General features: G+C 40.5%; 1 protein-coding gene and 1 long non-coding RNA gene across 8 annotated transcripts; one reads left to right on the plus strand and one right to left on the minus strand.

Moving 5' to 3' along the window:
* Window positions 1-39,249: 39,249 nt before the first annotated feature.
* LOC307025265 lies at window positions 39,250-40,006 on the plus strand. Its single transcript, XR_013804133.1, has 3 exons — window positions 39,250-39,365; window positions 39,497-39,540; window positions 39,925-40,006. It is a non-coding gene; the product is annotated as an uncharacterized lncRNA (long non-coding RNA).
* A 5,575-nt stretch (window positions 40,007-45,581) lies between these two features.
* Window positions 45,582-53,147, minus strand: LOC307024489 (uncharacterized protein). Of its 7 annotated transcripts, none has more exons than XM_079658645.1 (17): window positions 53,033-53,147; window positions 52,142-52,499; window positions 51,345-51,425; window positions 50,907-51,114; window positions 50,667-50,719; window positions 50,478-50,576; window positions 50,058-50,290; window positions 49,791-49,969; window positions 49,076-49,420; window positions 48,817-48,934; window positions 48,649-48,740; window positions 48,421-48,537; window positions 47,971-48,087; window positions 47,662-47,853; window positions 47,264-47,416; window positions 46,793-46,992; window positions 45,582-46,624 (listed from the first exon to the last, which is right to left on the minus strand). In XM_079658645.1, exons 9-13 carry the CDS (start codon window positions 49,331-49,333, stop codon window positions 48,010-48,012), a joined length of 663 nt encoding a protein of 220 aa, XP_079514771.1. In that variant the 5' UTR covers window positions 49,334-49,420; window positions 49,791-49,969; window positions 50,058-50,290; window positions 50,478-50,576; window positions 50,667-50,719; window positions 50,907-51,114; window positions 51,345-51,425; window positions 52,142-52,499; window positions 53,033-53,147; the 3' UTR covers window positions 45,582-46,624; window positions 46,793-46,992; window positions 47,264-47,416; window positions 47,662-47,853; window positions 47,971-48,009. The 7 variants fall into 7 exon arrangements, with proteins under 7 accessions (XP_079514771.1, XP_079514769.1, XP_079514767.1 ...); XM_079658643.1 differs by having other exon boundaries at window positions 50,667-50,795; XM_079658641.1 differs by having other exon boundaries at window positions 50,667-50,823.
* Window positions 53,148-72,089: the final 18,942 nt, after the last annotated feature.

Raw genomic sequence — 72,089 nt, forward strand, 5'->3', positions numbered from 1 at the left:
GAAGGTGCATGACGTAGAGGGTTGTCCTCTCTTCTCGGATGTATAGAAATAGCCTCTGTGAATCAAAATTGAATCTGCCATGTGGATGAAACAAAGGCTTCTGCTTCTATTTGTATCAAGCCAAGCGAATGCTTTGTGGGACGCTCAGCTGAGCAGGGAGGCGCAGTCAGCAGGGTTTTCGTGGCGCTCTTCTCGGCTTCCCTGCTTTTTCGTCTCCACTGCCTTCTAGACTGACACCTAAAGTGGCACTAATTGGCATGGGCTCTGACAGCTATCTAGTGTGCCTGCGGAACTTTTAATGACACGCCTAAGACCCAGTAGCATCCAGAATATCTTCCATGGAAACCTGGAGGAAAAAAATATATATACACTCAAGCTGTGCATGCTCACTGGCAGTATGTTCCCTCCTGCTTTGCCTTTCTTTTCACTCTTTCTTTTTTCCCTTTTGCACAAATACAGACACACCAGCCTACACTGACACTCACTCTCTGTTACCCATCGAAGCACAGATGGGTGCTGTCTGGCAGAGATGACGCATAGACCTAATCATTTTTTTCTGGATGGAATATGAATTATGCATGTATAAAATGGGGACTAAAATATAGCACATGCTTGGAAAATGCACTAAAACTCTTAGTTTCTACTGCATGCAATATAATAATAATACTATAATCATCTCATTTACTTTTGTGTGCCGACCATAAAGCCTTATCCAAATTCATATTTATTTTTAAAGCTTTAATCTATTGTTTAGGGTTGCTTTCTTGAAAGGATTTGCCCACAGGTAGAGAATATCCTTTATCTGCTGGAATACTATTTAAAAGACTTTGCAATGCAGATGCATATGGCATTCATTATTAATCATATGGGCACACTGACTTAAAAAAAACAGGATGCACAGACTCAAGCACACAAACACTACTGTATGTTCAAGAACATACACGTGAAAACACACAGAAGAGGGAAAAAAACATCCTTGGCCTAATCATTTCCTTCTCCGGTCATACTCCCATCGCTTATAATCTAGCTTTCATACTCCCACATTCTCAATATCACCCTCAAAGTGTTAGCACTCTGCAGCACTGTGTCAGTCACTTAAGCCTCTCACTGCTGCTCGCACTTTTCTCTCTTCGTCTGACACACACTCAGCGAAGCAGAAAGCAAAGTTTTAGGTTACAGATTAAATCCAACCAGCAAGGCTAAAGATGTCATCTCAAGCATTTCTTATTCCTTTTCTCCCTGTGGACAACAGCAAGAAATCTGTCTGGGATTCACAGTAGCATTTCTCCACTCTGGAACTGAGTTTCTATTTACTTATGATCTGCTCTAAATGAGGGTACATATCATTTCAGCTCATGAGATAAGGACTGTTGCAGGGGAGGGAGACAGGAAGAACCACTGCAAGGGGAAATGGAACAGAATGAGGGAGAGCAATAACACGGGGGGAGAAGAGAGAGGATGATGGAACAGAAATGGGAGGTCTTCAATCCACCACAGGTGCTTAAATGACCTCCTTCCTCTCACAGCTTGCCTCGGTTCAATCTGCAACAAATAAGAGCAGCTGGAAATTGTGGGGAAGCATCATTTCTCTCTCTGCCTCTCTCTGGTCTTTGCTTTAAGCCTGCATTACTAACATGAAGTCCCTGCAGACGGGAACGGGAGGCAAAGAGCTGTCTCAGCAGGGTCACCTTGTGGGTGCCTCAATACAAAAATAATACATTTGATTTGTTAAGCGATTTTTCTTGATCCAAAGCACCAGGCAGGACACAACATCAAAGTACTAGCCTTAAAAGCATATATAATAGCAGGCACGACGGTGAAACAAAAATACGATATTTGAGCAGATGTTGCTGAGAACATGCGTTTTAAAAAGTTTTTAACTAAAGAGACAGGTTGCATTCCTAAGCTCTTCAGGCAGAGCAATCCACAGCTGGGGGTGCACTGCAGCAGAAGGCTCTGTCGCCCATCATTTTCAGATATCAGTGGGGTTGGTCGGGGAATACTTGAGCGAAGTGGGAAGGAGTGTGTGTAAGTATGAATGAAGACACATAGATAATGGGGCGCAGAACTGTACACAGGTTTGTAAATCGAAGATAGGATTTTGTATGGGAGAGTGAACAGGAAGTGTAAGTAAAGTAAATTAGAACTATATGTTTAGGTGATGCATGTGAGAATACAGGCACAGAATACATTTTCTGAAAATATACTGTCACGAACTTGGATACACAAGGGAAAAGGACTGAAATGCACGACCCGGGAGCCAGAGGTAAAGTATAAGTAATATACTTTATTTTCCAGAAAAGGTATACAAAAAGAAAATGGACACTCTTAACGAGGTGACAAAAAAGGCTCCAATAAGGCACAACAAAAATCGCTCACAACGTGAGGAACAAAACTTACAAAACATTTCAGGAGCGTAAATCAGGCTTGAGACCAGAAGCATTCGCTGGTGAGCAGAGTACTGGCACGAGGACAGGACAAGATGAACTAACAACAAACAAAGGGAGATTGGGGAATTTAAGCAAGAGGTAACTGGGCTCAGGGGGAAACAATCAGGGGCGGGGCTGGCGCTGATGAGCGCAGGAGACACACACAAGGGTAGGGAGTCAAGGAACCTGGAATGAAACGTAACAGTTGAGTGTCAAAGCAAAACAGGAAGTGGGAGACAACACAAGAATTGACTAAACAACAACATGAAACGTGACTGACTCAACACTATTGACGGTACACAACATATACTGTATGATGATGGAAGAAAAAATATTACAGTTCTCTATCTCAAGGTTTTTTGGTAGGTTTTTCGGGGTGACAGGAAAAGTATTTTTTTGGGAAGATGTAAGAATTACTGTAGGTTTTGGTAATGTTATTGACATGCAATACATATTAGAGATGTCACCAAGGCTTCGGACAAGAGAGAATGGAATTACTGGAATATTGTCAATGTTTAAACTGAGGTTGCTTGCTTTATTTACAGTCGAGACATTGACTAACAGAATAATCCCTGTTTTTGTTGAGTTACAGGAAGTTGTCCGACATGGTTTTTATATATGTCTAAATGTTGTCAACCTAACAGGGGAATCCTAGCCCTTACCTCATTATTATTTGCTTGTTATCATGCAGGTCTACACCAAGTCAGTAGAGTTTGTTGTGAAAGCTTAACAGGTGTTATCTGTGCATTTAGTGTGTGCATGTTTGTGAATGTAAGGGTCTGGGGACACAGAGGCCTTCATCCGCATTGCCAATATTTAAAGCAACAACCTTGGATTCGGATCAACTCCGTCTGGATGCAGACTGTGGGAACAGCCCAGAAAACCCACCAAAACAACTCGCACACATGTCTGCAAACACACAACATGCCATAGGTACATTGTGCACCGACACACACATGAACATTGCAAACACAAGACTCTCTGATGAAAGTGATTTTTTCTCTTAAAAGATCAGCCTAGGATTTTCACCAAGCTGTCAAACAGTCACGTACGGCTGAGCGAGCACACACACAAACACACACACACACACACAGGCAAATATTGCATGTTTGTATGTATTTTGGGAGTGACTTAACGCTGGCTAACTAAGGCCATGTTTCCATAGTCTGTAACCAGTGAGCGTTTGATCTGCCTCCAAGCCTCCAGCTGGCTTTGAGGATGGAGGGCTCCCTCTTCTTGGCCAACCTTTAAAGCCACATGCTCAGTAATTAACATGAATCACCTACATCATATCACCTAAGATGTGGGGAAATGCAAAATAAATCATTTGAAACTCGGACTGGCTACAATGTGAGCATCATCATTTGATTTGCTATCAGTCCTGCAAGCAAAACATCAACTATGTTAACTGTGACCTGCATAGTAAACCCTTTAAATATCACATAAACTTGTTGCTACTGTAGCTGTGGTTATTTTGCATTGTCCCCATGTACCGTGTCATTATAGTCGGATCAGGATTCCATTTTGTGCTCAAGATGGAACATAATGTGTTTATCTGGAGATCGATTGTCAGGCGAGGTTTAATATGCGGTCCCTAGAGTAGGGAGTGCAGTAACGCCACTGGCAGGGAATAAAAATACAGATTATATTTGGGAGGGGACGGGGGATATACAGAGAGCAGAAGAAGAAACCCAGAAATGGAGAGGGGATGAATACAGACGTTTATTGTTAATAGGAACACAATGATCCCTTTTCTTTATATGCAACATCTTGATTTCCTTTCCTTCTGCCTCAGATGTAATTATGTTTTTTAAACGTTTAAAATGCAATAACTCTTAGGTTGCACTAATCAATATTTTTATGTTAGCAATGGGGGAAAAAATGAAAGAAAATGATCACTCCACTCTGCAGTTCACATCACAACAGAGCTGTCTGCAACGAAGGAGCAGAGAGTGCATAGGTAATTGATTACAGTTTTCATGCAACAGTCTCAACACTGATCGTAAAAACTGTGGCACATGCAACTCAATATATATTGACTCCACTTCATCTTCTTTTTGTCATCAATGTCGTTTTAACATTCAAAGTCGATTGACAGCTTCAGGATTTATGAACACACAAAGACTGAAGCTGCTGCTATCAGCCATGACCCTGACCCTGACCACACACACACACACACACACACACACACACACACACACACACACACACACACACACACACACACACACACACACACACACACACACACACACACACACACACACACACACACACACACACACACACACACACACACACACACACACACACCTGTAATTGTTTATTGATCCCTTCCAGATCATCGTCTAAATAAGACAGCTCCTTATGAAAAGAGTGCACATATAGACGAGAACATTCCCTCGCTGTGTGACTGTGAGCAAACACATCATTTTCTCAGCAGCAACTAATCACATTTCATATTTAATCACACGGTAAACTGCTTTGATTAGAAAATAGGCTGTTTTGACACCGTGTGAGCAAGAGAGGGAGGTAGAAAGCGAGATCTGCAGACGTAAGAAGAATGTATTCCCCATAATGCAATTTTCTGCCTAATTTCTCTCTCTCTCCTATTATGTCCCGTGTGAGCTTTGGCCAAGAACTCTAAAAAGCCTCACGATGTTCACGCTGCCGACTCCTCACTGTGATATTTATATCCACCCAGAGAAGACTTCCTTTGCGGCCTGGGTTATTTCTCTTCTGAAGCGAGTTAAGATCTGCCTTTTAAAAGGGTTCATTAAACACCGGAAAAGCACTGGAACAAATGAAGCTGATTCCCCCTACCCTCCTCTTTGTTTGTGCGTTGTAAAGGTCCATTAGTAAATGAGCATTCGACCATTAGTCTCCTGTAAATTGAAAATAATGGTTCATTTGCCCCAACAAATTAACCAATTTCTGCTATTGCGTCAACCTCTATTTACATAGTGTGACTCCTTTGCTTTCCATTGTGTTATTTTTGCTTTTCTTGTGTAATTAACTGCAGTACTACTACTATGTATTGATTCAACACTAATAATAATTTTTCTATTAATTAAGCTCGAGAGACCCCGGTACCGGGGCCCTCCTGCAACATTTTGCAGGAAACAGTGTCTCAGGGTATGTTCATTTAATAAACTATGAATGTTTTATATCCATGTAACGGAAAGAAACTAATCTAACTGATCATTTAAAAAAAAAAATCAAAATAAAACCCACAATGCTAACGTTGAGCCTCTGAATTAGCAACGAGCGAAAAATGCGAACAGATGACTGCACCGAAATTCACTCACAAAACCTTATTATTTATCTTTGCTGCACATCTCAACCCATCGTTTCACATCGTGAGGAGACACAGAATCGAGGGGTACCCTCATTATCACTAAATTATACGAACTCTCTGAGATAATGACAAGAACATACATCAAAACATATGGCGCTAGGTAGCTAAAAATGCTAACATGGCTCACCTGTGTCGTAGTCTGGTCAAAAGTGTTCTTCAATGGCATTAAAACGATAAAAACGCTGCTGAAGTTAATCCATAGGTTAATCCAACGTGTCTGTGTCCCTTTGAAATGATTTCTGACAATCCATGAGCAATAAACCTGCTTTTCGGTTTCCAGATGTCAGAGCTAGAGCTAGAGCTCTATAGAGAACCGCAGTGACGCGTCCAAAAACCCGGAACTAAGTTAGCATTTTTAGCACTTCCGGTTCCTTCCTCAAAAAGCAATGCATTTTTTCCATAGGGTTTTGGAAAATAGCTCGAAATAAGGTCTGTGGTTTACACAAATGTAAGAGATAAATCACGTTTTGTTCTACGACATTAAATACATCAGCAGTGACCCCACTGGTGATTTTTGAAGAGTTTACGTTTCTGAAAAACGATGGTTGTTAACGAGTGGCTGAATAGGACTACAGAAATTGTCGAGGCCGTTGTACGTCATTACGCCGAACACGTAAACACTCCCGCTAAGTTTGTTTTCCCCTATGGTTTTCCCCTGTGTTCTGCTTGAAAGCAAGTACATGCCTATCTTTAGTATCTGTATAATTATATAATTATAATTAGTGTAGCAGCTGACACCTATATTCAATATGGATGAATCTACCATTTATTTCTTTAGTTCAATTTTCATCTATAAAAATGTCAAAATAGTGAAAATGTTCACGAGACTTATCAAAGTGCAAGGTTATATCTTTAGATGTTTTGTTTTAGCCTATGTACTGTATGTCTTAATGCTCTTATATGTGACGGGGTGACTTCCATGAAACTAATATTTTATATCTTCCCAACAGACGAGCTGACAGGAAACCTAACACCCTAACAACCACAACATTGCAACATCCTCCACTGAATGCATACGTTTAGCTGCCTTTGGCTTCTTCCACTGACAGGGGGTGTCAGTGCAGCTGAAATTGTGGATGGCAAAGATGGCTCATGCAGCCGCATGACTGCATTTCCATTCTCCACGTGGGCATTCACATTTTGTGGAGAGAATTCCCTCTTCTCCTGTAGATACCTGTGGTGGTAGGATTGTTTTATTATTTAAAATATATTTACATTTGTAATGCCTTCCCAATTATCCCTTTAATTGTTTATAGCCTACTGTATGTTTATTTCATGGATATTTGTGTTTTCTGGTGTGTAATATTTGTAATCTTGGGGCCTCTTCTCTTTAACGTCTACATGCTACCACTGGCTCAGATAATGAAGAACAACAAAATAAGTTACCATAGCTATGCGGATGACAGAAAAATGTACGTAACCATTTCACCAGGAGACTATGCTCCAATTCAACCACTGAGTAAGTGCATTGAACAAATCAATGAATGGATGTGTCAGAACTTTCTCCAATTAAACAAAGATAAAACTAAGGTAATGGTTTTTGGAGCCAAGGCAGGACGTTTAAAAGTTAGCGCTGAGCTTCAGTCTGCAATGTTCAAAACAACAGATAAAGCCAAAAATCTAGGTGTAGTCATGGACTCTGACCTGAGTTTCAACAGTCACATTAAAACAGTTACTAAATCAGCTTACTATCACCTAAAGAACATATCTAGGATTAAAAGACTGATGTCACAGCAGGATTTGGAAAAACTTGTCCATGCTTTTATCTTCAGTAGACTGGACTACTGCAATGGTGTCTTCACAGGTCTCACTAAAAAATATATTAGAAAGCTGCAGCTGATTCAGAACGCCGCTGCTCGAGTCCTCACTAACACTAAGAAAGAGGATCACATCACTCCACTTCTGAAGTCTTTACACTGGCTTCCTGTGTGTCAAAGAATAGATTTAAAAATACTGTTGCTGTTTATAAAGCTTTGAATGGTTTAGGCCCAAAATACATTTCTGACCTCCTGCTAAATGATGAACCATCCAGATCTCTCAGGTCTTCAGGGACTGGTGAGCTTTCTGTCCCCAGAGTCAGAACTAAACATGGAGAAGCAGCGTTCAGTTATTATGCTCCAAATATCTGGAACAAACTCCCAGAAACCTGCAGGTCCGCTGCAACTCTTACTACTTTTAAATCCAGGCTGAAGACTTTTCTTTTTGTCGCTGCTTTTAATTGAACTATTCATATCTTAGACTGCACTGTAACTTTTATCCATGTCTTTTTTCTTTTAATGTTTATTTTATTAGCTTTTCTTTTTAATGACTGATTTTAAATGCCATTTTCTAAATGTTTTTCATTTTTTGTAAAGCACTTTGAATTGCCTTGTGTTGAAAAGTGCTATATAAATAAACTTGCCTTGCCTAATAAAGATTTAATGTGACACATAAAATGGATTTGTTGATGGGAATGTATGTGAATAAGTTAACTCTAGGTTAACGGTACTCTTGCTATCACTACTCACCGACACTATAAACCTTGTCCCTCATGCTAGCCCTGACAACACCGGTAAGCACACCTTCATCTAGGCTTCACTGTTTTACGTGTCCTGACTTGTAGTGGTTATCTCCTATCTACACTCTTGTCATCTTTGTAAAACGATATGAGACTGGTAATTGACACAGCCATGACTTCTAGTTAAATTCAGTGTGGCTAAAATGAAAACCTTTGTTAAAATATGCAAGCGCGCGAAAGTCAAAGTCAGCTTTACTGTCAAAAATTCTACATGTGTTATACATCCAGAAATCTCGAAATATCATTTCCCACAGTGTGACATGTAAACATAAAACAAAAAGGGCCTAGATAAACTTGGTATACATGAAACAAAACAAAAAGGGCCTAGATAACCGGGGTATACAGTTTAAAATGTTAATATATTTAAAGTGGTCAAAGTGCAGTTGCAGTGCAAGTCAGTTGAAACGATCTTAAGTTGGCGTGACGTTGAAGTCGTGCGACCCTGCTGCTGGCAACAATTTAAGAGAGGGATCCCGTTTTGTTCATCCGGATAATCTCCACATGTCAACCCTACTTTTATAATTTTTGAATCATAAATCTAGTCGCCAGAATCAAAATGCTAACGTTATGCTATAAATGCTATAAACGAACTACAAGCCAGGCTTGTAGTTCGTTTATAGCATAACGTTAGCATTTTGCTTCTGGCGACTAGATTTATGATTCAAAAATTATAAAAGTAGACACAGACACACACTCTCTCAAACACACACTCTCTCAAACACACACACACACACACACACACACACACACACACACACACACACACACACACACACACACACACACACACACACACACACACACACACTCTCAAACACTGCAACACGTTCTCACTCCCAACCCTTCACATGTTTCAGCCTAATTTCAGCTGCAGGAACCATTCAAATATCAAACTATTCAGCCTTTTCAACTCATGGTGGGAAACTTTCAACTTTTTCTAAATATGTTATACTTTTTAAAATATTCAGCTTTTTAAAGTCTTTTTTTAACATGGAAGTCATTGCAATGCATTTGAGCTGTAATAATTCACACACGCACGCACACACGCACACACACACACACACACACACACACACACACACACACTCTCTCTCTCTCTCACACACACAGACACACACACTCTCTCTCACACACACAGACACACACACTCTCTCTCACACACACAGACACACACACACACACACACACACACACACACACACACACACACACACACACACACACACACACACACACACACACACACACACACACACACGGGCGCGGGAAGGGGGGTGCTGAGGGCGCTGCAGCATCCCCTAGCGGCAGGCAGGGGGTGCGGAGCTCCCCTGTCTGAATTATTATTTGACGGTTTTTGCTGCTCCCGCTGTGCATAATCTGCGTAATATGTAGCCAATAAATTCCACATTGTTGGTAAAATAATATTTTGGCCTGCCCCGAATGTTTTTTCTGTAGCCCCGGACAATTCTACCTCAATAATATAATACATTAACCGTGCTTTACGTGAACCTCATCAAGACACTAGAAAGGACGGCAGGACTGTAATTTCCCGTGTTCAGTGAATGCAACCGAGGCAAGACACCAGACCAATCAGAGAGTTGCATGGAAATAAAAGTGTGCTTGTGTCATTCAAGCTCGCGGCTCTGTGTGTGTGCGGAAATAGCGCATTTACTGTGTGTGAGAGAGGGGGAGAGAGAGAGGGACCGTGTTGTTAGCATCTGGTTAGCTAGCTGCACTAACGGACATACGGAGCTGTTTGTTCCACAACAAGCTGGAGGAGAGCTCTCCTCTCAGACTGAGAGGCTCAGGTGAGCTAAAGGACTCTCTGAGTGTTTCGATAGTTAACTTTAGTCTAAGTTATCTCAGTGGGTCTCAAACGGTTTGGTCAAAAATTATTCAAAAGATTATTTCCGCGGCACACCTTGATATGATCGTTATAGTTATAAAAAAAATAAGAGAATAAGGGAAAAACAGTTATGAAATACTATATGACAGTAAAACAAGAATACAGTTTGAAAGGGGAGTGATTTGTAAAATATCCATAAAGAAAAAGAACATCTGCTTACAGTTCTGTTTCATCTGGGTGTTGAGAGTATCCATAGATCTCTTAACGTTGCTCTCAAAGTGCACCAGATTGATGCTTTTAACTTCAATATTTAAAAAAAATCTTCCCGGGGATGCATCCCCCCGGACCCCCCTAGAGGAGGTGAGGTCTGCTCCCCACTCGTAAAAAATAGCACTTTACCCCTGCCTATATGCCGTGAGCTGATTATCGAGCCTTCATCGTAACAGTCGCGGGTTCACTGTGTGTGTGCGTGTGGGGAGTTTTTTTGTGCGTGCTCTATGGTGCCCGTAATAGTGTTCACTGGAGTCCAGCACCTCAGCACCCCCACTCAAAATACCTTCCCGCGCCTCTGCACACACATACACACACACACACACACACACACACACACACACACACACACACACACACACACACACACACACACACACACACACACACTCTCAATCTCTCTCACACACACACACACACACACACACACACTCTCTCTCACACACACACACACACACACACGCACGCACACACACACACACACACACACACACACACACACACACACACACACACACACTCTCTCTCTCACGCAGACACACACACACACACACACACACACACACACACACACACACACACTCTCTCAAACACAGCAACACGTTCTCACTCCCAACCCGTCACATGTTGACGGACGGTCAGGGCCCCTCCCCGTCACCCTATGACGGACAGGGTTCCCCCTTAACCGTCAGGCTTCTACGGGCAGGGCGTCCCATAGACCTTCAATGCGGACAGCGGACCCCTTGACCGTCAGGCTTCTACGGGCAGGGCGTCCCATAGACCTTCATAGACCAGGTGATCAACAACAATGGCCGACCTTCGTGTTATTCTCGGTGGAAAATGCCTATTTTAAGGTTCATTTGGCCATTAAAATGCGTTTTGATGTCATTTTATGCGATTAATATGAGTTGTTATTTCTGATTATTTGTGCAGTAGATGTACATGATGTTTAGTTTGCTAGTTATGACGAAGATTACTTCATGAATGTGCACACATTCATGGTTGCTAAGGTGGTTGCTATGGACGCTGCAACAGCTCCCCGTTCTCAGCTGAAGCGTATGGTGCGAGACGTCATTGCTCTTTATATATAGTTTATACAAAATGACAACATTGTAATTGTCGTACTTTGTGATAGTTCTCGGCAACAGTTAGTCAAAAATAATAGGTTTATAGGCATTTCTTTCTCTTATGTGAAGTTGAGATGATGCATGCTGGGTACTGAATTATGCGCGTTCGGCACACACTTGTGACGTCATCTATGCGCGACGATGTTAAAGCCCATTTGCGATCCTTCCAGCAAGTAAGAAACACCGTGAACATGTGCCTGAACTCAAGAAAATCATTCAATATTCAGCACAAACAGCCTTATGTCGGACCAATAAGACATTGTTGGAACATTTACAAGTGCAGGGTAGTCGTTTTTTTGCCTGTAAATAATTTTAAGACATTCAAAATATTATAACTTGCTGCATCAAACTTGCAGAATGCTAGCTAGCTGCTATTAGCTGTTACACCTCTCAAAGCCACAGCCACTCTAAGTTTAACTTTATTTAAGAGGTGGCAAACGACTGACACCTGTTATTACATGAAATAATATTTGTGATTGTTTAGGAATTTAGTTATTATGTGTCAGTTATGTGTTTTCAATGGGGTTAGAGTTGATTAAATGAATGACACAACAATAAAAACAATTAAATAATCATAAAAGTTCAGAAATATTCCTTCATGTTTATGACACTAATGCCAAGCCCCTTACATATTAGGTGACCTTTATTTGTCAGATATGATCTTACAGGTTACAGTCATAGGGAATTGTATGGTTTCCATTAACAATGTATTTCCAGTAACCTATGTTTCCATAGCTCCAAACTGTCTTTTTGTAATCATGCTATGTTGATGATGTTAATTATTTGATAAGATAACGCCACTGTAAAGTGTAAGGTGTTCAATTCCTAATTGTTGTTTCTTCTCTCAACAGATTCTTCTGAGTTCTAATTGAAAGCCAAACACCGTTATAAGCTATAGCATCAATCCAAAGGCACTTTTAAGAGCCACGTCCCCGTTGTTTCCCTGTCCTTGCTGTTGTGAAATTGTCCTATCTCTGTTGCTGTCTGTGTATCTCTGTCTGTGTACCTGTGTATGTGTCTTATCTTTCATCTTTCTGTTGTTAGTCGATTTCTGTGTTTTAGTTTTTCTAACCTTGAGTGATTCAGAGCATCAATCATTTAAGGATCTTGATGATTTTCTTGATGAGGAAGAATTCAAAGATGTGGGGTTAGGGTAATGTTGTGAATCGAGTGGCCTGTGTTCATCGTCCATAACATACGCCTGCCCATACCATAACCCCACCACCACCATGGGCCACTCGATTCACAACATTACCCTAACCCTAACCCTAACCCTAATCCTAACCCTCACACCAGATACTGACTGGTTTTCTGACCCCCCCAGACCCCCCAATAAAGCAAAAATTTACGTTTCAGAGTGGCCTTTTATTGTGGCCAGCCTAAGGCACACCTGTGCAATAATCATTCTGTCTAATCAGCATCTTGATATGCCACACCTGTGAGGTGGGATGGACTATCTCGGCAAAGGAGAAGTGCTCACTATCACAGATTTTTTCAGATTTGTGAACAATATTTGAGAGAAATGGTTATTTTGTGTATGTAGAAAAATGTTTTAGATCTTTGAGTTCAACTCATGAAAAATGGGAGCAAAAACAAAAGTGTTGCGTTTATATTTTTGTTCAGTGTATGTTAATATGTTTTGGATACATATTGTTCTATTATTTGTTCAGGCTGTTACATACAATTAGCCACTGTTGCCACATATTAGGCTATATTATATATTATATTAATATTTGTAAAGCGATCCTACTTTTTTGTTTTAATTGTATCCTGGTTTTAAACGTTGTTAATATGTTTTGGATGCATATTGGTATTTCTTCAGGCTGTTAAATACAATTAGCCTCTGTTGCCACTTGCTGGTGAGTAAATATTCAAATCAGTTAAAACTGACAACCGGTCCGCACATTTTTTGGAATGTATATGCCGGTCCTTGGCACAATAAAGGTTGGGAACCCCTGCCATAGACTACCCAACAAAAATACTCTGGAGCCGTCACTGCCGACCCGTATTGCGCATGCGCAGATCTAAGATCCAGTAGAAATGATAAAAAGTCAAATTCTGCTGCTTATTGTTCTACTAGGCCAAAATAGAGTCAAAGAGTATATGAAAGTGAGTGTGTTAATTAATATATTTGGCAGTTTGGAGTAAGTCTGTAGATTTGTTTGTGTGTGTGTGTGTGTGTTTGATGTATAGGCCTCTCATGATAATTAATTTAGTTGGATACATTTTCCCGGAAATTATTGCGATAAACGACAATATTGTCGGCACCGTTGTATGACCATTTTGGACCACTGACATAATGCTAATATATAATAATAATTCAAGTACATCCTTTCAAACTGTTAGTCACATTCTCATGTAAATGGCAATTTATCGAGTTCATTTTGATTTCTCGTACGATAAGTCAATTAATTGCTTATCGCGACAGGCACACAATAAAACAGTGGAAACAAAATGTGTTCACTTTCATTAGTGAATGAAACTGTGTGCCCTTTATAGTCTGTATCCAATATTGTGTATTTGTATATATTGTATATATATCCTATATATATGCTAAGGTCCCGCTACTGACACGATAGCAGTCATTTCGTGCGCATATGTGTAATTAAACCCATGATATCAAAATCTCACTCCAGCCAGGTACCCAAAGTCGGCAACCCTGCTATACAGTGGTTCTGCACTGCGGTCACTCAGCCGTCTCTCGAGTTTTTTTTTTTTTAAATCAGTAGCTCTTTCCCTGCTATATTTGATGATCGATACAAATATTTGTTACCAAAAGTTCTTAAATAAAAGTGACACTGTTGGACTCGATACTAGTTTGACTGCTACCAAAAATAAAATGAATTACTTTTACTGTGTCATAAAAATGAACATATAAATCAGCCTTTGCATTGGAACTATATTTGTGACGTATTGCCCCTGTCATTTTACGTATCTTGTTCTTTTCATAGCTTTTTGTATTTCATCTCTATGTTTCTTTTGTTTTTCGTTGCATTTGTGTCTTTGCTTGTTAGTTACGTAAATATGTTTATGTATTTTGCAGATGGAAGCCTTCCCAACACAGATTGTTTTCCTCTCACTGCAAAACCAACCCAATAAACCAGGGGTCACCAAACTACGGCTCGGGGGCCTGATCCGGCCCGCCACCCCCCTTTGACCGGCCCCCACCCCCTCTGCCCCCCACTACTTGAACCGGCCCTATGAGGCAAATCCCCAAAAGTTGTCATGGCTTATTTTTTTCAAATTGATTTCTTTCAAATAATAACATGTCTGCATTTCGTATTTTGTTGATTTTGTTTCAGTTAAAAAAAGATTATTTAGTTATAAAATAAAATGCATTATATTTACCGAATTGTCGTCACCCGACATGATGGAGATCAAGTGAGTGACAGACAACGCACGCGTAGAGAACTGTCAGTGTTCAGGACAGCAAAAATGGCTAACGTTAACGTTAAACAAAAAGTTGATAGAGAGTGCAGAATTTTCAAAGAACAGTGAACCAACGACAATTTTTTTGTTCAGTATAAGGACCGTGCCGTTTGCATTATCTGTAAAGAGAGTGTGGCGGTTTTCAAGGAATATAATCTTCGTCGTCACAACGAAACCCGCCACAGTGACTTTGCTAGCTTGCGAGGACAAGCAAGAGCAGACAGAATTCGCAGAATGAAAGGCGGACTGGCAGCACAACAACAAACATTCATTCGCCAAACCCAGGTAAACCAGGCTGCTGTTCGAGCTAGCTTCAAGGTAGCTCACATACTAGCTACCCATGGGAAGCCCTTCACTGATGGGGACTTTGTTAAACAATGCATCCTTGCTGTGGCCGAGAAGGTGTGTCCCGACAAGAGAGAGGCAGTCAACGGTGTGAGTCTCTCCGCGACTACTATGACCAGGCGAGTAGAAGAATTGGGGGACAACGTTTATGAGCAGCTGAACGAGAAAGCGTCACAATTCAAGTTTTTTGCTTTGGCCATGGATGAGAGCAATGATGTGCAGGACACAGCACAACTGCTCATTTTTATTCGTGGGATTAGCGAAAGCTTTGAAGTGTCTGAGGAGCTGGCAGCACTAAAAAGCCTCAAAGGAACTACAACAGGAGAGGATATTTTTGTCCAAGTGTGCAAAACAATGGAAGAGTTGGGTCTAGACTGGTGTAAATTTGCCAGCATCACTACGGATGGCGCACCTAGTATGGTTGGCACGACAAGGGGGCTAGTAGGGCGCTTGAACAGCAAATTCGAGGAACGAGGTCTCACCCCCCCACTACAAGTCCACTGTCTGATTCACCAGCAAGCCCTATGCTGCAAAGTTTTGAAGTGGGCGTCTGTCATGAAGGTGGTTGTGCACTGTGTCAACTACATCCGAAAAAATGGTCTGAAACACAGACAGTTCCAGGCCTTCCTCTCCGAGCTACGAGGATGTGCTGTACTACACAGAAATCCGGTGGTTAAGCCGAGGCAAAGTGTTGCGCCGTTTCTGCGACCTGCTACCCGAAATCAACACCTTCCTGCAGTCTAAAGGTGAAACGGTACGAGAGCTGACCGAGCCAGAATGGAAATGGGACCTCGCATTTTTAACAGATGTGACTGAAATGTTGATCCACCTTAACGTGCAGCTCCAAGGCAAAGGGAAGCTAATCAGTGACCTGTATTCCCACATCAAAGCGTTCGAGGTCAAACTAGTGCTGCTTGTGAGACAGGTCGAAAAGCTGGACTTTACGCATCTCCCTGCCACCCAGAGCTACTGCGCTGAGAAACCACCTGTGCTGTTCCCAGTCGAAAAGTGCAAGGATGCACTGGAAATGCTGCAGGGGCGGTTCAGTGTGCGGTTCCGTGAGCTTCATGTCAACGGTAAAGCGATACGTTTGTTCCAGAACCCCTTTGCTGCCGACATAAATGATGCCCATCCCTCTCTTCAGTTTGAACTAGCCGAGTTGCAGAATTGTGATATCCTTAAAGACGCGTTCAAGCCTGACAGTCTCATTGAGTTCTATGCTTCGCTCCCAGAGGAAACCTAACCAAACATCAAACAGCATGCAATGAATATGTCCACAGTTTTTGGCAGCACCTACATCTTTGAGCAAACCTTTTCCCGCATGAAGCAAACCAAGAATACAACAAGGAACAGACTCACAGATAAACACTTGCATCAGACCTTGAGACTTGCTACCACTAGACTGCAACCAGACATTGAATTTCTCATCAGCCAGAAGCAAACACACAGTTCACACTGATACGGTAAGCACACTGATTTTAACAATTACTGATTTTAATTGCTATAAATATGAAATGTGAAGGCTCTTTTTAATTTGCTACATATGTTGTAAAATTATGTCACAGAGAAAAGCAGACAGCAGCATGTCTTGCCATTTACTGAATATGGTGCTTCTTGTGTTCAATCCGTCATCCCTCCATGCCAGGGCTCAAGAAGGCACTCTGAAGTGAGGAGAGGAGATTGCTGTGGCTGACCCCATCCCAAAGACAGCACAATTCATCAACAAGTACAAATCCAGCTCACCTACATATAGGCTACTGATTTTGATTGCCATTATTCTGTATTATTGTTGTGCTTTAGTTTTGAGCCTACACTGCTCATCTCCTTTTCACCTTGACCTAAAAAAAATGTTAACTGAACATGCTCACCTGGATAGGCATAAGAGTTGGCTAGTTCTATTAGCCTACTCATGTTATTATAATTTTGATGTTTTTTATTTATTTATTTATTTTATAGGCCTATTTATTTGACCTTTATTAAGTGCTGGATACAATTATTATTATTATTATTATTTTTATTAATATTATTATTATTATCATCATCATCATCAGGCCTACCTATAATTTATCATTTTGAACTCACCTTTGCCAGTGTCAATCACCTCAACTAGGCAGATGTTTCTTACCTTGACAGCTTTGATGTTATTTTTATTAGAAAACAAATAAATTGAATATCTGTGGTATTTCAAATTAAAGCAAAGTGTGAAGACTCAATTGCTACTTTTGTAAACCACTAGTAAAGATGGTAAACAAATATGTGACAGGAATCAAGTGTTGATATAGTAGTGTGGAAGTAGTAGTGGGGATGGCTGTGCCGGGCTAGTAATCTCTTCTACACAATGAGCTGACTCGGCCCCGGCCCCCCATCACAGTCAGGAACAATAATGTGGCCCCCAGAGAAAAAAGTTTGGTGACCCCTGCAATAAATCAACCATAAATATATTCATGCTGCAACAACATCATTTAGGTTCCTATTGACAGGTCCAGGCAGGTGTATCTTTCCGCACTCCATCGCCAGAAGCATGATTTTGAAAGGTTATTACAGATGTGTTCTCTGATCAATGCAGAGTGCCGTGGGCAATGCTATGAGCTGTATCTCTGTACTCCCCCCACCCCCTACCACTGATCTGGCATTCGCCTACCCAGAGTGCAAAGGACTGCATGTTGGGCAGGTCAAGAGGTTAAGAAGGGGCTGTTATCCATAAATCTACACTGGATTTCAAAGTCACAAGAGCTGTTATGGTATAAGCAATTGGGACTTGATCAACATAAATCCTGGGCTCAGGAGATGTGTGTGATTGTACTTTCCTTTACTTGTATTGGTAAAAATAAATAAAAGCTGATCCGACAAAACCAGTTCACAGCAAAATCTCAATAGGCTGTAAATCCTACTGTATTACATTCTGATTTGTTGCTGCAGAAATACAGAACATGATAAATGCATTGCTAGCAGGAGGGAATCAAAAATGAAACATGTGAAACTTCAGTCCTGAATGAATGAGTATCCTCATTTTCAGAAAAGTGCAGACCTTGTGCATCAGCTATTTTCCTGTTGCTCCCTAAAAGCCATATTCTCTTGGCATGTAGGTGTGCAAAAATCACTCATTCAATATATCAAGTTTGAGCTCTGCACTGGCACATCCACACCACCGCTGTCAGTTCACAGTCCTTTGGAAGCTAATGTGCGTTGATATTTAAATATGGTCTGTTGAGAACTGATGAGGTATCAGTCTACAACAGCTGCATTTTTTTTATTCTAATTATGATATATTTACAATCTGAAATACCTGCTTGTTTGTACAGGTGATTAATGAGTTGGCTTTAATTACTTATTGAAATAGAGTGATTTTTTGGCATGTTTGAAAACGGCAAAACTCCACTGCAGTCTTATAAATAAACTTGATGCAATATGGTAGCTACGATGAGGGGAGTGTGAGAGCTGGGACACTGCTTTTCATTTATATTACCTGTCCAAAAACACGATCCCTGTTATAAATCTGATGACTTTCCATTTATTTTAGACTGACAGAATGAACGGTGTCTCTTCTACAAAAAGAGCCAAACAACAATTTCTGCAGAGCTGGCTCCTATGCAGAAATCTTTAGTAATGTGTTTACAATAGCCATGGCGAGAAAGTGCAAAGTCAAGATCTGAACAGTTATTACCAGCTGGGAGGTCAATTACAATACATGAAAGTCAAACTGAACTTTATTGAACTCTGGAACATCTATAATAGGAAACCACAATCACACACTCACAAAATAAATATTAAAGGAGTAAAAGAAAACTGCTGAATGTTATAGACTGGCACTAAATCTAGATGAATGTTTGCTGGAATGGACACAGGAACATAAGGTTGTGTGACACATTTAAAAATGTAATTTATTCAAAGTTAAGCATTTGGTCCACACCTCAAACCCTCCTCTTCCTCTCTATAAACGCCTTTCTGTATTGCTCACATCTTTCATGGGAATGGTGACTTGTTTTACTGCCATCTGTCTGTGTGTCAAGATATGTTATCCCCATGGATATGAATACAAACTGACAACCCTGTCTCCTAAAGAATGTCCTTCCCTTACACCTTAACTGCATTTTCCATATTCATTTGAAGGGAAACATATTTTCTCATGGATTGCAGTTGCCATTTTTACACAGGTGGAAAGCATTCTGAACTTAGAAAAATAACAACAATTAAATCAAAGTTATTAGATTTTATAGAGACTTCTTCTCAGGACATTTGTTCATTTATTTTTAAATGATTTTTATTGTTTGTATATATGTATTTATACTACTGCTCTAATGACCCTACTTCATATCCTGGCAGTGTTACATTTAAAGAGAAACACACAACCAATACTCTGAATGAAATAATGATAGCCCAAGGGTCGAAGGTTAAAGTGACCATATCGGAGGCTTCAGGGCTAAGCTGCAACTTGTACAACTGTGAGGGCAGAGACACACAGCAGTCCTTATTGGACATTTTCATTTCACCAGGAGAGCAGCCAGAAGGACCCACAGTAGTTAGAGATGGCTGATTGCACACAGACAACTGGCTATTGGAACGGATCGATCAGCAAGTGCAGCTGGAACAAATCATACAGCACCCCCGTCTCTAATCCTCTCTCCTTCATACCCTCTGCTGTCTGCAGACATTCAAACTTTTAACTTTCTCTCTCTCTCTTGTCTCCCTTTTGTCCCTGAAATAGTGCCCTCTTCTTGTTAAACCAATTCCACCTCGTCTCACACAAACAAAATCCACCTGTTCTGTTTCACCCTCCCTCTGCGCGCAGTACCCACTCCCTGTTCCAAATTAATTATAATTTTATTATAATAAGATAGATTAAGGAGAAATATATATGAGGCTGGAATCTAGGACAAGACCTCTCTGATAAAGTTTAAGTAATAATATGCAGTTTCACACTCTTATATCGCCAGCGCCAGGGACATTATCCCCATCACCTTTCCCATGCTAATGTAGTCATTGATGGATGATCCCAACCAGTAACACAGAGCATATCTCCGCTGTAACAGATAACCAAAGCATGTTAGACATTTGTCATTGCTTTTGATTTGTTTCTCCCATAGCAGTAGAATGAAAGTAGCAAGGATATAGGCCATTTGATTAGATCGAAAGAAAATGAAAAATGTTGTTAGTTGTCCACAGCTGGCTGTGTCTCTTATTGAGTCTCATCAGGTTGTCTGATACGTTCATAATTATCCTCATCTGTGTGTGATGGTGTGTTATTGAGGAAACCCTAACCCTGACATTTCTCCAACATCATACTATTTATTTTTCTTTAACCTGTTAAACCCCAAGCCTGTTTTTCAGGTCTCAGGCTCGAAAATGACATGCCCAGAACAAATTACTATATCTTCCCTTCTAAAAGAGGTAAATTAATAATCCTTTTTCTCAAAGCAATGATAAACCTGATGATTGACATCTCTTTTTAACCGTTAGAGCCAATAGAATCAAGGGGAAGTCCCTCAAATCCATCTAAACATTACCCATTGGTGAATGAGTGATGCATAGCTAGAATGCCCAAAACCGGAAGCTGTCATACGCTCTCGTAGCTATCATAATTGCTATATATGAAAACTCTGTTTTTGCCATAATTATGACGATGGATTATCAGTAATCATTTCAAAGGGACACAGACACATTGGATTAACCTATGGATTAACCTTCAGCAGCGTTTTTATCGTTTTAATGTCATTGAACACAACTTTTGATCAGAACAACAGCTAAGGTAAGACAATGTCCCGTTTTTGCTCCGTAAAGCTCTGTGTTGTGATTTCTGTGTTTGTTTCCCCTGTCTTGAGTTCTGATCGCTCAGTGTTGATACTTATACCCCTATAATCTGTGGAATCTCAGCTTGCTAATGGATATCTTGTTTGTGCAGATCTGATATGTAATAATAATACCTAGAGTTCTGTGCTAAGTGTGTTACCACTTTTTTGCTCAGGGCTCATTTAGACGCTTCTTGTGAGACTTGTGTTTGGTTTCCGTAAAGATTATTTGCATCGTCAGTTACTGTAGCTGAGTTTCTTCCCGTTAATATGGTATAACACATTAATAGGTTTTTAAATGTTAAGAAGCTCTGAGACACAGTTTTGTGAGAAAAAAAACCTGCAGCCCCCGCTATGTTCAATCTGAATTTATTTTAAAATAAAAAAAATCTTTATTGATTTTGACTTTTCTACATCCAACTCACAGGTTTATCATTGCTTTGAGAAAAAAGATTATGAATTTACCCCTTTTAGAAGTAAAATTATAGTCATTTGTTCTGGGAATCCACTGGCAGAGGAGGTGGCACTGGTCTCCTGCTCTCTCCCAAATGGAGCTTTTCCCTCTTCAAGCTACCTAACTTCACTCCTTCCACCTTTGAATTCCATGCCGTCACAGTAACCCATCCTATACAATTAACCATTGTTGTTCTCTACCGTCCACCAGGCGCCTTGGGGGACTTCTTGGAGGAATTAGATAATCTCCTCTGACACATCCCTGAAACTGGCCCTCCCGCTGTACTTCTCGGAGACTTCAACCTCCACACAGGAGATATCTGAACTAACATCTCTGTTAACCGCCTTTGCTTTCTCACTGTCTCCATCCCCACCAACTCATAAAGCTGGCAATGTCCTTGATCTCATATTCTCAAGGAACTGCTCTACTTCTAACCTCTCTGTAAACCCGCTTCACACAGCCGATCACTTCTTCATTTCATTCTCTCTACCCCTTTCCAAACATAACAAACTAATCTCTTCTAACTCTGCACCTGTCCGCCGCAACCTTCGTTCCCTCTCCCCCTCTACCTTTGCCTCATCAGTGCTCTCAGCCCTCCCTTCCTCTGACTCGTTCCAACTTCTGCCTCCAAACTCTGCTGCAGAAACTCTCCTCTCTACTCTCTCATCCTCTCTGGACTCTCTCTGTCCTCTCACATCTCGGCAGCCTCGTCAGTCCCCTCCTGCTCCCTGGCTAAATGATGCACTGCGTGCTAATAGAACCATCCTTCGGGCAGCAGAGCGGAAATGGTGGAAATCCAAACACCATGACGACCTCCTAACCTATCAGGCTCTCCTCTCCTCTTTCTCTGCTTCCGTCTCTCAGGAAAAAAGCACTTTCTTTCAAGATAAGTTCCAATCTTCCTATTCCAATCCCCAAAAACTATTTTCAATCTTTTCCACCCTCTTGGACCCGTCTTTTTTCTTCTTCGTGTGTGATTTTGACAGATAAGAACCACACAACTGCATTAGCGGCCGCTGTCGCCCTCTGTCGGCCGTCAGCGCAACTTAAATGATGACGTTAAACACATATTTTTTTTAAAGTGCCGGCCGGCCGTCAACGGCCCTTGACGACCGGCCGTTCTGTGGTTCTCCAGATTCTACAGATAGCCAGTCCGCCCCTGCCTGTCTCTCTCCTCCCGTTCCTGTCTAAAACACTTGAACGCGCTGTCTTTAAACAACTCTCCTGTTATCTCCATCAGAAAAACCTTCTGGATCCGCACCAGTCTGGTTTCAAGGCAGGTCACTCAACAGAAACTGCCCTCCTTGCTGTCTCTGAGGAACTGCACACGGCTAAAGCAGCCTCCCTCTCCTTTGTCATCATCCTTCTGGACCTGTCAGCTGCATTCGACACAGTGAATCATCAGATCCTCCTTCGCACTCTCCAAGAACTTGGAGTTTCAGGCTCTGCACTTTCCCTCCTCACCTCATACCTCAAAGACCGCACCTACAGGGTAACTTGGAGAGGGTCCGAGTCCGACCCTTGTCAATTAACTACAGGGGCCCCTCAGGGCTCTGTTCTTGGTCCCGTCCTCTTCTCCTTGTACACAAACTCGCTCTGATCTGTCATTAGCCCGCATGGTTTTTCATACCACTGCTACGCTGACGACACCCAATTAATTCTGTCCTTTCCCCGCTCAGAGACCCAGGTCGTCGCACGCATCTCTGCTTGTCTAGCGGACATCTCTAAGTGGATGTGTGCTCACCACCTCAAGCTCAACTTTGACAAGACTGAACTGCTTTTCCTTCCGGGAAAAGATTGTCCCACTCTTGACCTAACAATCAACATCGGCACCTCTGTTGTTTCCCCGACTCAGACTGCAAGGAATCTGGGTGTGACCCTGGATAAAAACCTGTCCTTCTCTACAAACATCGCTGCTACAACCCGCTGCTGCAGATACTAGCTTTACAACATCAGGAGGATACGTCCCCACCTGAACCAGAAAGCGACGCAGGTTCTGGTCCAGGCTCTTGTCATCTCACGCCTAGACTACTGCAACTCCCTCCTGGCTGGTCTACCTGCATGTGCCATCTGACCTCTGCAGCTCATCCAGAATGCAGCGGCTCGTCTGGTCTTCAACCTTCCTACATTTTCCCATACCACGCTCCGCTCCCTTCACTGGCTTCCAGTAACTGCTAAAATCCACTTCAAGACAATGGTACTTGCGTACCATGCTGCGAATGGATCTGGCCCTTCCTACATCCAGGACATGGTTAAACTGTACACCCCAGCACGTGCACTCCGCTCTGCATCAGCCAAACGCCTCGCTGCACCCGCACTGCGAGGGGGACCCAAGTTCCCATCAGCAAAAACACGTGGGTTTGCTATCCTGGCTCCAAAATGGTGGAATGAGCTCCCTATTGAAATCAGGACAGCAGAAAACGTGCACATCTTCCGGCGCAGACTGAAAACTCATCTCTTTCGACTCCAATTTGAGCGATAGAATTACTAACAAAACACTTATATACTAATAAAGGACTGGCTTATCTAAAACCAGTTTAGTAGCACTTGAAATGTTTTAGCTCTATGAAACCTGATGTACTTATATGATTCTGTTTTCTTCAAGTTTGTATCTTGTTGGTCGAACGCATTCATTGTAAGTCTCTTTGGATAAAAGCGTCAGCTAAATGCAATGTAATGTAATTAATGTCATTTTCGAGCCTGAGGCCTGAAAAACAGGCTCAGGGCTTAACTGGTTAAGAAAGGCAATAGTTCAAATGTTTTTTTTCTGAAGGTGGCTACCTTACTTTGGCTTCAATTGGCTAATACTCTTTGCATTTGTTAGTTGTGTTGTTAGATTTAGGCATTATCACTGAAGTTGTTGGGGTAAGGGTTAAAATATCAGGGTAAGTCAATCACAGGGTGAGTGTTGTGGGCCCAATCTTTACCATCACAGGGTAAATATTCCGCTTACACATAAAATTGGCAGCCACTTTGACCATCCTGCTATTTGGATTTGAATGGGAATGTCTGTTTTATGGTTTCTCTTCATGAACGATCTACAAGTATTTAGCTGTAATGTCTCTTATGCTGAACATCCCTAAGAATCATTTTTTGTATTCCTCCCTTACCCCTCACTCCCTTCTCTGCAGAGGACATCATGACTTCCCTGAGTGACATCAGTAATTAGTGTAACACTGTATCCTCTCCCTCTGTGAAGGTTATTTCTGAACAGAATAAGTGTTCGGAAATCAAAAACCTTCTTTGTCAAGACCTCATCTCAACCTGCCAATTTGTTAGTAATCAGAACCTTTCTTCACAGCCAAGAAACAACTTTTTCTATTATTTCATTTAATTGTACAGCCAGAGAATCACAGATTGTTTAACATGAAACTGCTTTGCCACGTTTTTACCGGTTTAATCATCTGGTTTATGTGTCTTGGGGAGGAGAGGACCTCTGAAGGAAATTCCGCTCGCAGTAAATATATCTTTAATCACGGACAATTAAGAAGTCCTAACCAGGAGAAGCTGACTGCAAAAAAGCTCCCAAGGTGCCACAGTACTTTAAGATGGCACCAAACTCTGTCTTGTTTTTGTTTAGATTGAGAGACTCAATGCAGATGATTAAATGTTGCGCATTTAAGAAAGACACAGGGTTCTTTTCATTTGTTTGTTGTCACCAGGTTTACAACGTTACCCTCTATGTGATCCTTTCACCAGGCAGCAGAGCTCCGATCAATGGCTTACATTAAACTCATGCAAACAACAGCAGAGAGGTTTGAAAATGTTAAAAAAAAATCACTGTGGAGTGATAAAAAAAAATATCCCCATCCCCACACTGAGCTCATGCAGTGTTACATTTATCTGTGCCTCGTCTCTAGCAGACCTTAATCATAGTCTACACTGTTTCTGCCGTGCCATTTTGCATACTGCTTTTTCTAAAAGTTTCTAGAGAAGAGCCTTTTTCCATATGGGCTTCAAAGGCTTGTCATTATGCACAAACTCAACCTGTGTGCAGGCTGTTCTCCTCCAGTACTTATGACTGATAAATCTATACTAAGGCAATCTGCAGTAACGCACGATGTTGGGTCAACCACAAGGCGAATTTATTTAGTCAACTCTCTGACAGATGGAGCGGTGCAATAACCGAATTGTAATATTTGGATGTCTTCTACCAGCTGGATTCATTCATTTGAAAATGTTGCCCACAGATGTTACAGGGTGAGGGTTAATGAGCACCATATTCCTCAGTTGATTTCTCTATTAATTAATTTTTTTTTCTGATCTTAAATCTATTGCCATCAATTTGATTCATTGAGACAAACTCTAATCGGGATACGATTTTAATATTATTATTTTAGCCACATAGTTGTGTTTGTCCTAAATGTAATACCACTATTGAATGGATTGCCATGGACCTTTGTACATTGTGACATTCATGCTCCCCAGATGATGAATGTAATCTCAAACTGCTGCTGTGTCGGTACAGCTTCACAGATCCACATAAAAAAGTGTCTCTTGGTGTGAGACTTGTGTCCATTACTGACTGGAAAACTAGGGGAAGCAGAAGACATTTCCACCGACAATTTCCCCCAGAATCTTGTAACACTGGTATTGATCAGATAGACCGAGATTACCACCCTGCCATGCCTCTACCCTTTCAAAGCTGCGGATCAATAGCGCTAAATAACCAGATAAAGATAGCTCACAATATCACATAGCCGAGCTGAGAACAATCTAAAAATGTTGTGTGGAAATAGCAACAGGGCATTCCCTGTGGCTGAAATAGAAGATAAAGAAACCTAATCCTCCACAGGGCCACAAAGAGACAACCGTTTTGGAGCAGTATATCCAAAAGTCTTTGGATCTTGTTATAAAAGAAATGTCAGCATGTAGCCGAGGAATTACGTTGAATAGAATCTACAAAAAAAGTTAGTAAAGTCCTTTCTTTTCTTTCCTAAAATGAATTAACCTATAAACTGTTCAATTTAAGAAATATTTCTTTCTTTGTGGTAGCAGGAAACCATTGAAAAGAAAATTCCCCAAAAAAGGGCCAAATACGGAAAATATTCCTCATTAGATTTGCATCTTGTGCAGAGAAGCACATCCTTTGCATCTCATGTGTATGTGGAACAAATTAGATGAGAGGAACTGCAATCTCTCAGACAGAAAGAAGGAAATAAAAAAGGCATAATCATTACATATTTTTTGAAGTACCGATTTTCCTGTTCCCGAATGCAAACCATATGTAGATGATCAGAAACAACTCAAATGTTTGAAGGTTCTCTTCTTCCGGCCCAACACAATCATAAGGAATCTTTTATATGTGCACACAAACCATTGAAGCTAAACATAATTAGGAGTCTGATTTCAGTGGAGCGGTTTGAGCTCGTCCGTCTTTATCTTTGGCTCTGGGGGGGAACATCAGGTTCATGTTGGGTTATACCCAGACTTTGGCTGGTCTCAGTAGAGTTCTTCTCTGGGAGCGCAGTGCTGAGTGATGAATAAAATTGAAGCATGAATCGCAGTCAATGCTGTTTTCATGGGTCAGATTAAAATGATAAGGTAGAGCAGCTTTGAGAAAATCTCATCATTAGTCCTCTCACAGGCCAGGATTTAATTATCTACACATCCAAATTGCCCGCTTCCCCCTTCTCAGCAGATTACTCTGCTCCTGGAGGATAATAACCATCATGCCTTTCGCCCCTTTCCCTGCCTGCATAGTAAAACAGAAAAATAATGTGTGTGTGCGTCACCTACATACTAGTCTTTTTTTATTTTCCTTGATAGGGGGATGGTCGGATTGGTTAATGGTAATAGGTGTGTGTCTGTACGTGTCTTGCAGAGCGGTGGAAAGCCCTAGGAATAAGCTCATGTAAAGGTGAAAATTGACCCAGATGTAGAGGAGTCTCATTGTGCCTAACGAAATCAAACTGTTCCCATAATGAATACAACATGTAACAGCGACAAGAGGAGCTGAACAAGGCTCCATTATTAAGAGCGAGCTAAAAAAAAAAAGGAGGGCAAGAAAAACAGCGGGAGGGAGGTGGGAGATTCAGTGGCATGCTGAAGTGAGACGGAGAAGAAAGTGAAGACAGAGAGAGCTTAGACTTCCTCCCAGAGAATAGTAATGCAGCTGCTTTATGTCTTAATGTTGATCACACTGACTCTGCTGGGAGCTCATTAGCTGAAGGCAGATAACTGTGTTCAGCCATCTATTGCCTTGCTGGGAAATAATGTTATTACATCAGCTCATGGCTACGACTACACATGCTAAGTTGTCTTTACCAGTAATCGTCTCTACATCTAAAGTCTGATTTGCAACTAGGGTCTTATATTCACAGTTCTTGCCATCATATCTATCAGTTAAATGATTATTATCACCAAAAGAATCGCTGCAGACCGGAAAAATGCCCAAATCCCTAGGGCCAAGCAGACACTGTTAATCAAGCCCTACTTTAACCCATGGATTAACCGTCATGACTGAGGCTTTGTTTCCAACAGATTGATCGTCCTTAACATTCGTTGGGGAGGTTGATTAACCTGTTGGCGGACCCCAGGGCAAAACTGCTAGAAACTAGACACGGCCACTTGCATTTAATCAAATAAAAAATGCAATGGACATACATTTAACCTGGGGTTCGGGTCAATGCCTGATTAATTACCCGTACTATCAGCAATCTGGTTATTTGTTGATGGATTTCTAGCTCTGTCTAATTTGGAATTTGTCTAGCTGGTGTGTAGCTCTGTAATCCGATTTTCCTCATGGCTGCTTTCAAAATATCTGTTAACAAATGTGCTTGTTTTCAAATGTTTTTTGTAGTAGTATTTTACATATTGTGCATGAATGCAGTCCTGACTGAGGGAGTTGAACTCTCTCTCTAACAATGCTTATGCTTTGCATTCACAACCATGTCTGATTGCAGGCCGATTGTCGGTAGAGATTATAGTAACAAAGCCTGTCATGCATCTTTTTCCCGATATCTATCATCACTCATCCGACCCAACTCCATTAGCAGCTGAGCAACATGATATCTTGTCTCGTAGACCACGCGGCCCTCCATCAGAGAATCAATGACGAGCAACAGATTGATGTGCTGGAAAGCTTGAGGCTACGCGCTGAATGGTTATGACTCAATCACTTTATCATCTCACTATCATTCTAATGCAGAGCAAGTTCGTGGTGCAGTAAAGGAGTATGGATTTGACCTTGAGAGGTGTTTGTCAGCTTTTTGCTTTAGTGCTATATAATCAACCCAGTCTCACGGCATTTCGTGTTCACCAACACGATTTTTTATCTATTGATTCGTGTTCACCAACACGATGTTCCCCTTTTTTTCGTGTTGCACAGCACGATTTTAAAAGCAATGTATTTCTATTGGTAGTCTTTCCCCTTTTTTTTCGTGTTGCACAGCACGATTTTAAAAGCAATGTATTTCTGTTGGTAGTCTCACAGCATTACGTGTTATAGGAAGACCGGAAGCTGTGTGGTACATAAAAACATGTTCTTACTCAATATCAAGCCACGATTATTGCTTTTATTTAAAATCGTATCATTTCAGACTTTTGTTGCTGCCTGTGAGGAAAATAAATGGGGCTCATTTTTCCTTCTAATTTGTTATTCTTTTCAAAATAACACACTGTTATTGAGTCAACAATAACACACAATTATCCTTGTTTTTATTTGTTTAATTCTATAATCTCTGGCTTTTTTGCCGTCCTTCAGGAACTGAATTTCAAAATAAAAATAACCGGAAACAGACGTAGGCCTATAAGGGAAATTTCGAGCATCATCGAGTTTAGGATGGCCGAAGACACTACACTACCCATAATCGCCAGCTATCGTTTAGGACTACAGTCCCCGTGATTAAACTTCAAGTCGGGATTGGATGTTGGAGTGGCAGTGCGCCAAGGTTACGGAATCGAAACTGGATCGAACGCCGCCCCCCCCAACAATTAGAAGTTGCCAGTATTAAACACCAATTATTAACCAATTAAAATGAACCGATTAAACATCTCTCTGACACAGTTTAAACGCATTTCAATTGGAAGAATTGTTTGTGTCTCCTCTTCGTGTCTCGGGAAGCTGGAAGCTGTATTATTTTCAAAAAATTAAAAAAAATTAAAAAATGTTTAACCATAACGGGTACTTTACACAACATTGAGTCAAACTTATCCTTCTTTTAATCCTTGTTTTATTTATGTTAAATTGTTGTTGTCGGTTAATTTTCCATTTTATTTATTTTGGTTTAAGATATCATTATTTTTTATTTATTATTATCATGTTAGATGTTTAAACTTTCCTGCATTTTATAAGGCTATACTTTTTTATTTTTGTCCGTAGGCTACTTAGGTTATTAAAGAGTTATCGTGTCAAAATATAGGAAATGTATTAATATTTTATTGTATAATCGGTACAGGAAATTACATCATTCAGAGCACCACCATGCGATCCATCCTCTGACAAAGTAAGTTGGGTCACTAAAGTCTGATACATGTTTTGCTTAGATTTAATAATTGGGGCTTTTTTTTAAGCCTTTACTCGCATGGTTCATCATACATACTGAACTGTTCTAAGTCTGAGAAATGCTTTCGCCATAATCAGCAAAGCAACATTAATGTGAAATTATTCTTGCGGGCTGCTAGGTAGCTAGCTCACGTTCAACATAAGCTCAAACTAGTTTAGCTACATTTATATCAGCTCATAAGTGGTGTGTGAAAAATATTTGTCTTAATTACGGCTACATACGTCGGTGTTAAAGTGTGAGTTATACGTTATCTTAATCGCTTTTGTTTTACACATGACAGTACTAACGCCGGCCGAAATTTTAATATATGTTTGGGGGGGAGGGGCATAGTCCATGTGCTTGTTACGCGTATGAAACAGGAAACACGTAAATGAACTCAGTCTGTCTAAAGTAGTTAAACCGTCACAATGTGCATTTAAAAAAGCTAGTTTCACTAAATAATTCACTTTTTCTGTTCTCTCCTGCAGCTCCCGTACCCACACCACAAACCCATACACTGATCTACACCATCATAAAACCAACGGCATATTTAAGAGCCAAAATCTCCCTATCTAGCTCTCTTATATCTATCATCTATTTCTTTATTCACCCTTCTATCTATGCTGTGTACTTCTTGAAGGATTATTTGAATTATTTGAAGGATTAAAGTAACGTGGTATGGCAGGAAAGTTCAATCTGGTATATTCCTTTTAATGTCACCTTATATATATTCATGTGTGTTAAATTAGAAGGGACAAAGTATCTTTTCCCTCCCCCAATATATTGAGGTGAAGTCCTTGTGTTTAGAGAGAGGTGAGCAGGGGACACCCTTATTTGGAGATAGTGCCAAGACGCTGGAATGTTTCCCTCGTAAAAGAAGGGTGTGCGTTACACATGCTTGGAGCAAATGTGTGTGTGTTTTCATTGCAGTAAATATATGTGCTACATGATTACTGGTCAACTATACCTCTGTTCTTATTCTTTCATGTGTGGGTACTAAATGGCTACAAACATTGTGGAGAAATTAGCTTAAACATCTTTTATTACTCTATATGAAATGGAAGCAGTTTTTTATGACAGGGACGAGAGAGTTGGGGGAGGGGACACATTCCGAAGAGTTTCAGCATGTCAATTATCAGGGAAATCGACTTGTTTTCAATAGATGTGTGTGGTTAGTTACTTTGTATTAATAATAACAGTATGTGTAAAGGAAGCTGGAAATATGCAATGTGAAACCTTTTATTTGAAGTAAAGATGTGAACAATAGCTCAAACAAATGGAAGGGCTGTAGGACAAATGAGTGTGTTCTCTGTATTAGGCCTGTGTGAAGTTTGACTATTTGAAAAGCATCTCTAATACTGCTTAAGAGCATAGGTAATGTGTTCCTCGTTATTATTGATATGAAAGTAATTAACATGTATTACGTATATTTAGCCAACTATAACAACTATATCTTAAAACATACTTTTAACTTGTGTGTGGCAGCCTGAGGCGGGAAGATGGACACAGGGACAAAGGGCCATAAAGGGGATGTGTGTGTGCTGGCTTAAAGATGTGAAATAAGATAGGGAAAACTTGTTGTTGAGAGCAAGTTCGTACCAGACACCAAAAGGTGGCTGGTCTTCGTCAAACTGAATGAGACTTTTTGTTTCCGGGTTTCTTCTGCTGTGTCGCACTGATTGGGTACGACAGGCCATGTGTTGGTCTCTGCCAATAAGATGACCTCGGGGGGAAAGCCCGCACACACCTCCTCCTGTGTTTTTAGTATGAAACACTGTGTTTTCCAGGGGTTCGACCTCTTTTTTCTTCAGGCTGACCAGGAGAGTAGGACAGGAGAAAGAGCAGGAAGTACTTCCTTTGTGTTTGTATTTGTGTTTGTATTTGTATTTGTATTGTTACTGTTTATCATTAAAGCAAGATTATTGTTTAACTTGTATTCTGGTGTTTCTTAATCCCTTCCTTTTTACGAATTTACCCAGCTTATCAAACGACACGCGGAGACGAGGTTGGTTTTCAACATCCTCTAAATCTCCAACATTCTCTACTTTCCTGTGTTTGTCAGTCTGTCTGTTTGTTTGTAATCCCGTGTTAATCATGCCAGGTGGGTCTACAAAAAAGACATGTCCCTTCTGTCAGAACATTTTATTTTGTGCACAGAAGATCTGTGGACATTGCCTTAAGGAGCAGCCAAAAAAGCCGCGCCTTGAGAAGAAGCTCAAGAGGTTTGATGAGAAGCGAGGGGGTTGGGTTTCAGGGCGGAAGAAGAACCACAACATTGCTTCCATCAAGGATGAAGCCATTGTCTTGGTATGTACACTTTTTACTGTATGTTAAGGCCCGGACACACCAAGCTGACAGCAAAGAACTGACGCAGACGGACCCTGACTGTTTGCCAATATATTGGGCCAGGATCAAGTTGAATGTGGTTTTTATATACATTTATTTCTTAATGATGTTTGTATCTTATTAACCAATATACACTTTGATATCAACTTCAAAATTAGATATTATTGCAAAGGTATTATTTAATATTCTCTTTTCTTTCAATTTTAAAACTACTCTTATCTTAACTTTCACAGCCAAGGGACACTATTTTAATTTAACTACACATTTAAATAAACAGAGCACTTCCTTCACTTCCATGTTGTGTTCCATTCTTGCTTATGTACACACTTTTAGACCTTAAAGGTAGGGTATGTAAGTTTGACAAACCGGCTGGAGTTCGCTAGAATTTGAAAATACACAACCGGAGAAAATCTGCCACTTCCTTATTGAGCCCCTCCTCCAACACACACGCACATGACCAATGAGGGCACGAGATAAGTTTGTGCACAGATGGAAGGCTGACAGGCAGGTACGCCATCCAGTTACTTTAGCCGGGCCGGCTCAGATGATTGGTCGTGCTTTTTACAGTATTACGGCTTTCACAGATGACATTTTTTTATGGATTTTTTGTCAAAGCACTTAAGATATTCATTGCTATCGGGATGTTAAGAGCATTCCATGGAATATAACAAAAAGTGTATCTCGAGCCGGTTTTTCAAACTTACCTACCCCACCTTTAATAAGACTACATAATTGTATGTTACTACTCTATATTACTCTTACGACTGCAGCCACAACATACGGGAACGTTTTACATCGTAGCACGCAATTTCAATTTCAACAGTGTGAAGCTATGCTTGGATTGTGTTACATTTTTAATATGCAATAGTCATTGTAAGTGTTAACTGTTAATTGTTGAGTGGTCACACATTTGTATCTTATTGTACTTTAACTTTAAGATTATCAGGGTTTGAACTGGGACTCAGGATACTGATTTATTTGTATTTTGTGTTTGTCTATAAAATATTTTCTGCTTCTACTGTGTAACCCTTCCTGGTAAATACATGATTCTGCAAAAGCTTAACTCAGCATCTAGGTTTATGAATGGCATACAGCTAGATGCTGTCATCAGTAATGTTATAGTTGTAGTTATATAGTTGTTGTTGATGTTTCCTTTCCATTTCTTTAAACAGTAAATATATTATTTTGTCATTACAGCTTGAGAAACTCCATGCCATTGGCTTTAAACCAGTGCTGCTTCTTGGCAAGGAGACCAGGAAGAAGGACGTCAAATGTGAAATCCTAACCACTCGCTGCACACTGACCGCCTATGCCCAGGATTACCTTGAAAAGATAGGCACTTTTTATGAGTACCTTTGTGAAGGGGAGATGCTTGAACTATATCTTCACAGTTCACAGTATTGTGTACACAAAATGTTTGTATCAATGGAGAGCTTAACATTTCCTTATAACCAACACAGTTATATGGAATGAGTTTGGATCAACTCATTTAATAAAGTCAGTTAAGTTAACAACAACTTACAGCGACTGTTTTCAATCCATCCAAATCTTGTGGGACAACAACTTGATCCAGTATTTATCCTTTGATACAGCCAGAAAGCAGTCATTCGAGCCATTTATTTGGGTTTGGCAAACTATATTTTTGTGAGACAACTAACACACATCCTTTCTACCTGTTAACTGTCACTATTTTTAGCTGCAAAGTATTACAAAAGTTGAAAGTAATTGCAACATATTTAGGGTTATGGACAACGTTTGACTGTTTATTATTTTAGCAAACTACATACAATAAATACATTTTTAAACACTGAGTATGTAGCCTAATGAGACATGGCTTACTCTGCAGAGGGAACTTGTGGACATTTAACTGTTATTTATCAGGAAATAGTTAGGCAAGTTTACGTGAATTTGAAAAACTATTTTGGGGTATTGTGCTACCACTTGCGCATTCATTGTATACAAATTGAAAGTTGTAAAGTTGTTAATGTCAAGGTAGTAAGGTTTGATGACTGAAATTTATGTTTAGGCTTGAGCCATCCCTTAAGCAATTTCCTTTTAGCAAACCGTTTCTAAACGGTTTCCTTTATCAACGCCCAAAAGGGAGAAATATTTTGAGGTTAATGGTAAAAGCACAATACATGAAGACGATCCCAGTTGACCACATATTCAGTTTGGCAGTTCTGTATTAAGGTCATGTTTTTCGGGTTGTAAACAAAAGCAGTTATCCAGTGCATCCAGAGGTCCCTTTACATTACATTTATGTTTTTATCCAAAGCGACTTGCTACTTATTTGATTGCACTTATGCAAAACACGTTTGCGTCAGTCTCATCAATTCCGAACAAAATGTGTGGATGTAAATAATGTAAGGGAACATACATAAACACGTCTATATGTTGTCTACCGACAAATTGACATGTCACATCACATGGAATGTAGACACAAATCGGAAGAATAATATTGCAAAAACAAAACCATAAATGGTTGACTGGATAAATACCACTATTTCTCTGCTATTAACTTTGACTGCACACAGTCCTATGACATGACGAGTATATTTTTGACCCTGTCTGGAAACATACCTTAAGCACGCTGTATTTCTTATTTCTAGATATATGAGTTAACCTCTTTGTCTTAAGCAAGTCAAGACCAACATTTGTTTAACTTGCAGAGGTTGGACACAGGACTCCACTGGCCAGGGGGTTGCGGAAGATCCTGAGGAAGAGACAGTCACGCTGAACCTCACACCCTGTGACCCATCTGAACCAGAAAACAGCTGGCAGGAGGCAGGGACCACAGAGAGCCAGGTGCCAGAGACAAGCACCGTGCAGGTGGAGGTGCTGAAGACCCCCCCCCCCCCCCCCCCCCCCCCCCTGTGAAGCAGTGCACCATCATAGAGGTGGGGCAGGAGGAGCAGCCCCAGCCGGATGATGTGAGACAGGCTACCACCACGGAGGGGCCAGGTAATAAAATAGATAGATAGAATCGGAGGGATGAAACCCTCTTTAATGGTCACACATGCAGAGCACACAGCACACACAGTGACATTTGTTCTCTGAGATTTGCAGCTTTTATATTTATAAAAGTCAAGAGTGTTTTCCGATATTTCCCTAAAAGATTATTGTAGGTAACTTTTTGACAAGTCATGCTTCATCTCAAAACACCTAATTGCACTTCTTGCATTTTTGGGAATAATGATTGTTCCAATAGGTAAATAATAATAACAACAATAGCTTAATCTAACTAACAATTTCACCTATAACTTCATAAATATGAAAGGAAAATGGGATACTTGGGTATGTGTATATTCTTAGGTACTCAGATATAAATAAATATTAAACGTTTAGAAAAATACAGTCTTTCATTCCTCAACATACATGTGGTTACTATATGGTTATACCTTTTTCACACAAAAATGCAAAGCAACAGCAGGCTTACTTTACATTTGATAAATCACAAAATAAAACTCCTATGTGATTTGGTTTACACACAGAAAGGGTCTTTCTTACATTGTAGCGTTGGGCAGTAGGTCGATTACATCAAAATGATTTGGCTCATTTCCATATATTGTACGAGAGGTTGATATGATTAATATTGTGGTCTACCTAAAGCAATCCCTGACCATAGGGGTAAACTTCGAAGCAACTCATGCAACAACGTCATGCAGCATATTTAAACTTTATACTCAAGAACTGCATTTAGATACGACACTGTCCCATAATGAACAAACGGGGAATACACTTAGGTTTTTGAATCAAAGTTAAATTCATTTAACGTTACAGCACAACATGTTAATATTTATGAAACAGGATGTCTGCGGGGTCTTAAAAAGTATTAAAAGTTGATAGATCAATTTAGCGAAAATTAAGGCTATTAAAAAGTATTAAACGGCATTTTCCAAGGTATTAAGAAGGTTCACAGCAACGACAACATGAAACACCCTTTCATTGACTGAAACGACATGTCGGGAAATGCATAGCGCGCCGTAAAATGCTGCTTCTTATTTTAAGTTTCGTTGCCTTGCTCCGCTCTGTGGGGGGAGAGTCTGTCGATGGGGATCAAAGCTGTCCGGTCCCACATGCTAAGTGCTAGCCAGAGAGTCGCGGCGTTTAAGTCCCGACTCTCCCGATGGCCAATCCGTGCCTCCCCTGACTGCACGTTGCTGACACAAACCGCTGCAGACTCTCTGCACGGAGGAGCCGCGAAGGAACAGCGGAGTCCGGGCGATGCTGCTCATCCAAGGAAGAGACACATGTTCACTAAGCAGAACTATATCCGGTCACAGAGATCTGCTATTTTAAAGTAAAGTCAACACATATCGACCCTAAATATAGTCTATATTAAGAACGAGAAAAGTCTTAACATATCGTTTTTTGTAAGCATATGATAAATGTGTGAGGGTGATGACGTCAGAGCATCGTCCTATGTGCCAGGGCTTAGCCCCGGACAGCCCCAGCACAATTTAACCCCTGGGTATTTGAGAGGGAGCTCCTATGGCATTACCCCGCTGAAGCTCACCAAAGTTTCATATATTTCATAGTTCAAAGTTTTGTCAATTGTTTTGTTTATTGGTCAAATACTGGTTTCTAACGGTTTCTGAGGAGTTTTACTGGAATGAAAGAGCACAGAGTAGGCTACAGAAGCAACAAAACAGCATACTGCATTAAACCTGACCTTCACAGAGAGGTTGAAGTTCATGTGGAGAGGAGACTTCAGTAGTCTGTCTGCACTCTGTTTAGTTGTGCTATCTTACAATCAATATAGTAAATGTGAGGTAAAATGTGTCGCCAATGTAACCGGTTAGAACTCAAAGTTGCGATGAGGTCTTAAAATGTATGGAAAGGGTCTTAAAAAAGGTCTTAAAAGATATTAAATTTGACTTCAGGATTCCTGCATATACCCTGTCAAACTATTCCTTACACATAAAGTATGGAGTCAATTATATAGGCAAGACAACAAAACACCTAGACTTCATAGATCAACCTCAATTAAATCGCAATAACAAAAAAATATCTGTACCTAACACCTCTTGCATCATGTGATGCTGCATTTCTGGGATGTATTTTGAAACTTGAGTTTAAGCTTAACTTGGTGTACTGTATGTATATAGTAATATTTCTTCTTCAACCCACAGCTGTCAGGACAGGGTCCATGAGGGACACAGTACTTGGTCCTAGACGCAAAAAGAAAAAGTCAGGTATATTAACAGTAGGGCAGGGACTCGATTAAAAAAATTAATCTAATTAATTACAGGCTTTGTAATTAATTAATCTAAATTAATCGCATTTTTAATCACATATAAATATTTGACCTGAGAACAGTGAGAAGCAATTTTTTTCACATGGATTTTAGTATACTATTGAATAATGACTGAATACATAAGCTTAAGCAACAAAGCATTGTTTATTTTATTCAAGGTGGTACTTAACCAAGACCAACAGAAAAGTGCAATTTTTGCCATAAAGTGTAGCAATAGCATATTTAGGAATATAGTACATTTCAGAGATTCAGGTAGCCTATAGGTAGGTAGACCTTCTGTAAACTATAACACTTTGTTTTTTAAGTAAAACACAATACATTCAAGTACATTCAGAACATTGGAAACCCTGACTATTAGAAAACATCTCTCTGTTGCTTCAGAGGCCATAACAGACTTTGTTGATTTACCAACAGTTGATTTAAAAAATCTAATCAATTTCAGTCCAACTCTCTCAATAACCTTGGCCAAAACAGTAAACAGTTCAACATAAAGTGCCAGTTGCACCAACAACGTAATAAATAGTTCAACATAAAGTGTACCATTTAAAATAAAATAAAAAAGTGCCAGTGATTGACCTCAATCCCTCCAATATCCTGATGAAAAATAAAATCTCTCTGTTGCATAGGCCACTGTTTGATCAACGCGAATTGGGTGTGGGTCCTTGTACTCCGAGTCGGGCTAACGTCCACGCTAGCTTCCACGCTAGCTGCTATATGTTTTGCTTTGAGGTGATACTTGAGGCTTGATGTGCTGCGGTGATATGCGAATTCCTTTTTGCATAATTTGCAAACAACCATGCTCTTATGACGCTTCTATCCGTCCGTTTTTTAAAACAAAATGTCCCATCCACGGGGCCAACCAAAGCGGTCTCATCAGCTTCTTCGTTCATGTTTGACTATTGTTCACTTTGGTTTGTTGTTGTCTGAAGTCATGAACGTTAGTTGGTGCTCCAGTATAATCGGTACCCCTGAAACTCATCCAGTGAGAAACGTTCCGCGGTGCAAAAATAAGTGCGATTAAAATGCGTTAATTTTTGTGTAATTAATTAATCTTAATTAACGCGTTAAAGTCCCGGCCCTAATTAACAGTATTAAGTATTTTGACTGATTATAAACATTTGCATGAGTCGAATTGATTGGTATTCTAATAAATCTATCGACATGTACTTTAGCAAAGTGCATGTAAACGCAGTGATTGATGCTTCTTCAGTGAGTTAACAATGCTATATTGTGACTAATAACTATAACTGATACATTATCCAAAAATCCAAAGGGCTTTAATTGTCTAATTAGACTAGAATACATACAGTCATAGTTGATAAGGTGGTGATGAGAATGCTAGGCAGTAAAGGAAGCAGCAGTGCAGTATTTTCTTTGGTCATCTCAGGGCTCAGCAGTGGTATGGCCATTCAAACAAGCATCCCATGTTAGGACTGAGAGCAGCTTGGTTCCATTTCAATTATGTATACAGTAACTTTTGACCAGTGATAACAGTTTGGTCACTTTTCATCGTGCAAGTCTGGTTGCTACTTAAGTGTTCACAGTTGTATTTATTTTATTTCTAATATGACTAATACTGTATTTGGAACCTGCTTTGATGTTCACAGATTGCTCCTACCACACTCGCCTAGAAACTTTCCCCATCAGGAGTGTAATAAAAGAAAGAATGAGAAAGGTTAGACGGGAATAAAAGTAATGCATAGGGTGTGCTTTATGATTTACAAACTTCCAACACAATTGTTTGCTAAATAGCTAATATAAGTTTGGTCTTTCCGAAATTAGAGATTTGTTTTCTTCTCTTGATAGGGAAAAGCAGAAATGTTGGTGGAGTGGGAGCCCTGTCCAGTATGGTATATATCTTCCAGTTACTTGGCTTCATGTCATCTGATGTAGTCCCATGTTGGAGAACAAACACATGATATTTAACAAATGCAAAACATCCAAATCTACCACCAGTCCTCTTATATATTTCACTGCTGTTATTCTGAAGCAGCTGAAGTAGTGTAGGAACAAATGATTGTTTAACTTCATTGTTGTTAATGTATGTGTTTTTGTTTGTTTTTATTGTTTGTTAGAACATTTGTTTTCATTTCTATGTTCACTTTTTCTAAATGGTAAATTAAACATTTACTTATATAAATTGAGTTATAAGATGTTTGCTTCACACATGGTTTATGCTTTACGGAAAGACGAAACCAGTAACTGTAACTAACATTATTCCATTCTGTTTTCAGTGGCAAGGAGTGGGCTCATTCCTGGCAGCCGAAGAATTCTCCGGGATAATGCATAAAAATAAAATCTGTTATTTGAACACCAGTTTTGTTTTTTTTGCACGTTTGTTCTCTTGTTTATATGCTCCATTTGAGTCATATTTAATATGTTTCTATTAGAAATAAGATGAAAACCTCCACCAAAATGCATTTAACTTTTTAGGAAATTACAGTTGAAATACTACATGATTTCATTGTCAGTGATAGGAACACCATAACCTATTTTAAGCATATTCATGTGTGAAATCTGGTACTTTGCCATCCACTGCCTTATCTAATTTGTTTAACTTCCGAAGTATAACGCTTTGGAGGTAGGCTTGCATATAAAGCGTCTTTGGGTTTCAGAAAAGCGCTCTAAAAATAAAATGTATTATTATTATATCATTTAATTATAGGCCTAATTAAAATGATCCTGATCTGGATCACTGGTTTTGCTACTACATTTGAAAGCTTTTGGGGACAAATGCTTGAGATATTAAAATGGTAGTGATTACTTTGAATTTTCTTTTTCACTTATTGAAAACCACAACTCGAGTATCAGGATGGTCTTTATCTGGAAAGTTATCCACATCTCATCACCACGTTGTCACGGCGACCCTTTTTCACGTCACAGATACAGTACCCGAACTCAGATCGCCACCCAAACGATACTGCCGTTGCTAAGGAGGCAAAAGTGCACATTTGTATTTTATATTTTTTAAACACAGGGTTTGGTTTCGGATCGCGCCCGATTGACGGATTTCTGAAAGGGAATGGAGCCTATACGGCCGTCAACGCAAGACAAGTCGAACGAGTCCACGCACACACGCCGGAAGAACTACAAATATGTCAGCTCTGTGTACTTCGTAACGATTGTTGGGCGCGTATCTAATGGGAATTGTAGTTTGTAGCACTGCTCTCATATCATTTCAATGGGTTAACTTTCTATTCTTCTGTGTTTTTGTATGTTTTGAGCTGAGGTGCCAACTCAACATACAATGTTGATGAAATGAATGGAATTTGGTGATGATTCATGGTTTTTGTGTTAATGTAATAGCAGTTAAAACAGGACCGGTCAAATTTGACCGCGAACACCAAAGTAAGGGGGGGGAAACGAATACAATAGGAGGGTTTTAATGTAACCATTGCTTATGACATTGATGATATTTTAAATCAAAAAACATATTCCTTAAAATTTGGAAGCTCTGGATGCCATACAAATGAATAGTTGATATTTTTTTAGGGCCACAACTTTGGCACTAGAGCACCTAGTGTTATCAAACGCATTTCAATGGTGAAACTATCCAAACATATTGCATATGACAACATTTTCCACTACGATGAAAGGCGTGTAAGCCAACAAACCCTATTCTGGTTCCATCATGGGTAACCCCATACATCCTCTCCACCAGCAGCTGGACAGAAAGATAACCCCCCCCACACACACACACCTGGACAGACAGGAGCTCCTTCTCCAACAGACTGCTGCAGCTCCGCTGTCACAGGAACCGATACAGGAAAAACATTCCTGCCCACTGCAATAACTCTGTACACAACACGTTCTCACTCCCAACCGGTCACATGTTGACGGACGGTCAACTCCTAGCAGTATCAATACTAATTCGGCTGACTTTTATATTTGATCCAATCGGTATATTGGTATATTTACACCATAACGGTGCACAGCTGATAGAAAGGGAGACCTAGTGGTTAAAGCACGTTATTGAAATGTATTATTTTTATTATTAGATATTAATAGGAGACACAGACAGACAAACTAATAAGGCTTTATTTAAACATTAAAGAATACTTTAGGTTAAGTTCTTATTTTGAATAAGAAAAAAGCTTTGGGGGTATAAATATTAATCCTGACAAAGTACTAATATATTGCTTTCCTGCAATGTTAACTATTGTATGTTTAAGCACTTATTTTAACTGATATTATACATATGTATTATACTCTTATAAGATGTATGTAGATAGTATAAGAAATGTGCAGAATATGACAGTTTAATGGTGGAGGTATACACACATATTGATAGATGTCTTGTAATGCACTGTTGAGGAACCTTCGACCCAAGTTGTTCATCTCCGACCTTGTCAGGTATTGAACATTCAATAAATAAAGAACACAGGATTATTAAATATAAAACACAGAATTTGTGTGATTATACTAAATGATTTACAAATAAACACCACTGCATATTTACAACTGTTACACATGCTGATGTAACGCAAATGTTTTCAACTTGGGATCAATAAAGTATATCTTATCTTAAGATGATCGATGGCTACTGCCATATTTGCAAAATTTGCCTCTGAACCTTGACAAGTGCATGTTTCAGGCTTATCAATTTACAACAGGAGGGGTCACAGACATAAGACCAGCTGTTAAATAAAGCTCTTCTGACCTTAGCTGGCATGGGGGTATATATACCCACACGACAGCTAAGGTCAGAAGAGCTTTATTATTTATATTATATTATATTATATATATATATATAATTTATATTATATTATATTTATATTTATATTTATTATTTTATTATTTATTAATGCTGCCCATTATGGGCACAATCAATTTCCCCCCATTTATTAATTATATCATTTAAATGTGAACGTTTCCTATCCCCTAAACCTCCAGGGATGTACACAGTTTAATACTGGCAACTTCTTATTATGGGAAATATGAAAACGTCTTTTAAAACTACAATTCCCAGCAGAGACGTGCCATAGAACATCTTGCGAAACACACAATAGCGTGTAGTTACTACACAGTTACTACATTTGTAGTTCTGGGGAGGGGGTGGACCCGTTCAAATCCAGTTTTGGACATTCTCCCGTGGTTCCATCCCATTTCAAAGTGCTGTTCGACGCTCGGCGTAACCCTCGGCGCACACTCAAACATCCAATCAGAGCTTGAGGACTATCACGGGGTTTGTCCATGGATGGGTTTGTCCAGCGCCATATAGATAGAAGAGTTACGACAGCGGAAGTCCAAAAACGGTTATCGTCACGTGGTTCATGTAGACGAGAATCGTTCCCCGCAAGTTCATGGGGGGCAATGTGAATGCATTGATAACAGGAGATAGAACTTCGACTTTTGGTAATTATTAGTGAATAAAGGTTTTGATTTGCAATATTTATACAACAAATCGATATGTGTATGTATTTACATCAATATGTTTTAAAAAATAAAATAGAATTTGCTAATATTAAGTGATAATATTAGGATTAGTGTGAACAACTAGTTTACATGTTAGGCTAACAGTGCCTTGGTTAAAGAGCCTGTTGCTGTTTATTTATAGCTTTGAATTCTTTCAAACCAATATTATCTTCTTAAACTTGTATAGTAGTCAGGAGCATCACTTTCTAATGTTTATTTATATATTTAGAGGGAGGGGATCTAAAGGAATGCTTCAAAATTCAGATTAGATACATTTCTACCATTTTCTTAAATTCATGGTAGTTTCAGTAATCCCATGGTAATTGAGGACACAAGTTATCTAAATGACTAATGTCATCTTTATGGCTTTCAGAAAGGACAGGAGACCGACAGGTGACTATCAAAGGACTAGCAGCAGCAGCAGCAGCAGCAGCATGATGATGATGATGATGTTAAATGTGTTGTTTTAGGAACATCCATTGCAAATACATGGAATTCAATAAACATTGAATAGCATATCATGCAGTTTGTCTGTGCCTTTTCCTCCGTGTTGTCCTGGTTTGCTGTGCTGCCTCCTAGTCGCCACCATGGTTTGCTGTGCTGCCTGGGGATGCTCAAATCGCTCTGAGAAAGGAGTATGAATGTACGGCTTCCCCACTGACACAGAGCGGAGGAAAAAATGGCTGGCACAAGTCAGCAGGAGCAATTTCATGACCAACAGCAAAAAAATATGTGAGGTTAGGTTATTGTATACAAACACTGCATTTGCACTTTTTCACAAAACGAAAACCACACCATTGGGAAAGCTTAATGTTTTGTTTAATACAAAAAAACAGGGAAAGGCTTGAAAAACACAGAGTTGAGACTCAGGGTGCAGGGTGAGGGTCTCAGTGCAGGTATTCAGGCTCCATTGAATCCCCCTCTGGTTATTGTGCTGAAAGAGGGAGTAACAGACAGGAGAAAGGGTTATACACACCTATATAGCACACCTATTGGATGGGAAATTGCCTTGGGGAGATAAGGTGTGGTCTTTGTTCCCAACTGAAGTTATGGAACTTTATTATTTGTGAGTTTAACAAAGTATGACAAATGGCATCAGTAACAGATGTGATATGAATTTCTATAAAGTTGTCTCACATTCTTGGTCATATTTTATATACAGTATATAATGAGTATAACATGTCCAGTAAGTATAAAGTGTTTCCTAATACTGTGTATTCAACCACTATGGTATAGTGTATGGTACTATGGTATGGTATCCTAGCTTAATCTGTTATCTGTAAACGTTCCCTAAATCTACTAATTTAGGGATAATCCACTGACATCCTTTAATACACATGTTAATTTGAATCAGATGTACTGATAATATCCGCAATATAAATCTTTAAGCTTCTTCTTTAAAAGTCCGTGACGAACGGTCTATTATGCTGCAACTCTACAGCTCTGCTAGCCTTGGCGCTAACTTCCGGGGAACGATTGAGAGGCTCCACGATCCGCCATTGCTGTAAAAAAGTGGTCCATTGGAGTGAACGGAGATGACATAACTCTCAGTCTATACGGCGCTGGGTTTGTCAAGCGAAGCGGAGAGAATACTTACTTCCGGGTGTAAAATTCTCCAAAGCAAATGAGCTGCTCCGACCCTCGGTCCTGACGGACTCCAACTTGTGTTTATTAATCAAACAAATAAATACACACAAGGATACTTATGTGTTGTTGAGTAAATAACAGTGTGTAGTTTAGAAAATAATACAAAATTAGAAGGAAAAAACGATGAAACAATACAGATTTCAGTATTCTGAGCCCCTACTCTCCCCACAACTGACGGCAACAAAAGTCCTACATTATTCAATTAAAATAAAGAAGTAAAAACAATAAGTGTGGCTTGATATTGAGTAAGAAAAAGGTTGATAAACGCTGTGAGAATGGATCTGCGGAGAGCATTTCGCCGCGATCCCAACGTGTCTATTACCAACGTTCAGGGAGCTCTATGCAAGTCGGTGACGGGGAGGGGCCCTGACCGTCCGTCAACATGTGACGGGTTGGGAGTGAGAACGTGTTGCTGTACAACAAATCACCTCTGGCTGGAAGATAACTTTCTGCTCCATAGTTTCTCTCTTCACTGTACATTTGACATATTCAGTGTAATATTTAATATTCCATCTGTCACATAGTTATGTAAATATAATACCTTGCATATCTTGTTATTGATCATTTGTAAATTCAACATGTATATTTTCTTCTTTATTTCTTGTCTTGTTATTTGTATTGTATAATGCCATGTGTTTTAATGATGCTGCAACGCAAAGATTTCCCAAATTGGGATCAATAAAGTTCTATCTTATCTTAAACAAACAACCAGTGTTCCGGATGAGGATCATCTCTTTACAAAAATATTCAAGTGCTAACCCATATTGTTACTTCTAAATTAATTTATTTCCAAACGCATTATAATGCAGTGTGATGTAAACAACAAAAAGTACCACAGACGTATGCTTAATTTATATTTATTCATCAACCAACCGCATCAATAACATTGTTTTTAAAACAATAAAATGGTCCTCTCTGGCAATGGTTTACTTATGTGTTTCACCACAATACAAGTAAAAGGCCACCATAAGGGTGTATGTCTTGACTCTAGAGCGTTGGGGTTAGTCTAACATGAAAAGCATGGACAACAGAACATAAAATCAAGTTATGCAAACGGTTATAACATAGAGTATTAAGAAATCATACAACACAACAATTTGTTTATGATTTAACTATGTATATTAAACATATACATTCTATGTGTAAATCAAATATAATAATTTATAACAATGTATTATTTGGTTTTGAGAACAACAATGAGGTGATTCACCAAATAAACGATTTGCTGTTTATCTCAATGTCCCTAATTATACATCCTAAAAGACTGTGCATTGTACATGTTGATTGAAGTACTTCAATCAATCAGGTTAATAGCTGGAGACCAAAAAGGAAATATAACTGACAAAGCAATTAAAGCAAGTAACGCAAAAGAAACAAAAATGAACAATTAGAGGAAAGCTGTTATAGGCCTGCGGTGTAACAGGCGCAGTCATAAAGTTAATGACAGGTAAATCCTATAAGAGATCGAAAATAATAATGCATAGGCATCCCGTTCTGGGAAAAAAGGGAAAGACCTCCTGCTCTTGGACAATGATGTGCTCACCAAGTTGTATGGTAACCAGCAAGATATACTTGGAGATTTAGGAATTTACATTCTAGTGTTTCAAAAAGGATCAAAAGTGAATGGTTCATTGCTCAGGATGCATTCCAGGGACGCTGAGCATTTTCTTCAATACAATTTAAGTTGTGTACAAGTGAAATGTTTGGCCTGATGCTGCGGCATAGGGAAAAGTCATATGGTCAACATATTCAAGGGTGATCTTCCATTGAGGAGTATGAATACAATCTCTAAATATAAAGTCAGTAAAGTATTTACATTTCTGATAGCACATCAAGTCTTGGCGGATATTCGTGCATGAGAGCAGCAGCAATCTGGGGAAATACAGAGAAACAAAAAAGAGGGGCAGATCAGAAACCAAATTTGAGGTTTTTGAATACACAATGTATGTTTAGCATTAATGAATACAAAAGTAACAGCAACATGTCTAGGTTGAGGCTAAATCAACAAAGATACTGTACATTAATTCATAAGTAAATTACCTAAATTATGTTTCCTTCTTCATCTTCACTGGTGTCTTGACTGCTTAGGCCACTTTGACTTTCCTCTTCATGTTGAAGGAAGCAAGCATCAGGACCTAAAGCAGTCTTGTACTGCTGCAGTACCACCTGCAACCTCTCCAACGCCTCAGCATGCTTCCTTCTTAGGGTGCACCCAAGTCCTCCATTCCCCTTGTCTACATCTGAAAATACACAAAATATTGTTATATGGACATACTATAAAGTAAGATTGCTTCACGAGGCCAGAGCACTTCAATGGAGTATATTCTCTCCCATGTACATATAAAGATGATTGTCACTGTCAAGGGACTTCATTATGTAAAATGGCCGGGTCGAATGGGCAAAGGCCATTATACTCCATCCAATTTCTGTGACCAAGAATGATTTGGGCTGACTTTTTTTCCTTTAAAACTCATACTTTACAAGGTAGGTTAAGTTTTGATTTCAACTTACCTTCCTCAGCCACCTTATTTTTTAGAGCAACTGCCATGTTCTGCAACCATGTGCAATGCTGCGCCATCTCCCACAATAAGATGCCTTTCTCCTCTTGCAGTCTCCGTGTAAGCATGACTTGATCAAGTATCTTTTTCTTGGCTGTAAAGTTAACTAAAATCCAATCACAGTTATGTATATATATGAATCACATTTTCATTATAGCATAACAATATGTTTAAAACTCCAAACATGTACTTTCAAAATAATCAAATGTATACACAATAAGAACACTTAAGATATACCCTTAAACTAAATGAACGTTCTAACACTCTACATGATATGTGCATAACTCAGCAAGGTATACCTTCATATAACAGAACTACAAACTAATTATTATGAAATATCTGAAAACTGACCCATGCCATGAACTTCCCACGGCCACAGCGCGGACATGATGCTCCCTCCAGAGAGGGAATGCTCCACCGCAGCAACATCTATGCCTCTGGCAGAGTCGTGTACCAGCTGGTTGTACTTCAGTACCTCCTGATTAAGGCGCTTTTTGTCGTCTGTAAGCTTCCTTCGAAGTCGATGGCGGAGCTTGCTGCTGTCTGAAAAAGAAATGAAGTAGTGGGATAGGGATATGCGACAAACTATATTTGCAAGTGCAAAAAATATATATAATTCAGTAGGTTGAATCTGCAACCTAAAACATTATATTGTTATACCATTCTGTCGGTAAAGGGATTGCTTCCGCTGCCTCACACTTAGGTAAAGCCCCTCAATGCTTTGTTGCAGTGCTGTTTGAAGGATGTCTTCAGAAGTACCCGATGTTTCTGATGTTCCTGTAGAAATAATATTGGCAGTAAAATGTACTGTTACACAACACGTAACGGTTTTGAGAAACAAAGTTGTGCAACATATTTAACACCTTTTAAGACAAATTGATGGTACAACTATGGAAACTGGAACATATCAGAGATAAACATGGACACATAGTTGGCTTGCTATTGCTTGAAGATTATGTCCCTGTCTACTGAAATCCAGTGAGGGTCCCATTACGTGGCATGAAAAATCAGCCTTATTGCCTTAAAATTGGCTGCTCTTTAGGATCAAATCTGTAAATTCAAACAGTCATGGACAATGATATGTAGCTGGTGTTATCTCGTCGTGCTTACCAGATGCCCATTCTTCACGTCGGAAATCCACGTCGACACCATGTCATCTGAGACACAATGTAGCTCCGTCTTGAGTTCCTCAACACTTGCAGTCTCTTCCAGGAGCCTCTTACTAGTCTGATAAACAGTAGACGATGGACATTTATCAAGATTAAAACTTGCTATGATTAACAACAAGCCATGTGCAAATGACAAAGGACACAACAACACCTTTAATAGGAGGCTCACCTTCACATATCTTGTGGAAAGTGCCTGATGAAGGGAGTCACCTTTTTTCCTGTTCCATCCCATTGCATGCACTGTGAGCATGTCCAGTTGTGCTTTTGAAAGCAATAATGAGGTTATGATGTGTCATCTAAAAAAGTATGCAATAATAGGGCAAAACCTTCCACTCACCTGCTTTGGACATGTATTTTGTTGTCAGGGCACAACGGGACGGGTAGCTGTTGACCTGCTCCACCTCTTCCCCAGCGGTCATCCCTGCTCCCTCCTGGTTCTTCCCACTCCATATAATCTGATGGTAAAAGGTTGCTGGAATTGTTGTGCAAAGAGGCTGCATACTACTATACTAAACAGTATAGCTTAGATATTTACTACTTCAGTATTATAAATATAAAAAATATAAATGTACGTGATACAAAAATATTTCACATACCTCGCATTTGGTAGCATGGGCTCGAGCATGCATTACACTGAGGAATGGCTTTATGGTGCTCAGCTCCTGGAGAGCAGGAAGGACACTTGCAGCTTTCTCCATGTAAGGCCAGTACTTGCAAGCCACATCCATGGCGAAGAACTTGGCTTTGGCTGGCATGAGTTCCTTTTGAAGATACAGGGGGTAGGCGAATATCTCCCCCCTGTACATATTTAAGGCCTTCAAAAGAAACCCATGGCGACATACAGCCACCTCCATCCTCTCTTCATCCAGCTTCGAAGCCCTCCTTGACGTCTCCGTCGCTGCTGTCCACTGGGAGTCCCCATATGTGCCTCTTCCCTGGGTCTAAGACACAGATTACATCATGACAAATCAGTTAAAAGCAATGGAATCACGATCTACACCATTTGTTCTAATTATCTGATTTTGGAGTAGATGGTAAGGAGAAGTAGCTGAATTTGAAGAAAGTCAGGGTCGGATATACATGGCTATTTTTGTGATATACCTATAAGGTAAAATGACGAATACAAATTTGCATTTTTCAGTGATCTCTGTATTTTGTCGACAAATGCAGCCACCGCGCTGTCTTCTGCTACAAAGAGCCCGTTAAAAAAGGTGCTGCCATCAGAACTGAGGAAAAAAAGATTAGCAAATATATCCATGAAATATAAACAGTAATCAAAAAAGTTAAATAACAACATTGTAAAAACAGCACCTTCCACTTCGCCGAAAGCGATACAGCTTCCTGTTTCCATCGGCAGAAACAGCAAACATCTCCGGCGTGCAGGCAGGGCAGATGAAAGGAGCACCACAGCAGAGCTGGTCTTCCTCATACGAGGCATAGGAGAACTCCAGAAAGCTGCGCTGCAGTGCATCTCCGTTGACAGGTCCAGACTGGAAGATAATTACATATATTGCTGTGATTTTGTCTATTTACGGAAATGTTATAATGTATAATATGGTAAATAATATTTACACTTACTCTTCCTCCACACTTTGTACGATGCTCCAGCAGCTTTGCAAAGGCCTGTCTGGAGAATCCCGGAGAGATGACCTTGAGCGCTTCAAAGGAGCTCAGGAGGTCCAAGGTGTAAAGTGTGGAAATACTGACCGAAGCTGGCCAGTATCCACTCTTAAGGAGGACTTTCAAGTCGGGGGTCCACTGCTGCTGGCAAGTTTGACAGACATATAGTGGCAGATGCAAGTCATAACGCCCTTGGAACAAGTAAATAAACATAATTAAGACAAATCTTACAACAGTTCCATCTACAAATAGTCAAAGATGAACATATATTACATGAAGGTTTTACTCCAAGTGGAAGCACAATGCCTCAGCCCAACAGTAAACATATAACAACAATTCAATAGAAATCCAAATATATATATATATATATTTGTTTACCATTGATGGTAATTCAAATCACTGGTTTGCCTGGTACCACAGTGAAGTTTGTGCCTTTACAGGAGCAGTTCGGTGACTTCACAGTTGGCAATATGCAAGCTGTCAAAAAGAAAAGAAAAGCACGAATTACCATTATATGCTGGCCGAAGAGACATGTGAACATCAAAATGCAAGTTTGAGAGAGCATACCTTGGTCATGGGTGTCATATCCACCTTCCACTCTAACAACACACGTTGTTGGACTAATTGGTTTAAAAAAAACATTCATTAAACTGTCCCTGTTGTGGAGTGGCTGGTTTTCTCTAGGTATCCAGTTTTCTAACATCCCAAAAGTCATGCATGTTAGCTGAAATAGCAGGGCACTGAGCATTAATACTGAAAAATTACAATTAGGTAAAGTAATTTAAATAAAGATAAATGTTATCTCACCTAATAACAGCCGGCTCGTGGCAGAGGCCACACAGGGGATGACCAACAGCCTCTTTTTCTAGAAGGCATTGTAGGTGGTGTGGTCTCGCTTCTTTCCAGCGCTCTGAGGCTTTCTGCTGCCGAAAAGACCAGGATGAGGCAGAGCTTTTTTGAGGCTCAGGAGGAGGACATGAGGAAAGAATGTCAGAGAGCCTCTCCATATTCTTTTCTGTGAACAGAATGGGAAACTTTAACTGTAAATGACTATATTTAAGATGAACACTAAAAATCAAGGATCATTTCTTTGCTCAGTATGGAACTGGTCAATATCTTTACTGAATGACATTCCTCGTTCGAGTCCTGAACTGTCAGTTGTGTATAAGGTTATTTTCTCTCACGAACACAATTTATTTAAAAATTGATTTTAGTTTTAAACTTAAAGCCATTTTTGTGATTTACCAAATTCGTGTTGTGCTGAAGATTCAGTACGCAGAACCTCCACACTGGAAGACTGGAAGCCCTCAGTCGGGGAGGATGTGACTGTAAAACATCACACAGAGGGTTAACAACAGATAACTGATGATTTGTATTATCTACCTATTGTTTAAAAGCTTGTGAAATTAAATAAAGCATAGTTCTTATGACACCACAGTGGGAATGTCTCAGACTGTAGTGTCACTATGCGTTTATATATTGGAATTATTGTAGACCCTCAACAAGCAATTACTGTGTTTTAATTCGATTTTCCAACCATTTACTTAGTAAATTCATAAAAATTTAAAATAATTGGGATTTCAACCTGTAGCTGAGCCTTGGCGTCGCCCTCCATGCCTCCCTCTCGGCTTGCCACGTCCTACACAGCCCCTTTTAGGGGAATGTAAAGTGTCTCCTACAGAGCGTGCCCGTTTCCTCTCCTCAGCTGCTTTCTGTAACCAAGTAACAACTCATGTAAGGTTGATGTTGCTGATAAACTGATACCATATGACAGTGGACAAATAAAAGTAAATTAATTCACTTGAAGAACATTTTTGCTTCAAGTTTTTCCTACCATATACAACTAATGAAGTAAAACAAGTTGAACAAGCTTTATTTAGTAAGCCTCTGCCCCCCATGTTGTAATGATGAACCTTTTTGCAAAGGCCCTATACATTGATCCAAAATCCAGTTACTCTTGGCCTGTTCAGCATTTTTTGGATAACAGATAGTGCCAAATTCAAGTGGGAAATTAATGAGGTCATATGGGTTAAAACACCAACCTTAGCTTCAGCTAGCATGTGTTCATGCTTCAGCTCAAGAGCCATGCGTTTCCCTTCTTTGGATGTGGGATTATTGGGGTCTGGGTTGTGTTTTGTTGCCATTGCAACACAGCCAGCCAGACAGACAGACAGACACAACAGATATGCAACAGCTGCTGTATGAGACAAACAGAGATAGAGAGACAGATTGTAAGATTGAGATGGATAGATGAAGAAATAGATAATGACTGATAGAGACAATAACTATAAGAAAGGTAGGTAGATAGACAGAGAGATAGGTTGAGTTTGGCTCTTAAAAGTGCCGTTGGTTTTATGATGGTGTAGATCAGTGTATGGGTTTGTGGTGTGGGTACAGGAGCTGCAGGAGAGAACAGAAAAAGTGAATTATTTAGTGAAACTAGCTTTTTTAAATGCACATTGTGACGGTTTAACTACTTTAGACAGACTGAGTTCATTTACGTATTTCCTGTTTCATACGCGTAACAAGCACATGGACATGGACTATGCTCCTCCCCCCAAACATATATTAAAATGTCGGCCAGCGTTAGTACTGTCATGTGTAAAACAAAAGCGATTAAGATAACGTATAACTCACACTTTAACACCGACGTATGTAGCCGTAATTAAGACAAATATTTTTCACACACCACTTATGAGCTGATATAAATGTAGCTAAACTAGTTTAAGCTTATGTTGAACGTGAGCTAGCTAGCTAGCCGCCCACAAGAATAATTTCCCATTAATGTTGCTTTGCTGATTATGGCAAAAGCATTTCTCAGACTTAGAACAGTTCATGTATGTATGATGAACCATGCGAGTAAAGGCTTAAAAAAAAGCCCCAATTATTAAATCTAAGCAAAACATGTATCAGACTTTAGTGACCCAACTTACTTTGTCAGAGGATGGATCGCATGGTGGTGCTCTGAATGATGTAATTTCCTGTACCGATTATACAATAAAATATTAATACATTTCCTATATTTTGACACGATAACTCTTTAATAACCTAAGTAGCTTACGGACAAAAACAAAAAAGTATATATTGCCTTGTAAAATGCAGGAAAGTTTAAACATCTAACATGATAATAATAAATAAAAAATAATGATATCTTAAACCAAAATAAATCAAATGGAAAATTAACTGACAACAACAATTTAAAATAAATAAAACAAGGATTAAAACAAGGATAAGTTTGACTCAATGTTGTGTAAAGTACCCGTTATGGTTAAAAAATATATTTTTTATTTTTTGAAAATAATACAGCTTCCAGCTTCCCGAGACACGAAGAGGAGACACGAACAATTCTTCCACTTGAAATGCGTTTAAACTGTGTCAGAGAGATGTTTAATCGGTTCATTTTAATTGGTTAATATTGTTGGGGGTTTAGATTCCTTAACCTTGGCGCACTGCCACTCCAACATCCAATCCCGATTTGAAGTTTAATCACGGGTACTGTAGCCCTAAACGATAGCTGGGGATTATGGGTAGTGTAGTGTCTTCGGCCATCCTAAACTCGATGATGCTCGAAATGTCCCTTATAGGCAGGCCTACGTCTGTTTCCGGTTATTTTTATTTTGAAATTCAGTTCCTGAAGGACGGCAAAAAAGCCTGAGATTATAGAATCGAACAAATAAATAAAAACAAGGATAATTGTGTGTTATTGTTGACTAAATAACAGTGTGTTATTTTGAAAAGAATAACAAATTAGAAGGAAAAATGAGCCCCATTTATTTTCCTCACAGGCAGCAACAAAAGTCCGAAATGATATTATTTTAAATAAAAGCAATAATCGTGGCTTGCTATTGAGTAAGAACATGTTTTTATGAACCACACAGCTTACGGTCTTCCTATAACACGTAATGCCGTGAGACTACCAACAGAAATACATTGCTTTTAAAATCGTGCTGTGCAACACGAAAAAAAGGGGAAAATCGTGTTGGTGAACACGAATCAATAGATTAAAAATCGTGTTGGTGAACACGAATCAATAGATTAAAAATCGTGTTGGTGAACACGAAATGCCGTGAGACTGGGTTGTACCTGCTGTCTAGTCTTCCCATTGTCCTCCTCTCCCTATTTTCCCCTCCCTCCCCCTTTCTCTCCCTAGCTTTGTGTTTGTTGCCAGAGGTCCGGCTCTGTGGTTTCCTGTGAGTCTCTGTCCCTGCTGCCCTGGGGGGGGGGGGGGGAAGCTGCTGCCGTACAGATATTCTGAAGGTCGCCTGAGGGTGGCTTTAGGTGTAGAGAGTAGCCGAGGCCAGACAGAGATTCACTCACAAACTCCTCTCAGTAATACCCCATAAGCTGCCCACCAGAGACTCACACACATGTTTCCTCACATCCCTCAGTACACCAAGCCATCCAATTTCAAACCTTACCACAATGTGGTGAAGGAGAGGATCAAAGACACAAACACAGTCAACCTCTTGCAGACACACACAATCCGATACAGTCCTGTGTGTGATGTGTTTGGCCTGAGTCATGTGAGGTGAGCCATAGTTCCCTGTTCTGTGATGAAGGGTGCAGCACCGGACTGTTGACAGCTCAATGTGACCTGCTGGGCAGTAAACATTTATTGAGCCCTGTCTCAGTTCATTTATCTTTATGTGTACCGCACCGCATTTAATAACACAAGAATAAAAACCTGAGAACTGACAGATTGATGTTGTTCTTGATGTGAAAACACACACCAGAGTCAGGCGACAGACTCTTTTCTTAATCTTGCTCCTACCAAACCCACATTCATCTGACCATGCGTGACCGAAATGAAATATTCTACAGTATATACATAAACAACATATTAAACTATCAACTGTCAACAAATACTTTTCCTTGTGATAAAGTCTGTACAGTGAAGTTTTACATTATTCAAATAGTTTGTGGCTTCCAGTAAAAAGTGCTTTATCTTTTAATAATCGCTTACTTTGACCAGGGAGACCAGTGAAGGTATGTCTCCTCAATCTAGAAGGTTGTCAGCTTTTTTGCTCGTTTTGGATCTACTTTTGCTAATTTTGTTACAACTGACAAAGTGAAGTTTCTCAACTACAACTGCAGAAATGTCTCCATATGTAAGTTCTTTGCATTTGTATCACAATGACCTGCTTTAATCTTTTTTTCTACTTTATTTATTGAATCCATGCCTGTTTATCGCTAGATAAATCCGGGGATCGGCTTTTTTTTTTCACCACCAGCTTTGTCCCGCAAAAGCCGCCTGATCCATAAAGGGCATGAAGACCCTAACTGACTACAAACCACCGCCACAGACCTGTGACAGTAATACCTCCCTGCTCAACAACCTCAACGGCTTCTTTGCACACTTTGAAGCACAGAACAACACACCTGCGCAGAAACCCCCCCCCCCCGACGACCAGGCTTTGCGTCTTTCACCAGCCAGTGTGAGGAGCACATTGTTGAGGATTAACCCCCGCAAGGCTGCAGGACCTGACAACATTCCTGGTCGTGTGCTGAAGGACTGTGCGGAAGAGCTCACAGATGTCCTCACAGACATTTTTAACATCTCCCTGAGCCAGGCTGTTGTTCCCTCGTGCTTCAAGGAAACCACCATCATTCCAGTGCCAAAGAAGTAATTTCCATCCGGCTTCAACGACTACCGCCCTGTCGCACTAACTTCCACCATCATGAAGTGCTTTGAAAGGCTGGTCATGAAGCAGATCAAATCCACCCTCCCCCCATCAGTGGACCCGTTTCAGTTTGCCTACCGAGCTAAAGGGTCCACAGAGGATGCAATCTCCTCCGCTCTCCACCCAGCCCTCACACACCTGGACACTAAGACTGACTCTAAGACTAAGACTAAGGACCCATATGTCAGAATGCTACTCATAGACTTCAGCTCAGCATTCAACACCATCATCCCCCAGCAGCTTGTAGAAAAACTTACAGACCTGGGCCTCAGCCCCTCTCTCTGTAACCGGTTGCTGGACTTCTTCACAGAGAGACCACAAGCTGTACGGGTCAACAATAACACCTCAAACACCCTCATACTGAGTACGGGGGCCCCCCAAGGATGTGTGCTCAGCCCCCTTCTCTTCACTCTGCTGACCCATGACTGCAAACCCATCTTCAGCACCAACCACATCGGGAAGTTTGCAGACGACACTACTGTGGTGGGTCTCATCAGCAACAACGATGAGACTAACTACAGGAAGGAAGTGAACCAGCTGGCCCTATGGTGCCAAAACAACAACCTCTTCCTCAACCTGGAGAAAACCAAGGAGATAGTTGTTGACTTCAGGAGAACCCACCGTCGACCCCCTCTCCCCCTGACCATCAACGGCGCTGCTGTGACGCAGGTGACCAGCACCAAATTCCTTGGGGTGACCATCACTGATGACCTCACCTGGAAAAACAACACCACCGCACTAGCGAGGAAAGCCCAGCAGCGCCTGTACTTCATCCGGAAGCTCAAGCGAGCCGGAGCATCACCCAGCATCATGCTGTCCTTTTACCGAGGCGCCACCAAGAGCATCCTCAGCAGCTGCATCACGCTGTGGTTCGGAAGCTGCACAGCCGCCGACCGCAAGAGCCTGCAGCGCATAGTGAACTCTGCCCAGAGGATCATCGGTGCCTCGCTCCCCTCACTACAGGATATATACAACACCCGCCTCACCCGCAAAGCTCTCAGCAGTGTGGGTGACTCCACCCACCCCTCCAACAGCCTCTTCAGCCGCCTGCCTTCAGGAAGAAGGTAACCACGCACGCACGCTCTCTCTCTCTCTCTCTCTCTCTCTCTCTCTCTCTCTCTCTCTCTCTCTCTCTCTCTCTCTCTCTCTCTCACACTCACACTCACACTCACACTCACACTCACACTCACACTCACACACACACACACACACACACACACACACACACACACACACACACACACACACACACAACCAACCTCCCTCATCCAGCACCAGTAATTTGTCTGCCCATCTCCGCTGCTAGTGCACTGAAACTGTACTTTGAACACTTTAAATATATTATATTATTAACATTTTAAACTGTATACCCCGGTTATCTAGGCACTTTATTTTGTTTAATGTATACCAAGTTTATCTAGGCCCTTTTTGCTTTTCTGTTTGATGTATATATGTCACACTGTAGGACTGCGAGAAACGATATTTCGATATTTCTGGATGTACAACATGTAGAATTCTTGACAATAAAGCTGACTTTGACTTGACTTTGACTTGATCCTGCAAGATGATTTCATGGGTCCTGAGAAATAAAATGATCCAGTCCTCTAAAGCAGGGGTTCCCAACCCCCGGTACCGGTCCGCGGAGGTGTTACTGGCGAGCCGCAAAATAGCTGTGAGTTTATCGTAATATTTGCAGAATTATAAATATATAAAAATATTTTATCATAATGTGTGCGTAGTTTTCGCACCTATACAAATACCAACAAATGCCAGTGTCACACAGACACACACACACACACACACACACACACACACACACACACACACACACACACACACTCACACTCACACATACACATACACACACACACACACACACACACACACACACACACACACACACACACACACACACACACACACACACACACACACACACACACACACACACACACACACACACACACACACACACACACACACACACACCATCATCATCGGTGGTCACTCGTAGTCGAGTATGACTGTCCTCCTTCTTGGTCCTTGTGGGTCTTCAGGTGGGCATAGAGGCCGATTCTGGACCCGATTATTCTTGTGCAGTGTGGACAGGGGAATGTAGTGGTGGAGGGTTTGGGTTGGACCTGTTTGGTGGTTGCTCTCTCCTTCCTGAGTCTGCGCTTGTCTTGTGCAGCATGGCAGAGGTCATCATTATATAGTGTAGCACCCTCACGGACAAGGTTTCTCCAGGTCGCCCTGTCTGTTGCCATGTCTTCCCAAGCTTTTAGGTCTATATGGTACTTCTTTAGGTTTGTTTTTATGTTATCTTTGTACCTCTTCTTTTGGCCTTCAGGGGCCCGTTTCCCTTTAACAAGCTGGGAGTAAAGGACTTGTTTTGGGAGACGAGAGTCAGGCATGCGGATAACATGGCCAGTCCATCTGAGCTGGTTTTGGACAATGGTGGCAGTGATGGTGGGAATATCAGCCTCCTCCAGGACGCTGGTGTTAGTGCGCCGATCCTCCCAGCTAATCCTGAGGATTTTTCGGAGGGATCTCTGATGGTAGGCTATGCCTCAAGTGCCTTTAAGTGCCTGCTGTATGTGGTCCAGGCCTCTGATCCATACAGAAGAGTGGGGAGCACCACAGCTTTATAGACCAAGATTGTGGTCTTTGCTTGGAGGTCACGGTTCTCAAAGACTCTCTTCCTTAGCCTTGAGAAAGCCCCACTGGCACAGCTGAGGCAATGGTGTATTTCATCATCAATAACAGCTTTTGATGATAGGAAACTGCCAAGGTATGGGAAGTAGTCCACATTTTGCAGTCTGATGTTGTCAATGGAGATGTTCGGGGGTAGGACAGGCGTACTGCTGTTTTGTGGTGGTTGGTGGAGGATTTGGGTCTTTTTTATGTTGATGGCTAGACCAATCTGTATGTATGCTTTCGCAAGGGCACACACACACACACACACACACACACACACACACACACACACACACACACACACACACACACACACACACACACACACACACACACACACACACACACACACACACACACACACACACACACACACACACACACACACACACACACACACACACACACACACACACACACACACACACCCTGGCGACCTGCCTTCTCCTCGTTTTTACCAGCATTCACTGGATTATCCGTAAATCATACAAACAAAACCTCGGTTTTTTGGTTTTCCGTTTTTCTGCTTTTCCGAAAAACACCGGTTCTTTTTTGAAACGTTTTTGATATGTTTTGGATGCATATTGTTCTAGTATTTGTTCAGGCTGTTACATACAATTAGTCTCTTTTGCTACCTGCTGGTCAGTAAATATTAAAATCAGTTCAAATTGACAACCGGTCCGCGATTTCTTTTAATGTAATTGCCGGTCCTTGGCACAATAAAGGTTGAGAACCCCTGCTCTAAAGCCTTGTTTCTATCCCATGTTAAAGTTTTACAAGACAAACCTTTTGTACACACACTCAGGTACTCCTTCAGTTTAGGTGCAACAATCAGCTGTTAACATCATCTGGTACCTGCTAAATCTTTTCATCATCAACAAAACAAAAGAGTGTCTGTTCTTCGTCAGTCGTAAAAACCTGGTGTTACATATTGGTTGAGAGGAAAAATAACGCTTTAGTTATTGGCGGAAGTTTCCTTTTTAAAACGTCAGATCTTTATAACGGCAAACCAAGAAAGAGTGAGTAAAATCAATAAATGCCGTGGGAATGAGGCATATCACACAAACTGTTTTTGAACTTAGATGCTCTGCTGTCAGTGGCCAAACTTTAATGGGTGTAAATACTTGCTAGAAATCGACGCCTATAACATCCCGATAGATGAACAAAGTCTGTGGGGATTCTTCCTCGGTTGATTTAATTAGATTTAGATTTATCTTCTAAAGTTATTAATTGCCAGCAGGAATTGTTAGAAATTAAAATCAATGTTTTATGGCATCATTTAGTGTAAACATAGCGTCAGCTTAAAAGCTGTTTTATTCTGAAAAAAACGGAAGTCTTAATGCCAAGCTTTTATTCTGAAAATCCTTCATCTCCGGTTAGCATTTAGCATCTGGCTAATATTACGTTTTCTAGAGATATGAATGTAAAAGTGAAAAATGACACGGAGTGTAAAACACCAAAACCTGCTGACTTTAACACTACATCAATAGACGTCGAGATATTATTATTGCCGAATATTAAATGAAGGCACAGTTTATTTAAAAATAAATTGTTTACAGACGTACATAGCTATGTCGACATCCTGTCATCTCTCGCAAATTATGTTAGTATAGTTAAGTGTTTTTTTGTCTTTGTCTAGTGATTTTCCCCTTTAATTTTGAATAGTAATCTTTCCTCTCGTTTCAGATACTCTGACCTCCCTTCCTTGTGTGTCTCCCACTCCTGTGATTCTCGACCACGCCCCTGATTGTTTCCACCTGTTCCCCATTAACTGGTGTATTTATTGTCCTCGTCTCCCTCTGTCCTGTGCCAGTTTGTTTCGTTTCTTGTGACAGTCTACCAGCGTATCATGCCAGAAAGAATCCCAAGCAGAGCTTTGAGCCACGTCTTGCCTAAGTATTCTGATATTCATGCTCCTAGTGCTTTTTCCTCATTGGAGTGATTTTGTTTTGATACTGTTTTTCCTCGTTAAGAGTGATTTAGTTTTTGTTTCCCACTGTCGTGGAGTTTTGGTTTGAATAAAACTTTTTTTGTGTAAAAACCTGTGTGTGTCCTGCAATTGAGTTCAAACCCGTGTATTCAGTCGTAACACATTCGGGGCTACCGTAAATGATAACTGCCGTAAAGTACTTCCAGTATTACTAAAAGTAACGATTACAGCCGTTAAAATGCAATAAATAAAAAGTCATGAAAGAGAATATGAGGAGAAAAGGCGTGTTTAGTTATGTATTGAATGTACAATGTCTGAATCCTCTGTTATGCACAATAACGGACATTAGATTCATGTGATTGGTTGTTGGTCGCGTTGCTCGCAAAGAATCCCCAAACTTTCAGACACTCCCAGCTCCAAGATTTTCAAGATTTTTTTAAAGCTGCTCTGTGGACGGGCCGTAACAGCCTCATATTAAAGTCCCTTGAGTCCAGATGGTCAGTTTGTTTCAGAATAACATTAACTCTCAAAATCAGGACGATCAGCCTCAGATTTGTAATGCTCCTGGTGGGAATGTCTGATGTGCTTTGTCATTCCAAGATGTTCCAAATAAGAATACACAGTGATAGCGGAAACACTTATCCTCATAATAATCGCTGCAGAGAACAGAAGCGTGGAGATGATTAGTACATTGTCTTTGCACAGGGGAAACAGAAAGGGGAGGCTGTGTCATTTGGCTGTTATTTAAATCGCCTGTTCTGCTCTTTAACCACAGTCACATGTATTCTGTCAAAGCCACCATTGCTGTGGTTTTTGTGCTCCATAGCCTGTACAGTATGTATCACATCTGACATCACATACACAATTAACATATCCACACTGTATTCAGTAGAAGATGCAAATGAGTTGCAGCTCTCTGACACCTATTTCAAGGTCTTTCTCACTCAACTCATTTAGAGCAGTTTATATGTAAAGGAATCTCTCTGCTTGGAAAAGAGCAAGGACGGAAATAATTAGAACTTAAAAAGAACACAATTAGAGGGTATGGAAAGGTTTCAAATAAAGTAGTAGGCCTACTTACATCAAAATGCCATCACATAAAAAAACAGGAATCAACATAAAGGATATGGAACATAAATTGCGATCTATTTTTATTAGAAAAATATTTATAATAGACACAGTGTGTTGCAACAAAATAATGGCTTATGACATAGTCTAACAAGTCTAAGTCAATAGTGTTTATGGCCCTTCTTAATGACCACATTCTAAAGTGAGAAGCCTGTTGAGAGATAAGAAGCCAATATGTGCAGGGTTACGGATGAATACTTCGGAAAGTTCCACTAAAGCAATTCATGCAGATTCACATCAGTTGTGTTGTATTTTCAAGAATTTCACTACATGATTATCGTGGCCAATACAACTCACAAAACTATATTATTGCATTATCTCAAGAAAATTATTTAATTATAATTCTGTCAGTCAAATTTGCCTTTAACTTGTTAATTATGCATTTTGTCTTTTTGTTGGCAGCTGATTTACGCTGGTGGCATGCAGTCTTTTCACAATATTATCATATGTTTATTATTAACATATTACATCACTATTTAATTATCACTGTTATCTTCAGTATATCGCAAGTCCTCTAATGAGAAGAATAAAAAAAGAGCTCTAAAGACAGACCCCGTCTTACTTTCACACTGTCATACATCTGCTGCATTGTGGATCAAGTGGCCATACACTGTAATTGTCACAAAAGCCTCTTTGGAAGAAAAAAAAACCGCAGCCCCTTCACCCTCAATTTCCTGTTGGAAAGATTTAGATTTACATAACCTCGGCAGGCACCAAGAAATCAGTGGACAGTCAGAAAAAAGATCAAGGAAGCGAGTCACGGAGGGAAATTTCATATTTAGGTCACTGATAATAACTCGGCATCTCCATGACAACTGAGCATTCTCTATCCTAAATGATGCATACAAGATGCATATGAAAGCTTTGGAAACAACAAGTAAATAGGCTTCTTTGATTTGTGATTTTGTTTTTGTCAAACTGCTACCTCCAAGGTCAAGATGAACCCTGGAGGCACCTACCAAGCTTTTATTATGAGGGATAAATGGAGTCTCCACTCGTAACATCGATACAGCAATATGTGCCAGGTAGACTCCTCTTTGTGTATGGCCCAGTGTTTTACAATCCATTATTCCGTTTTTGGTTTAACTGCTTTGAATGCACCACTTTTACATCATTTTACTGGTCACTGAGACAAATGATTTTACATATTTGCTTTTCTTAGTGGTAAACTGTCATCAACACTGTTGGTTTTCCATTGATAAAGGCACTAATGAGCAAACTGCCTGCATTGCTGTTGCCTGACGGCCAGAGATGGGACTGTTCAGAAGCTGAGCTGAAAAGAGAGTAAACAAAGAAGGGCTTCAAATAAAATAAACATTTTAAACCTACAGTCATCGTGAAGCAAAATAAAAAATAAATAAGCCATCGAGTAATAAATAAATAAGACTGTGCTCTTATTCAATTGTGTCATGTGTATTCATTTTCATCATCAACTGACATTTTGTTTGTTTGTTTTTCCAGAAAAAGCACAGTGTGTATTCTCCTTTCTTCTGCCTTTGCACGGTATTGGGAACTTATACCAAGGCCATCCCTCCCACTTGAAAAAGATGCAACTTCAATGAGGAAAATAAAACAGAATCTGACACCTCGTCTGTTAGGTGCGACTGTGAGAGGTGTGTAAAAATGTGAGTTTCACCCCGAGTTGTGAAAATCTGTGTCTATAGATGGATGAGTCACTGCAAAGTAGACAGACATGGAAGAAAAGAAAAAGAGCAAATAGAAAGCGTGACATTGTATGAGTTTGTCTTGAAGTGATTCGGTTCAGCTGCTGAACAAACTCCACTGGGGCTTTGACTGACATTTTTGTAATACATGATGCACACTCAGGTGGTTGAAATGAGCCAGGATGTGATAAGCACAAACACTTTAAAGCAGCGTCAACCTCGAACAGCCACTGAAGCTTTGTGATCATCAATCAAACAGACATTTCCTACTTTCAATCTCTGATGATTCAATATGCATTTACAAACCTCAATCCAATCCAACAACAAAACAGATACGTTTGTGACAATACAATAAAAAGGTTTTGAGGGACTTGAGCTTATCTGATGTTCTACGCTCACTCCTTTGTGCATACTTCTGATTTATTATAGCTTGGCTCTTCCCACATTGTTTTGAAATGTGGTCAAAATCAGATTCCAGCATGAACTGGTCATGGTATTCAACTATAACAAAAAGCAAAAACAAGGATGTCACACGCAGCACGCTGTCCTACAAAAAGAGACATAAAAGATAAATAGTGTTTGGGTTAGCATTACCAGTTTCATTTCAAAGTTGATGTGCTGCGGAAGCCATCAAAACACGTAAGGAAGGATCATGTTGAGTAGACCAAAGACACATTTAATGTGAATGCATTCATTGAAACAGATTTCATCCAAAATGTCAAGCCGTAAAGTGCCACTACATCTGTTAAATCTGTCAGCGTTTTTAGCCAGCACTAAATCGTGACAAATGTCAATCCAGAGTCATAAAATGGCACCGATTCCGTTGGCAAATAGAAATACAAATCTGACCGGAATCTGATTTAGGACCAGATATTGACGTGGCCCAAAACATGATTCAAACAAATGAAAAACGATGTGATATGTGAGCCATACAAGCCACATAACACCCATGATTAAGGCCTTTGTCCTGGTTAGGACATGTCTAACTTGGGTTCTGGATAGCAAACACAACTTATAAGTAAGATAACTTTAGCAACTCCTCCACATGCCGTCTGTCCCCGATTCACAAAGACAGAAACATATTAACCCTTCATCAAACTCCCAACAAGAAGGCAAACAAGTTCAACCCTCATTTTTTAACTGAGATAATTAATAGGAGTTGCTACATTTCAGTTCTCACAATGCATCTGCACGTTTTTGTGTTTCCTGTCCAAACACTGTCTATGGCATATTTCATTTTAATCTCCCAGTCTAATTGCGTAATTTGTGATAAATTTGACAAAATACTTAATTTTACCGAAACAAACAAGGTTATTTGTGGGGATCCCTCAGGGTTGATGTGATTATTTATGTTGCAGAGGAATAAATGTGCCTATAGGGAGAACTGGTTGGATAGTTTGGCTCTTTATGACAGCAGGAGTTGCCGTGTAATGTGAAAGCAATTCCATACACAGAGCTGCATGTAATTGGAAATCACAACAGCAGTCCAGTGTGCATCAATTGAAGTAACAGGGGAGAGGAAAGCCAAATACCATCTATGATTCAGAAGCTAAGATGGCAAATATTTGTCTCCTTTCTCTCTCCTGCTGTACAAATTGAATGTTGTGATTGTGTTTGAGGATCTGTCTCCCTGTAGTTGGAAATCAATGCCACATCTGAGAAAGAAAGAGCAGAGAGCAGCAATTAGACGAATGTTTCAAGCTGCAACAGTGAACATGCATTATTAAAATCAATGTTATGTGGCTAGTGGATGTTGTCACTTTTCCTTTCACATTTATTCAGGTAACCTCTTACATCATTTATCTTTAATTTGTGATTGATTAAACTTTTGAACTAATCTGGTACTACAATAAATTACAGAAATTATAATATTAAATTATGCATATAATAATAGAATGTATGAGCTGTGTAAACATGTTTGTTTTTCTGTAATTAAAGAGACTAATTAAACTATTTTTCACAGCCCACACTGAATAACTAATTTGTTATTCTTATGGCCTTCATGCTTAATAACAAGGTTATGTAGACAATCATACTTACTTAATTCAGTTCATATACTAACCTGTATTATATTTTTGGAACTCTTAAATGTGAGTTTTGGTTCACTCACTGCTCATATACAATGCATCATTTCTGGCTGCGGCTAGCCACTGATTTAAGAGAAAGTGACAGATATTTTCCTCAAGAGCTGTTAGACCAAACCAGAGCTAAAAGAGAGTGAGTTTTTTAAAATTATTTCTGAATTTGATGGATGAACTAAAAAAGTGTACATACACCAACTAGAGATGAATACCATATTTGTGATTGCAAGGAGGAATACATCTACTTTTAAAACATCATGAAAGCCTCTTGACAGGTTTTTAGGACGTCGGCAAATTGTGCAACGCCAACCTTCATGAAAAGCACTTTCATATAAATAAAACAGGGAAGATGTGTGATGTGTGTAGGGCTTTTAGAATAATCAGAGTATATGCATTTAACTAAGCTTTGTAAACAGTAGGAATATTATCATTTTCGGAAGAGAGTTTAAAAACTGGATTTCTTTGTTCATGTAAATGTAGTCAATGACATTCAAAATCATGAGCTTTGTAGTATAGTTGTTTTTTTAACTGCAAAAACAGGGTACTTTAAGGATAGAAAATAGTGTATGTATTTATATGCCATGTGATTGGACACATGTGCACCTGTGTTCTGCACACCTTCTGCGCATCAGCTCATAAGCCCCTCCCCTCCTGCCATCATCTGAGTGTAAAGCATCCAACCCTCTCAGTCTTAATGCTCGATTGTTGAGCCATGTGCTCAGCGTCTTCCCAGCTTCTACGCCTGTTAGTCTATATCACTCGAGTCGATACTCAGCTTTATAATCTCTGCCTCCATGGTTTTCAGCAAGGCTTGACACCGAGATCCTTTGAATCTGGTGTGTGTGTTTGGATTCTGCCCTCTCATGTAGCCTAACTCTGGCAGTATGTGAATTTCCGTTTCAAGCTGCGTATTTTGATTAGTGGCTCCATTCGATCCATAACAGATGTCATGGCAGACATGACGAGTCTCTTGAGAGCAGAAAAAAGGAAACAGAAAAACAACAGGCGCTGAGAGAACACAGTTCAACTTGGGTGATTTTGTTGAAATTTTCTGCACAGCAGACAGATGCGTGTCAAAGGAAGAGAATCACATCTGTATTAATTGACCCATGTTAAATTAAAAGTTATTATTGACAAAGAGACCATGAAGTATTTGTTTTAAAAACAGACTATGTCTTTGGAAATAGATGTAATGATTAATATGAACTATGTGTTTCGACATTATCTATGAGGTTGGAAAATTCCCCTGAGGATTTTACATTTTCACCACCCTTACAAAGGCCTGGTGTGCTGTTAATGAGCCCCCATTAGCAGAAAATGGATGGGAGATTTCATTACACAGATTGGGATCAAACACATGAACACATCTTGGTGATAATGTGCTGGCTTAATGTTGCGTGATTAAATCGACAGTCGACAGACTACAATTTAGGAGAAAACGCAGGAGAGGAAAATGGCTTAAATGTTAAATGCCTGCTTTTCCCTTTCTAACCAACATAAAAGTGTCACATGATGGATTTTTGATTATCATTTTATTTTGTATTCTCATGTCATGCACACTTAGTTTCCAACCCTTATGAGTTTACAATACATAAAAAAAACACGTGCAGTGGTTGATCATTTTCAATACAAAGTTACAAGTGTTGTAATGACATTTTACTGCTTGGTCATAAAGAGAAGTATTCTGAATCATCTCCTAAGCTTTGCAATAAAATGTAACACACTACAGGAAAGGGAAAACCTCAAGAACCATAATAGGGCTCTTTTAGCATCAGCATCCAAACTTCCTAAACAGCCAGTTCTGAAACTCTAAGCCAGGCTGTGTCAGGCCTGACAGCATTGACATGCGGCCACAAGGTTTTGACCTCACATAACTCAATGTTCCTCATCGGTCTGAGACCTCCTGACCCCGACATTAATATTCATCCCCTCTCCTGCAGTCCAGCCACAAACACCGGCTCAGCCAAATAAACAAATCTTCCCTGATCATTCTTTTCTCACATTGACGCCAGTGTTTCCTGAGCCACTTGAGTTATCAGCATGGCCTGAAGTAAAAAGGGATTTGTGCACATTTCCTCACTTATATATATGTATTTACTTTGTCTGTCTTGCTCTTTAGTCAGGTCTTATGAAAAATGCATCCTGTGTTGCTGCTGCTGGGGAGCAAGAGAAGTAGCAAAGACGACGTCAGACATCATCTTTGCTGGTGCTTGCGTGCATGTTGTAGCCACAAAATCATTCATATTTTATAAGCCTTTGCAAAAAATTTATAGAAGCTAAAAAAAGATACAAGATTAAAAAATATGTTCCTGTCGTGTCCATCCAGAACAGCAGCAGCGCAAATGGTGAATGGGTTTGACTGTTATTTACAACATGCCAAATGTTGGAGGTCAGGATTCAGACAGAATCATATGTCACTCAATATAAGACATTTTCTTTCTTTAAATAGATTTGTATAATCTAGCAAATAAAAAATGTGATTTAAAAAAATATGATGACATTGATTATTGTGCTTTCTATAATATTGTTGACATTGACCCAAATATAAAAATGAATGAACCTTCTAAATCTATAAATTATTTCTTTCTATATCTACACAAAGTGCATCTACTTGCTGCATTTTATTTTGATTGATGATGGTTCTGGCAACTTCTTAAAAGAATGATTGTTGGCCACATCAACCAGCTCTGACTTGGGGATCCCAAGGCACTCCCAGGCCAACGAAGAGATATAATCCCTCCACCTAGTCCTAGGTCTACCCCTCGGTCTCTTCCCAGCTGGACGTGCCTGGAACACCTCCCTAGGGAGGCGCCCAGGTGGCGTCCTTACTATGTGCCCGAACCACCTCAACTGGCTCCTTTCGACGCAAAGGAGGAGCGGTTCAACTCTGAGTCCCTCCCGGATGACTGAACTTCTCACCTTATCCCTAAGGGAGACACCAGCCATCCCACGGAGAAAACCCATCTCGGCCGCTTGTATCTGCAATCTCGTTCTTTCGGTCATGACCCATCCTTCATGACCATAGGTGAGGGTAGGAAGGAAAATGGCCCGGTAGACAGAGAGCTTTGCCTTCTGGCTCAGCTCTCTTTTCATCACAACGGTGCGGTAAAGCGACTGCAGCACCGCTCCCGCTGCTCCGATTCTCCGGCCCATCTCACACTCCATTGTTCCCTCACTCGAGAACAAGACCCCGAGATACTTGAACTCCTTCACTTGGGGTAAGGCCTCATTCCCTACTCGGAGTGGACAGTCCATCAGTTTCCTGCTGAGAACCATGGCCTCAGATTTGGAGGAGCTGATCCTCATCCCAGCCGCTTCACACTCAGTTGCGGACCGATCCAGTGTGTGCTGAAGGTCGCAGACCGATGAAGCCATCAGAACCACATCATCTGCAAAAAGCAGTGGTGTAATCCTTAGTCCACCAAACTGCAGACCCCCTACCCCACGACTACGCCTCAAAATCCTATCCATTTATATTACAAACAGGATCGGCGAAAAAGCGCAGCCCTGGCGGAGGCCAACCCTCACCTGAAATGGGTCCGACTTACTGCCGAGGACCCGGACACAGCTCTCGTTTTGGGAGTACAGAGATTGGATGGCCCTGAGTAGAGACCCCCTCACCCCATACTCCTGCAGCACCTCCCACAGTAACTCCCTGGGAACCCGGTCATATGCCTTCTCCAAATCTACAAAACACATGTAGACCGGATAAGCGTACTCCCAGGCATACATACAGGACTCTTTCCAGGGTCTCCAAGCAGGCTGAATACTCTGAACTGCTGTTTGGTGCATAAGCACACACAACAGTCAGAGTTTCCCCCCCCCATAACCCGCAGGCGTGGGGAGGCAACCCTCTAGTCCACTGGGGTAAACTCCAACAAAGAAGCACCCAACCGGGGGCTTGTGAGTATCCCCACACCCACGTCCCCAAAGCCAGCTTATGTCGCCCGGGTCTGGTCCATGGAGACCCTCTGCTTTCACTGCCACCCTTCTGGCAGCGCACCCGACCCCATCGCTGTTTCCCGTAGGTGGTGGGCCCGCGGGACGGAGAAGCGGAGGTGTTGCCCATGTTACATTTTCGGGCTGTGCCCGGCCGGGCTCCGTGGCAAGCCCGGCCACCAGACGCTCGCCGATGAGTCCTCCTTCTGGGCCTGGCTCCAGAAGGGGACCCCGGGCTTCCTCCGGCCGGGTATCCTCACTTCTTAGCTCGTCTTTCATGAGGTCTTTGAACCAATCTTAGTCTAGCCCCTTGCCTGAGACCAATTTGCCATGGGAGACCCTAACAGGAACACAAGCTTCCAGACAACACAGCCCCCAGGTTCATCAGGGCACACAAACCTCTCCACCATGGTAAGGTGCTGGTTCTTCAGAGAGGTAAAATTATTGTATAAATAAATTGTGTAAAAAAAAAAAAATGAAATTATTTAGGAAATTATTCCAAATCAGCTTAGTATCACCAAATGGTATTTCCTCATTCTTAACGAAAGCCTGTGTCCTTTAAATGCCATTTTTAACAATTTCCCTTTTATTGAACGCCTGTTTTATTACATGTCATATTTCATAATGGCTAATTTCTTATATGATGTAACTTTTTATGACAGTATTTGATTCTGCCATCTTACCTTTCAGCCAGCAGGCCAGGTTCCAGAACAAAATGACTCAGGGTGCATCTGAGATTAGAGAGGGTGCAGTGGTAAAGTGCTATTTTTATAATTGGGGAGTGGGGAGTGGACCTAACACCCTCTAGGGGGGTCCTCACCTCCTTTAGGGGGGTCCCGGGGCATGCTCCCCCGGGAAGGTTTTTTTTAAAATATTGAAGTTAAAAGCATCAATCTGGTGCACTTTGAGAGCAACATGAAGAGATCTATGGATCTATGTGCTCTTTGCTTGATTCATGCCTTCCCAGTACCTTATCACGTACAAGAGCATGGCGCCAGTTGTTGTAGCCAGTTGTGGTGAAGGCATCTGACTTACTTGAACCGAAATGTCTACATGCATAGCAGAAGATGGCATCTTTTTTACATGAATATTCCAGCCAATCTCTGTTTTGAAACCATGAGCTGCAAAATGAGCGCCTTACCCCACTGTACAGGCGAGTTGGGTACTTTTTTAAATATACCTGGGCAGGCTCTGTTTTGCCGAGGTCCTCTGGCACCTGCGGGCCGCCGAGGGGTGGCGGTGTTTGGGGCAACGAAGACAGCTGCGGCTGCTCCGCCTCCGTGGGCGAGGCGGGGAAAGCCGGCGAGTCAGGCGGGAGGACGCATCCACGACAGTGGCCGTGGGTAGCCTAATGTCCCCATGATCTGAACTGTTATTACCTGCAGTAGATGCAGTGTTACTGCTGGCGATAAGGGCTGGTTGTTTTAACCATTTTCTGATGTCCATCATTGACTGCTGTGTAAGCACCTTGCAGATGACGAACGCGCAGCGGCAGAAGTCACGCGCACCTGACATAATAACGTTACTTACCGTTTAAATTGACCAAATAAATGCAGCAATGTTATTTAACCACAATTACAATTAATTTTATTTCAACTATATTCTTCTTCTTCTTCTTCTTCTTCTTCTTCTTCTTCTTCTTCTTCTTCTTCTTCTTCTTCTTCTTCTTCTTCTTTTTATTGTTATTATATATGTAATATTTTTGACTTTTCATTTTTCAAATGAGGGTGCATAACAACTCAACTGAGGGTGCAATGCACCCTTATGCACCCCCGTAGAACCGGGCCTGTCAGCCAATCAGTTTCCAACTGCCTCTCTGAAGCAGGTGATTTCAACAATCAGAAGTCGACCTTTAGCTCCTGTAAGAGCAAGTGAGCAACACCAGAGTCATTCTCGGGGCTCCTGTTGTCAATCTCCTCTACTTTATTTATCTCCATGTTCTTTCCCCCTGCTCTAGTTCTCTCATACATCCCTGCTTCCTGTGATATGCAGAGCTAGGACAGGCATCAAAGCAGAGTACCTTGTCTGAACATGACTATATAAAAACTTGTCTGATTCATGTCAGTAAATGGGTCTGAGATTTGCTGATCTGTCGCTCTTCTCTGAAGCAAGAACATGTTGGGCTGCCACAGTCCCTGTGCAACACACTGAAGGGAGTGACAGACACAAGCTAAAAGCGTTCTTTTTAATTTTTTGGTGCAGTGGAATTTATTTCTTAAACCTCTCATACAGGATTTTTTGGCCACTTGGTTGCAGTGGAAATAAGTTGTGGGTTTAACATTTACATACCAACCCTTTTTAAGTTGATATAGCTAGTTTGTTAGCAAACAGTGACCTGTTTTACACTTTGAAAACAGTCAATGTGCAAATGTATCATACATTCTGTATAATGTGTTTGGCCACTTTGCATTCTAAGTCCAATATTAACACTCTTAATCATTATTTTTGTTGTTTACAAACTCCTGGGTAAAACATCTGGCTCTTAAGCTGCTTAATACTCCACTGTGTTCTTCCACTAGTCACTTTTATCTGTGTGCAGCTGAGCTGTAACGCTCTATAAAGCTCCAAAGCTGCAGATTATTCGGGTGATAACTCTCTGTAAATTCCTCATTACAAGCCACCTTTTTTACACTGTCACATTGTGATAACAATCACTCACAGCTGCTTTAAGTATTCAGTAATTCTCCCTTGCCCCTGCCTACCTTAATTTGGACATTTTGTCCCGTTTTTACCAGCTCACAGATTGGATGAGGCGAATCAGTGAACTATGGTCTTAACAGATTTAAGTCCAAGCTTTGGCTGGACCACTCAAGGACGTGATGGGATTGTTTTACAAGCCATTCCAGAATTATCTGGGCTTCAAATGTATC

Source organism: Notothenia rossii (assembly GCF_949606895.1).
Source record: "Notothenia rossii genome assembly, chromosome: 11".
Lineage (NCBI taxonomy): Eukaryota > Metazoa > Chordata > Actinopteri > Perciformes > Nototheniidae > Notothenia > Notothenia rossii.

Excerpts from the sequence above, each read along its gene's own strand:
- LOC307024489 (XM_079658644.1), bottom strand. The coding sequence starts at position 49,333 with ATGGAGGTGGCTGTATGTCGCCATGGGTTTCTTTTGAAGGCCTTAAAT. Across the intron at positions 48,935-49,075 it reads CCCATGCTACCAAATGCGAG|ATTATATGGAGTGGGAAGAA; the intron begins GTATGTGAAATA and ends TTTTACCATCAG. Across the intron at positions 48,088-48,420 it reads ACGTGAAGAATGGGCATCTG|GAACATCAGAAACATCGGGT; the intron begins GTAAGCACGACG and ends TTATTTCTACAG.